The sequence below is a fragment of the Lonchura striata genome, chromosome 10 (genome assembly GCF_046129695.1).
Source record: "Lonchura striata isolate bLonStr1 chromosome 10, bLonStr1.mat, whole genome shotgun sequence".
Taxonomy (NCBI): Eukaryota; Metazoa; Chordata; class Aves; order Passeriformes; family Estrildidae; genus Lonchura; species Lonchura striata.
This window is the reverse complement of record NC_134612.1, coordinates 26,290,957-26,361,538: the sequence shown is the minus strand read 5'-3', so window position 1 is coordinate 26,361,538 and position 70,582 is coordinate 26,290,957. Positions and strand designations below refer to the sequence as shown.

The window sequence follows — 70,582 nt, the reverse complement described above, 5'->3', positions numbered from 1 at the left end:
CACCTGCAGGGACAGGGATGTTCTCACCTGCAGGGACACGGATGTTCCCACCTGCAGGGACAGGAGGATGCTCCCACCTGCAGGGACAGGAGGATGCTCCCACCTGCAGGGACAGGGATGTTCCCACCTGCAGGGACAGGGGGATGCTCCCACCTGCAGGGACAGGGATGTTCTCACCTGCAGGGACACGGATGTTCCCACCTGCAGGGACACGGATGTTCCCACCTGCAGGGACAGGAGGATGCTCCCACCTGCAGGGACAGGGATGCTCTCACCTGCAGGGACAGGGATGTTCTCACCTGCAGGGACACGGATGTTCCCACCTGCAGGGACACGGATGTTCCCACCTGCAGGGACAGGGATGTTCCCACCTGCAGGGACAGGGGGATGCTCCCACCTGCAGGGACAGGGATGTTCTCACCTGCAGGGACACGGATGTTCCCACCTGCAGGGACAGGGATGTTCCCACATGCAGGGACAGGGATGTTCTCACCTGCAGGGACAGGGATGTTCCCATCTGCAGGGACAGGGATGTTCTCACCTGCAGGGACACGGATGTTCCCACCTGCAGGGACACGGATGTTCCCACATGCAGGGACAGGGATGTTCTCACCTGCAGGGACAGGAGGATGTTCCCACCTGCAGGGACACGGATGTTCCCACCTGCAGGGACAGGGATGTTCCCACCTGCAGGGACACGGATGTTCCCACCTGCAGGGACAGGGGGATGCTCCCACCTGCAGGGACAGGGATGTTCTCACCTGCAGGGACAGGGATGTTCTCACCTGCAGGGACAGGGATGTTCCCACCTGCAGGGACAGGGATTCTTCCACCTGCAGGGACAGGGATGCTCTCACCTGAAGGGACAGGGATGTTCCCACCTGCAGGGACAGGGATGTTCCCACCTGCAGGGACAGGGGGATGCTCCCACCTGCAGGGACAGGAGCATGCTCCCACCTGCAGGGACAGGGATGCTCCCACCTGCAGGGACTCCTGCTCAGGTGCTCACAGCACATGGCAGCCGTGCAGGCATCGAGACTCTCCAGGGCTCAGCCCCTCTCTTCCAGGACATCTGATGAGACTGGATCCCCCTCTGCCCTCAGCCCACCTCCAGGTGAAGATTCCCGCTGTGGAGACAATTCCCAAATGGAATGTCACACTTCAGTGCTCCTGCTGCCTGCTGGAGTGGCCCAGGAATGTTCATGGCTGCACTATGGCCAAATCTGTTTGTGTTTCCATTCCCCAAGCTCACCAGACAGTGCCCACAGATGGAGACAGGATGTCTAACTGATGTGCCTTCCTCACATTCTCAAAATTATACAAATTATATGAGGAGGAGTAAAAAAAATAGTTTCTTTCTCTGTTTAACCCCATCAGGGGTTGTTAAGTTTTTTTCACATTCCCCTAAACATACATCTTGCTGGGATCTTCCAGACATGCCACTCACAATAAATTCTCTGCTTTAACTGGGGATTGAATTATTAATAATTTCATCTTCTCAGAACTACAGTTCTTCAGCAGAAAAATCTTCATGCTCAAGAGCCCAAAGCCGTCAGTGAAAATGCAGTGATCTGATGCTCAGCTGTGATTTAAATGGCAAAGTCACTGGAAGTTCACATGGCTCATTATTGACTGGGAGAATACAATTATCTCCAATTCTAATTAATTCTAATGAAAAAGGCAACACCCCAGTACAGGACACCGAGGGCCCCTGGTGAGCCTGGGGTTCAGCCACACTCAGCTGTACAACCCTCAGTGAGCCTGGCTTTTCCTTTCCAAGGACATGCAATGTTTCTGTTCCATAACAATGGAGTCCAAGAGATCTTCCTTATAATAAGGCTAAAAATACTTGCCCAGGCCCCATGAGAAATTAACCCTTGCCTGCTTCTGCCAAGCTTGAAGTTCCTTTAGGGGGTAGTAGATGTTTTAAAAGTTTGCTGTTCAGCAAGCAGGCAGGTATCTGATTTACCACAAGATTCCAAAAACCACTCCCTAAATTGCAAATAATGCAAGAAAAGGGAAATTGGTTTGGTGATTCTTCCTAATGGACAAAAAGTGTGCACAACATTTACATTGTTGATATTAAAAATAACTCATTTTATACATATTTTAGTAATTAGAAATCTAAACTGAACTTCTGTGTTCTTCTCATCCAACATCATTGTAGGTCCTTCTGACCTGTAAGACAGAAAATTACATTTAGAAGGATGGCAGTGCCAAGTAGGGCAGGGGAGGCTGCTGTGTGGCACTGCCCTCACTGCAGGGCTCCCTGTGACCATCACTTACCGCCGGGCGCTGGGTGGCACTGCCAGCCCTCCCTGTCAGGAGAAGACGATGTACACCACGAGGGCACAGCCCAGGATCCAGCCCAGTGCCAGCAGCACGGGGACCAGCAGGCGGGACAGCGGGGCCTGGGCTGGCACAGAAAACGGGCTCAGCACCCTGCAGGAGCAGCCAACACTCCCACCACGGCAGGAACGGGGCGGCCGTGTCCCAGGGGGACAGGATTCCTGCTCAGCAGGCTTAGACCTGGCCCACAGGAGCCAGGGCAGCCCAGGGCAGCTCAGACCTGGCTCAGAGAAGCCCAGACCTGGCTCAGAGGAGCCCAAGGCAGCCCAGAGGAGCCCAGAGGAGCCCAGGACAGCTCAGAGGAGCCCAGGGCAGCCCAGGGCAGCCCAGACCTGGCTCAGAGGAGCCCAGAGCAGCTCAGACTGGGTTCAGAGGATCCCAGGGCAGCCCAGACTGGGTTCAGAGGATCCCAGGGCAGCCCAGAGGAGCCAGGGCAGCCCAGGGCAGGCTCAGAGGAGCCCAGACCAGGCTCAGAGGAGCCCAGGGCAGCCCAGACCAGGCTCAGAGGAGCCCAGGGCAGCCCAGGGCAGCCCAGACCTGGCTCAGAGGAGCCCAGAGCAGCTCAGACTGGGTTCAGAGGATCCCAGGGCAGCCCAGAGGAGCCAGGGCAGCCCAGGGCAGGCTCAGAGGAGCCCAGACCAGGCTCAGAGGAGCCCAGGGCAGCCCAGACCAGGCTCAGAGGAGCCCAGAGCAGCCCAGGCTCTCTGTGCAGCACACTTAAGCAGGACTGGCTTTACATCTCCATACAACATCAGAATTTTAAGGACCCTTCTATCATTTTCCTACAAGCAGCACGCTCTTGCCAAAAAGCAGAATAACAACCTTTGAGATGCTGTTACTTACCAATACATTACACCTCTTGCAGCAGCTCTTTACACAGCTAATTACACCTTACCAATACATTACACCTCTTGCAGCACCTCTTTACACACCTAATAGCGTTGCAGGTTTTACATAAATTATGTAAAACTAACCACAACAGCTGGCACTGTTTGGATCAAGCTTGCTAATTTTAGGATTGCCACGTTGCTCTTGTGGAGCTCTGCACAGCACACCTGTCTCTCCAAGACTGCACAGGGTGTCTGCCAGGGGGACACGGGACCTGCACGTGCTGCCATGAAAATATGAAACATTAAGGAGCCCTGCCCTGAAGCCAGGTGTCCTTTTGGCCCAGGGGAGCCCCTCTCTGGTTTCATTCAGAGCTTTGCTGCGGTGGCACAGGGGAAGTGCTGGGATCCCCTCCCTGCACTTTCTCTGCAGCTCTGCTCACCAGGCAGGGCTGGGTCGTGCTGGGGGCACAGAGGCTCTGTCAGAGCTCTGCTGATGCTGCTCTGGGGCTCTGGGCTTTGTCATGGCAGCTCCAGTTTAAACCAGTGCCAGGGTCACTTCTGGGGCCGTCAATGAAAACTCAAATAAAAACTGTTCAGTGTTCTTCTGTACCTCAGCAGAAACTCACTCTAGATACCAGAGTCAGTGGTGCAAAAAAACCAGGAAATAAGTCTTTACAAACTTTGAATGTAGCTATGAAGATGTATTTAAAAGTTCCTTTTACAAGCGGTACCTGAGTAACTGAGCACACAGCACACACCACAGCTACAGTTGTAAATGTAAGTGAAATAAATAAAAAATTACAATAGATATAAAATGCATTTTAATAAACTGCCTTTTCTCCTTGGAGATAATGAAGTGTGCTTACAATGGAAAGGTCATTATTAAAATTTCATTTTGGTCTGCCACTTGATCTTTGTGGGGTTAAAATCTAAATTATTCTGTGTTCACTTGGCACTACACTTGGAGCTCAACTCCACACAGTATAACAAAAATGCTGTCAAACATAACTCATTTTACACACTGTCCTATTGTGTCAGCTAAGCTGGAATGACAACTACAAAACATACAGAAAACAAAACTGGTAGGATTCAAAAATACAGGAGGAACCCAAGCTGTTAACCTTTTAAAGAGAATACACTTTCTTACTGAAAAGTAAATTATATATAGTGCATCAGACAAGAATACAGGTAGCTGAGTGTATTCACATTGCATTGCTCAATCTACTAATTTCAGTACATTATTACATTCACATTTAATTGTGCCTCTTACCTGGTTCTGCCATTCCCCTCGGCTAGTTTAATGGCAGGTTCAGGTTTGCCTCTGCAGTTGCTCTGGGAGCCCTGGGATGCTTTAAATAGAGCAATATTTGGAATGTGCTGCAGCTGCCTGGCTCGCTGGTGCCAGGGGTTGGCTATAAGCACTCCATTGTCTACAAAGGCAGGAATTCAGGGCTTCAAGGTTACCTCTGCCTGCTCCTCCAGCTGCACCTCTGTTTCAGAGCAACCTGACTAAAGAGGGGTCAGTCTCTAAGAGGGTGAAAACCGCTTTTTGGTCTCTTTCTAGCCCCATGGAAAACACAGCTGACACTCGTGAGCAGCCCTGCATCCCCAGCAGGACAGGGACCTGCTGTGCCTGAGTCAACACTCTTCTCTCCTCCCTCTCCTGTGGAAACCCATCAGTTACCCCTGCTGAGGATTCCTGTGCAGGAATCCCTGCAGTTACCCCTGCTGAGGATTCCTGTGCAGGAATCCCTGCAGTTACCCCTGCCCAGCCCTGCTGAGGGCTCCTGTGCAGGAATCCCTGCAGTTACCCCTGCTGAGCCCTGCTGAGGATTCCTGTGCAGGAATCCCTGCAGTTACTCCTGCTGAGCCCTGCTGAGGGCTCCTGTGCAGGAATCCCTGCAGTTACCCCTGCCCAGCCCTGCTGAGGATTCCTGTGCAGGAATCCCTGCAGTTACCCCTGCTGAGTGCTCCTGTGCAGGAATCCCTGCAGTTACCCCTGCTGAGCCCTGCTGAGGGCTCCTGTGCAGGAATCCCTGCAGTTACCCCTGCTGAGCCCTGCTGAGTGCTCCTGTGCAGGGATCCCTGCAGTTACCCCTGCTGAGCCCTGCTGAGGGCTCCTGTGCAGGAATCCCTGCAGTTACCCCTGCCCAGCCCTGCTGAGGATTCCTGTGCAGGGATCCCTGCAGTTACCCCTGCCCAGCCCTGCTGAGTGCTCCTGTGCAGGGATCCCTGCAGTTACCCCTGCCCAGCCCTGCTGAGTGCTCCTGTGCAGGAATCCCTGCAGTTACCCCTGCTGAGCCCTGCTGAGGGCTCCTGTGCAGGAATCCCTGCAGTTACCCCTGCTGAGCCCTGCTGAGTGCTCCTGTGCAGGAATCCCTGCAGTTACCCCTGCTGAGCCCTGCTGAGGGCTCCTGTGCAGGAATCCCTGCAGTTACCCCTGCCCAGCCCTGCACCAGCTCTCTCCTCCTGCAGGAGTCCCAGGGACCCCTGTGCAGGGCAGGGCAGGGGCAGGAACGTGTCCTGCATCACACCTACAGCCCAGCTGGGAAGGACAGCCCTTCCCAGGCACCCCCTCAGAAGGGAATTGCACTGCTGCTTCCCAAAATGGGAGCAATCTTACAATAAAACTCAGACCAACGTAGCACTTTGTCACACCATGCACTGTTCAGGGACACAGGAATAAACCACGAGCTTCCCTTTCTTTGTCTGGCTTTGCCATACAGCAAATCCTTTGGGGATAAGATCCATTTTCTTGTGAAAAGAAATATGACTCTGTAAAATATTTGTTGAAAAAAAAAATCTCTGATGCAATAACTTTGTTGGCTGCACAGCTGTTCCAGGAAGAATCCTCTCTGGCTTGGTTCTGCTAATTATATCTATCCATCTGATCTCATGGAAATAATTTCCAGCAGGAATCATGTATTCCTGACAAGACCATCTGACCTTCAGGGGTTGGGATCCTTCCAGGCCCAGTTGCCACAAGCAAGGGCAGCGAGGCATTGCTGCTCACACCAGGTTGGGAAATGCTCCCCAGCCAGTGCTGTCCTGCACGTCCACAGCTGGACCCAGAGGAGATCAAAGCTGTCACTGCAGCAAAGAGCAGAGTAACAATACAGACATTATTTCAAACAGCACATCTTCTGTTGGGAGCTGAGGAATGAGCTGCAGGCATCTGTTCTACAATAGACCTCAGTGCAATAACCCCAAAAAAGAAGCAGAGGGACAGTTTCAAATAGAAGAACAAGGAGAGGACACAAGGCTTAAGAAAATCCTCAGAATGATCTGTGGCAAAAGGCAGCCCCTGCTTTGCTGCTGAAGAACAATCCACAAGAAGAACAATTCCCTCATTTCTATTTGTGTTCCCAATTACGTGAGCTTGGTTTATGTTTTTCCCTCTGTGCTGGGACACCGAGACACTCAATACCCAGAGTTACACTGGGATGGGCAGCTGGACTCAGAAATGAGATTCCTGTTTAGCCTCCAGCTCGCTGAGGTCTCAGGGCAACTTTGGAGCAGCCTCCAGGACTTCATTCCCATTAACTGCTCCAAGCTGGAATCACTTCAAATGCTTTAAATGTCCACAGTGCTTTGAGTTGGGGACAACATTAGGAGGAGGAGCAGGGGAAGGCAGCAGGGCTGCAAGGCTTGCTGTGAGAGAAGTGATTTTAAGGGAAAATCCTTTTCGTGCCTGGTGCTTGGGCAGGAACGTCAGAACCTCACTGACTTCCCCACCTTGCGAAGCAAATTGGCCATTTTTAGTGCTGAAATACCCAATATGTTCAGAGCACACCCCAGGCTGCATCACTGCATCAGTAGCCAGAGATCAAATACACAATGTCACATTTCTGGCTTTGTTGCTGTACCTGTAACCTCTGGGAATCTGAACCCATATGCAGGAGGCTGGCAAAGAAATGTTTTGTTTTATAAATTCTATATGATCCCTATAAATAACTGCAGCCTAGACTGCCTTAGAGGAGGTTAGAAGAACAGACTAACTCATCCTCACAAAGGGAATGTTCCAAGTAATAAAATCTTTATAGCTTTTTAATACTGGTATTAATTTTTAAATTATATTTCTTTCAATTGATCTTTTTTCCTTTAAGAAAAAAACCTGATTTACTAGCGAATCAAAAGCCAAGTTTATATGCCTTGAATTATTTTATGACTTTCCCATACTCTCTTGTGACCTGCAGACTAACATATGAGAATATTAGATTATTGCAGTCACAAAATAGGTTTATGTGTGGAAAATTTGTCTAATGAAATGTATTTTATTAGTCACACCAATCTTACCATTTGAAAGCTCCCTTAAAAATTGCTAGACATTACTTCTGCTCACATTTACATCACGAAAATAAAGGCTGATTTATTTGACAACCATGCAACCAAAGACCTGAAAAGATCCATCTATTAAGCTACTAAATAATTAATTCCACATGCTGCTTCCTGAGGCTCTGGGTCTACACATCATTTGTGCTGGCAGAGAGAAGCATCACTCAGCTGAGTGCTGAGATACCTGCAGGGAGCAGCAGGAGTGATGGGAGAGATCTCCATGGGCTGAGATTCCTGCAGGGAGCAGCAGGAGTGATGGGAGAGATCTCCATGGGCTCAGATACCTGCAGGGAGCAGCAGGAGTGATGGGAGAGATCTCCATGGGCTCAGATTCCTGCAGGGAACAGCAGGAGTGATGGGAGAGATCTCCATGGACTCAGGTACCTGCAGAGAGCAGCAGGAGTGATGGGAGAGATCTCCATGGGCTGAGATACCTGCAGGGAGCAGCAGGAGTGATGGGAGAGATCTCCATGGGCTGAGATTCCTGCAGGGAACAGCAGGAGTGATGGGAGAGATCTCCATGGGCTGAGATACCTGTGAAGAACAGCAGGAGTGATGGGAGAGATCTCCATGGGCTGAGATACCTGTGAAGAACAGCAGGAGTGATGGGAGAGATCTCCATGGGCTGAGATTCCTGCAGGGAACAGCAGGAGTGATGGGAGAGATCTCCATGGGCTGAGATACCTGTGAAGAACAGCAGGAGTGATAGGAGAGATCTCCATGGACTCAGATACCTGCAGGGAGCAGCAGGAGTGATGGGAGAGATCTCCATGGGCTGAGATTCCTGCAGGGAACAGCAGGAGTGATGGGAGAGATCTCCATGGGCTCAGATTCCTGCAGGGAGCAGCAGGAGTGATGGGAGAGATCTCCATGGGCTGAGATACCTGTGAAGAACAGCAGGAGTGATGGGAGAGATCTCCATGGGCTCAGATTCCTGCAGGGAGCAGCAGGAGTGATGGGAGAGATCTCCATGGGCTGAGATACCTGTGAAGAACAGCAGGAGTGATGGGAGAGATCTCCATGGGCTGAGATTCCTGCAGGGAGCAGCAGGAGTGATGGGAGAGATCTCCATGGACTCAGATACCTGTGAAGAGCAGCAGGAGTGATGGGAGAGATCTCCATGGGCTGAGATTCCTGCAGGGAACAGCAGGAGTGATGGGAGAGATCTCCATGGGCTGAGATTCCTGCAGGGAACAGCAGGAGTGATGGGAGAGATCTCCATGGGCTCAGATTCCTGCAGGGAGCAGCAGGAGTGATGGGGAAGGGAAGCCAGCCCACCCCACAGTGTAAATACCCAGGCTCATCATTTGAGAAAGGGCAGCTTTCTGGAGCATGCCAGTTATGATTTATACATTACTGCAACCTCTTGCTGTGGCTTTTACTGTCGACTTGGCATTTTCTTCAGAACTGAAAGGCATTTAATGTGTCACTTGCATTTGCACTGAATCCTGACTCCTGGAGCAAGTTAAACTCCAGACTTACCACGCTGCATTTACCATCGGATTTTTCTGCTGTGGCAGAACAATGAAGTTAATAATCACTTCATTCTGTCTCTTTGGATGAGAAAAAATAACCTGCAGTGCACTCTGTGTGCAGCACAGAGCTTGAGGAGGAACCCATGGTGGTGCAGGCACAGGAGGTGGCTTTGGTGGCCAGGAGCCAGATCAGCTCTTGCACAGCTGCACAGCTGGCACACAGCTGGGAGCAGCCCCGGGGCACCCCCAGGGCACCCAGAGTGCCCTGCAGTGGCCACCAGCCCTGAGCTGGCACTGCAGAGGTCTGAGGAGCAGCCGGGCAGGGCAGCAGCCCCTGGGCACTCCAGGGTTGTACCTGCGTGCTCTGCCTGACCCTGGGCTCAGCCGTGGCACAGCCACTCTGGGACACGTTTTTGGCTGTTCCTTTGCTCCAGCTCCTGGAAAAGGAGGGACTGAAGCACTCAGTGTCCAGCCCCGGGCTCAGCCCCGCAGCTCCTGCTGGAAAACCACGGGCAGAGTGAGGGTGCTGCCCTCACAAGCAGCCACCAGCCTGTGTAACTCGGCTCATGTGCTGAAAACATCTTTATTTGATCTCACCGTGTCCTCGGGAAGAACACTGGCTGGTGCCAGCAAAGAACACAATGGCAAAACACAAAGTGGCTGAAGAAAAGAGGGTGTGTTCATTATCATAAACTGTGGAAGACTTTCTAAAATGCCATGTTTGTCTAAGATTTATTTCTTGATTTGACCATTCCAGTTGACCATAAACACTGGATAAAATGGAGCAAACTAATTTCAATGTCCTCTTTAGGGCAAAATTCTTCACAATCTTTTATTCTACATTCTCATAGATTAAGGGAATGGTTAATGTTGGAAAAGACATTTAAGACCACCAAGTCCAACCATCAGCCTAGCACCATCATGTATTAAAACACTACAGCTCAAGTGGTTCAAGGCAGCCCTAAAGTCACCTTCCCCAGCAGAGACACCTGCAGAAATCTTCTCTGCTCACACGAGGCCTCCCTGGTCTTAAAACCTGGGAAAAGCAAGGCTGGGACAAAACTCAAGAGCAGGAGAAAACCTCTGATAAATCCATGGCAAACCCAGGTGCAGGGACCCCAGCGTGTCCCAGCAGCTCCTGGGAGTGCCAGGCAGCTCCAGAGACTCCAACTCACCCCAGGAATGCCAGCTGGGCCCCTGGCACCTCGGGGCCAGCCTGGCACTGTGCTCCTGGAGGGCTGCCTCCCTTCCACCCAGCCAGGTCATCTTCTCTTTCCTTTTCCAGGTGATTCTGCACCAGCTTCTCTGGTTCCACACCCCCATGGAGACTCTCCCTCCTTCAGCATCCATCTACTGAAGGAGAACGTGAGAGGGATCCTTGTCCTTGCTTTTCCTATTGCTTATCTCTTCCTTTTAAATGAACCCTCTGTGCTGGGAAAAATGCACTTTTGAATTTACCGTGGCAAATCAGTTAATTCAAAACAGCTTTGCAAGCCCTGAAAAGCTGGGAAGATATTACCCAGTTTTACCTGGCCAGAAATGAAGTTCTCAAAAGCGATAAAAATGGCCAGTTTCACGCACAAATTAAAAGACAACCTCATTTGTGAGGAGGGGGCAGTTTGAGGAGGGAGATGAGTGCAAGCAGCGAGGTGTGTGAAGAGCAGCTCCGGCCGGTGCTGCAGTTCCCTCTTGTGACAGAAATTCCTGCTCGCAGCCCTGAGCACAGAGGGCTGGCCTGGGCATTCCGAGCAAACCTGCTGCTCCCCAAAGGTCCATCCCTGCCAGGATGCTCCAGGCTGCCAGCCATGGGCACTGCCCGCTCTGCGGGTCCCCGGAGCAGCCGAGAACAGCATTTCCAGGCAGAGGCAGAGCCTGGCTGCTGGCCTGGCATGGGCCCTCCCTGCCCTTCTCACCTCCCCGGGTCCCGTCCCTGAATTCACCCCAAACTGAGCCCCAGAGCTGGGGCAGCTTTGGGAGCCACTGCTGGCTTTGGGAGGGACCCTAAAGCCTCCCTTGTGCCACCCCTGCCGTGGGCAGGGACACCTCCCACAGAGCAGGATGCCCCAAGCCCTGGGCAGCCCTGGCAGGGCGTGCCACCGAGTGCCAGCTGTGCCCTCTGCTAAACACCTGCAGTGCCAGCTGTGCCCCGTCTGCTCTCTGTCACACACCTGCAGGAGTGTCACTGAGTGCCACCGAATGCCAGCTGTGCCCTCTGCTAAATGGCAGTGCCCTCTGCTAAACACCTGCAGTGCCAGCTGTGCCCTGTCAGTGCCCTCTGTTACACACCTGAAGGAGTGTCACTGAGTGTCACTGAGTGCCACCGAGTGCCAGCTGTGCCCTGCCAGTGCTCTCTGTCACACACCTGCAGTGCCAGCCGTGCCCTGTTTGCTCTGTGTCACACACCTGCAGTGCCAGCTGTGCCCTATTTGCTCTGTGTCACACACCTGCAGTGCCAGCTGTGCCCTGTCAGTGCCCTCTGTCACACACCTGCAGTGCCAGCTGTGCCCTGCCTGTGCTCTCTGTCACACCCCTGCAGTGCCAGCTGTGCCCTGTCAGTGCCCTCTGTCACACACCTGCAGTGCCAGCTGTGCCCTGTTTGCTCTCTGTCACACCCCTGCAGTGCCAGCTGTGCCCTGCCTGTGCTCTCTGTCACACCCCTGCAGTGCCAGCTGTGCCCTGTCAGTGCCCTCTGTCACACACCTGCAGTGCCAGCTGTGCCCTGTTTGCTCTCTGTCACACACCTGCAGTGCCAGCTGTGCCCTGTCACTGCTCTGTCACACACCTGCAGTGCCAGCTGTGCCCTGCCTGTGCTCTCTGTCACACCCCTGCAGTGCCAGCTGTGCCCTGTCAGTGCCCTCTGTCACACACCTGCAGTGCCAGCTGTGCCCTGTTTGCTCTCTGTCACACACCTGCAGTGCCAGCTGTGCCCTGCCACTGCTCTGTCACACACCTGCAGTGCCAGCTGTGCCCTGCCTGTGCTCTCTGTCACACCCCTGCAGTGCCAGCTGTGCCCTGTCAGTGCCCTCTGTCACACACCTGCAGTGCCAGCTGTGCCCTGTTTGCTCTCTGTCACACACCTGCAGTGCCAGCTGTGCCCTGCCACTGCTCTGTCACACACCTGCAGTGCCAGCTGTGCCCTGTCAGTGCCCTCTGTCACACACCTGCAGTGCCAGCTGTGCCCTGTCAGTGCCCTCTGTCACACACCTGCAGTGCCAGCCGTGCCCTGTTTGCTCTGTGTTACACACCTGCAGTGCCATCTGTGCCCTATTTGCTCTCTGTCACACACCTGCAGTGCCAGCTGTGCCCTATTTGCTCTCTGTCACACACCTGCAGTGCCAGCTGTGCCCTGTCAGCGCCCTCTGTCACACACCTGCAGTGCCCAGCTGTTAAGAATCAGACACACTTCCCCAGAAATTTACCACTTCAATTACTCCACTTTTCAGTTAATTGCTGCAAAAATACTGAAATTCTTATTTCAGTAAAAGGCTTTCCTCAGAGTCAGTTTATGATTGTTTGTTAAGAAACAGACACAAAACAATGAACGCTGCAAGAGGGCATCACTAAAACATGGCTAAAAATATCATTAAACAGTAACTCCCAACCTCTCTCACCGGCAAATTAACTTTCTGCTCTCTCCAATAAGGCAAATTTCTTCAATTTTTCCATTTTTTTAAGATTATTAATTTACTTTTTATCAAAATGAAAGAAAAGTTAATTTTAAAAATTGTTAATTAAGGTGAACTACAGACTTTCTTAAAAGTCAAGGCTGAACTCACTGTTAAAATGGTGAAGTGCCAAGTCACATACAAAGTCACGACAACATGAACTCCAAAACTCGGGGGCTGAGCAGGGAAGGAGCCCTGGCAGCTCGGGCAGGGCTGGCTGCCAGCAGGTGGCAACCCCTGCCCGCGCCAGCGCTGGGGAAAATCTTCTGAGTGGTTCAAAAATGCAAAACAACGGAGCCTTTCCAGAATCAATTCCATTACATCATGTTTACATAGCACAAACTGTATTTTGTCAGGATTTCTGGATGCAAAGCCCAGGTAGAAAACGGCGAGGCAGCTCTCCCCTTCCCCCAGTGATACCCCACAGCCACCAGGAAATTATTTCAAATAACCACCACGTGCATTTCCATCATCCACATTTCTGTTACCCTGCCCAAAGCCTGAACTCACCCGTCTTTCCTCAAAAATCAGCCTGGTCTGCAGTGCTCCTCAAATGACAAAAGAGCTCACAAGTGACATTTCCCCAGATTTTGTTACATTTTAAAGAAGAATAATGGGTTTGGAAAATCCTCCTTCAAAAGAGAAAAGGCCAATGATCCTTTCCCAGGCCCTTCCCCACACACTTCCCCAGAAATGTACCACTTTAATTACTGCACTTTTCAGTTAATTGCTGCAGAAATACTGAAATTCTTCTTTCAGTAAAAGGCTTTCCTCAGGGTCAGTGTATTCCGGGTTCATTTAAATTAATCTGAAATAAGCTATCTTTAAACCTCATCAGGAGCATGTTATCTTCTGCAAGGGCTTAAGAGCTTTACAATCGTGCTGCCAGTAGCAGCATGGGCAGAAAAGCTGAACTGGGGAAAATATAGTTTTGAAGATTTTTATAGGGATGTAATCTCTAAAACTCAAAGTCTTTTGATAAGTTACCTTGAAGTTTGGATTTAAAGCAAAAATGGAGGGAAATCTCCCTCCTGGGGGTGTGATAATCTCTGCTGGATCATCTTAGCAGCAGATAGCAAGATCTTCTTGTTTTCTAAATGTGGGCCAGAATTCTCATGGATTTTTACCCGAGCAGCAGCAGGTGCTGTGAACTGCCATTGAGTTTTCTAGGCTAAAAAATCCTGAATTCCAAATATTCCATGTGTCACATGAACAGTTACCATCATCCTCAAGCAGCAGCAATAGTTTGGAATGTACAAAAAGCCCAAAAGAAGCACAAAAATCACTTACTTCCCCTCTTCAGAGAAACAGATGCTGCTGGTAACTGATACAAATATATTCAGTGAATATTACTATGATCATTATCTGATACAGTCCCTCATGCAAATTGAGGAATTTAAAACCCCAAGGCTTATTTTCCTTTGAGCAGACACATGGGAAGGAAAGTAAAACGACAGTTTAATTTCCAAATAGTTTGGGATTTTTCAGACATTCCCTAAGTGACTTTTTTCCCTTAGGCGTTATTTCTGAACATCAACATAAAGTTTAAGTGCTGTGAAATGCCAAAGGACGTTTTCTCCTAAATGAATGCAAATTCAATTAGCAGCAAAGGTAATTACCTTGACCTTAAATTCTGGATGTATTATATAACATATTATATATTATATATTATATATTATATATTATATATTATATATTATATATTATATATTATATATTATATATTATATATTATATATTATATATTATGTATTATCCTGGTGCACACAGGAGTCACTAAGATCACAGCTTTGGTCCCTCTGTGCTCTGCCCTAGGCTCTGCCACTGGAATTATGACATAAAAAACCCTACACAATGGAGACATTTCAAAGCATTGTCCTCCAGCCTCCCCAAAGTACCCAATGTTTTAAAATGCCAATAAATTAATTTTCTCCTGCTGGAAGTTTCGGGTGGTTCTCTGCAGGCTGGTCAGTGCTACTGACAGGAGGAGCTGCTTTTGGGCTCTTCCGTGACTCTGACAAACATTCCAGGAGGGCTGGGCCTCAAGCCACGGCTCTTTCTGTGCCCTGGGACAAAGGATGGATTTGCTTTGCTGGCTGCCAGGAAACTCTCCCTGCCCCGCAGGAGCACCCAGCTGCTGCCCACTCTGTGTCACCCCAGCAGAGCACCCAACCCATCCCCACCCTGGCACCTCCCGGCACAAGGATCCCAAAATCAGCACCTCATCTTCCAGTGCTGCACCTGGAAATGCATTTTACATTTAGCATGGGGCAATGTAACAAATTCCCAGTGTTGCACTTATCCCTCATTTCAAAGGCTTAAGATCTATCCCTCTCTCCTTGTGTAAACCAATTCAGGTTATGTAATGGATGTGGATTTGCTCTGCCCCAGCTCCAGCTGGCAATACATTGCTAAGCCAAGGCTGTGGTTTTTGGCAGAAAGCAGGTCAGGGTTCTATTACACATCAAAACTCAAACTCTGCTCAATGCTTCCAATTAAAAAGGCAAATATGAATAACCCATCTGCAGAATGATCCTCTTCCTTCACCTTGCTCGTGAATTTATACAGGGGACACTTTTAATTGGTTTTTGCTGCTTTCCCACATCTGTAGGTGCAGTTTGCTGTGACAGAGGCTGGGACACAGGAGGGGACACAGGAGGGGACACAGGAGGGGACACAGGAGGGGACCAGGAGGGGACACAAGAGGGGACACAGGAGGGGACACAAGAGGGGACACAGGAGGGGACACAGGAGGGGACCCCAGCACCCAGCCCTGCCCTGGCAGCCAGGGAAGGGCTCAGCTCCAGCCCTGCAGGGAAAAGGCAGCTCCAGGAAGGAGCAGAGAGGCAAAAAATGATGTGGGAAAGAACTTACAGGTGCTGGGCTGAAGGTTTGGTCATCCTGGCCCGACACTGGGCACTGCCCCAGGGCACTCAGGGACACTGGGCACTGCCCCACACCCCTGCAGGGACACTGGGCTGTTCACTAATTTGCTGCTAACAGATGATTCCAAATTCGTTGAAGGAGATACCAGAACCACAGAGCCTCTTTGACTCTCCACTGCCCATTTTAACAATTATTAAGGAGTCTCTAGTAAGTCATGTTAGTACTGAAATTAAGGTGCATATTGGCTTTTTTGGGAAAAATATCTTCCTAACAATATAGATCTTGAACTAATTACAGATCTGAAAATTATGGGACTGTCTTCCACCAAGCACATCCCAATATAAGCATGACCCAGTAAAACTCCTTCTGCCTCTGAATTCTGCTCATTCCACCCTTTTACCTCTGGGATGTCACACTGTGTGCCTCAATCCATGAACAGCAGCTGCTCTAGGAAAGCAAACCTCAGATCATTTCCTTCCCTGTTAAATCTCCTTCCCAGCTTGTCTTCTGGGTTTTTAGCAGCCTGTTGCTGAGTGGTGCCTCTACACATGCTGCTATCAACACATCCTGAGCCTCGCACTGCTTCCCTGCCACACCTGCACTCTGATTTTTTAAGGAGAAAAACAGGACCTTTTTTTTTCCCTCAATACATTGCAAAGCTGATCATCCAATCTTAAAGGTAATTCCAGGTTCTGCCACGGCTCCCTGGCTGCAGAGAAAAGCATTCCCAACCCCCTCTGCCATGAGAATCCTGGAAGAGTAAGGGTGGCTCAAGCCTGTCTAACAGTTGTCATTTATTAACTTGTGTTTTATGGCACCAGCTCCACTGCTGCAAGGAATTAGTCATTTATTTAGTTCTGACATTTCCGCTCCTGTCATTAAATTCAGTCTTCTGTATAACGCAGAGAGAAGAAAACAATTCCCCCATAGCTGCTCCAACTTTGTGTGCAACAATTCTCTGAACGAGATGAGGATTGTGTGGGCTGGAATCTCAGAGCTGCTCTGCGACTCAGCATCGCTTCCAGATAACTTAAAAAATCCTGTTCAAATTCATCCCTATCCATCATTCGTGTCTCCTGACGTGTGGCAGCTCATTGCACCACAAACCAATGAATTTTCTTTGCCACAAATGCATTTCCCAGCACATCTTTGGCTCCCTTTGTTCTGTGTAGTAGATATAATTCACGCTATTTCTAATATGATAGATGAGATATTGAATATTTGTTAGAGTACACACGTTTGTATTAGGATTCCCCCCACCCTCGCAGGTGAAACTGGGTGTATATTAGAAAATAATTTACAAATAAGAAGGTACAGCCCCCAGGAGATGAGATGGGCCATGGCTGGGGAGATACAAAAACCCCAGGTGCTGAAGGTTGGTAAATGACCCGAGATGGAAATCATGGAAATCCTCAGGCAGATCCATGTTAAATCTCATCAAGGGATTCAACAAACTCCGGACACTGAATTGTTCTCCCTCATCACCAAAAAAATAATCTTATTTACATATGGACTCTGAATAGAAGAAAAGACTGACTGCTGAAACCTTGGCCTCTCAGGCAGAATTTTCCTATAAAACCCTCTCGTGCCAGGATGGAGGGGTGGGCATGGAGGAAAACCTCTGCTGAGGCTGAATTCTGGTGCCCACCCTGGGCTTGGCTCTGTTCTTTCCTTGTGGCTGGCTAGATAGAATTGGATTGCAAAATAAATATTTGATTTTTTCACATTAATTTGGCTGGACACATTTTCATTTATAACACCTTCTCCCTCCCTGCTGCCCCACACAGGAGCTGTGAGCAGTCCTGGCACGCCCAGCCTGCCTGGCACGTTCCTGGCCTTTTGGGATCAGTAAAACACACTTTGCTGCAGCAGGAGGGAGCTGTGGCTGGACGGGTTGAGCTAAGGACAGGAGGAGCAGGAATCCACGGGCTCTCCTTCAGGGCTGCTTTATTCTGTTTCACAGAAATATCTGCTCCACACCCAAGAAAAATTCCCTCTCCAGCTTACTTCCCTGCGTGGAGGGAAGCCGGGGCTGCTGGAGGTGAGAGCTGCTCTGGGAGCTGGCCAGGGCAGCTCAGCTCCCCAGGGATGTGCCTGGACCCAAAATCACTGACACACCCAGAGCCCAGCCCTCGAGGGGACCCCTCGGCCACAGACAGCAGTGAAACCCAGCTCCTGCTGTGAATTACAGAAATAAAACACCAAACGTCTTTCCCTGCTGCCATATCCCAAGATTAAACTGCAATTCAATAAAGCAAATGCTGAGGAAATAAATTCTGCTCTCTGAGCACGAGTGTAAGGAACTCAGGATGACAACAAAGTTGTTGATCATCTACCAAAACAAAGGCAGTACATTTAGCAAAAAAATTAGCTGAAGATGCAGGAATGCTAAACAAAGTCAGGCTTCACTGCACTGCTCCTCAGAGCTTTTGCCTTGAAGCTGGACCTGCACAATGCAATCCTGCCACAGTGGGAAGAATTAATCATGGGAAGTCAGATGATAGAGGCTTCCTATCCCTACCCAACAGTTCACAGATTCAAATATATGACTAATGAGATATTTTTCCACCTCCTCAGCTTCTGTCACTTCCAGGTACAGTCCTCTTGCTTTTGTTTTATAGAGAAGGAAGAGATCTGCTCGTTTTCTTGGCATATACCCTCCATGTTCAGAGCAGGGGCTGTGGGAGAGGAGCTTTTGAGTTACCCTTTGTTTTCAAGTGAAGATCCACTCACGTTTATCCCACTGAACTTTAATTTGAAGTGTAATATTCTGCAGATGCTGCTCTGATTCTTTATTCCAGTTTCTCGAAAGCAAAAGGACTTGACAAGGGGCCAAGAGAGGCAGAAATGTCTGAGCTCGTTCCAGCTGCACCTGGAGAGCTCCACTCTGCTTTGGGAAGCTCCTGGTCTCCGTGGTTACAGAGGAGTGGAAAACAATGATCAAATCTTACCTTAAATGCTCCCATCCAGCACAAAACATCACCCTGCTCAGGAGGCACTGACATCCCAGCAGAGTGTGACCCCACATCCTGCACATCCTGCCCCAGGGCTGCTCCAGCCCTGGGCACCAGCTGCTGCTGGGCACTGCATTTCTCCTGCTGCTGGGCACTGCATTTCTCCTGCTGCTGGGCACTGCATTTCTCCTGTTATTGGGCACTGCCTTTCTCCTGCTGGGCACTGCCCTTGCTGCTGCTGGATTCTGCCTTCCCTTTTAGCAGGGCCAAGTACCATCGGGAGGCTGTCCGTATTGATACCCAACCCAACTCTAATTGGTGAATGGACGCATAAAAACAAATCAGCAAACAAAATTCAAAAAAGGAGTGCAGACAATCTGGACCCAAACTGTAACTCAGAAATTTTTCATTGGGCCAAGTCAAAAAGAGTTGCTGTGTCCCTGTTTCTTCCGTGGGTTGCAGCAGCCAAAGCTCTGGGTGAATTGGGTTACCTAGAGTGCTGGGTGGTCAAACAGGCAAACTGAACGTCTGCCACCATCAGCTCCCTCCTAGAAGACAAGGAAATTACCAGACAGGCCACCCTGCAAAATCGTGCTGCAATAGATTTCCTTTTGTTACTGCATGGACATGAATGCAAGGAATTTGAAGGACTTTGTTGCATGGACCTGACTGCAAAAGCTCCAAACATCCATGCTGCCCTCCAAAGCATGAACAGCCTGATTGGACAAGTGAGGCAAGAATCTGAGGATTGGTTTACAGAACTGTTTAAGGGCTGGGGATTCACGGGGTGGTGGACATCTATTGTTAGATCAATTTTGTTACTCCTTGTTATTTTGTTCCTTGTAACCTTGGCGTTTGGGATCTTGTGTCACTTGATTTTCAAGGCTATCAAGGGTCTCATACCTTCTGCCTCAGAAGTCAACCACATAGAGCTGGCTAACCTAAGGAGGCCTGGCTATGCCACCAACTGTAGGTGGTGGGAAACCCATACTCAGGGTTGAATCGAGCCCAGTGAATTCCTGTATGATGAGGAACGGAGGAGAAAAATTCCAGACCAGTTCTGACCCCAGGGAATATATGACTTCATCGAGTCCTACAAAGCTGACACCCCTGGGTGTCTCCAAGCAGGTTTATGAAACACACTGAGGCTGAAGCTGTCCCCTGGGCAGCAAAGGATCCATTTCAGTCTGGAGGAGCTGGGTGTCACTCTGACAGAGCAGGGTGACAGCCCAGCTGGGACACATCTGCTCTGCAGGCACTCGGGCCCTGCCAGCCCTGGCAGCAGGGATGGGGCAGGGACAGGACCCGGGTGGGCAAGTCCAGAGCTGGATCCACCCTCGGTGTCTGGGTGATTAATTCACCTTTAACGAGTGTCTGCCTGGCAGCTCTAGCAGGTGTTCTGTGGCTCAGGGGGCCAAGTTAAACCCAGGGGGTTTCTGTCAAATCCTCCCCTGCTGCGCTGCCACCCCCTGTCCATTCCTGCTGCCTCTGAGCCCTGCAGGCCCAGCTGTGCCCAGCTGTGCCCAGCTGTGCCCAGCTGTGCACTTGCTGAACAGATCCATGATCTGGAGAGACTCCCAGCTCTTGCCAAACAAAGCTTTGTGTGTAATTCTGGGTAGCTCAGGAGCTGTCTGATGGAAAAGCCTTTGGCAGGAGGGTCAGATCCACGTCAGGTGGGCACCCTGAGCTCCCTCAGCCCCTGAGCTTCCCCATCACATTTTGGATTGGTCTTGGTAAGGTCTCCAGTGATCCCTGCTCCTTTTTTCTTCTTTATTTCTTTAAGCTTCAGAAAAGGCTGCTGCAATGCATTCAGCAAAGCCCTGTCAGCCAGTCTGCCTTGCTGTGAAATATTAGCAAACAAGCACTGATGGCAACACAGGCAAGTTTAACAAGATCTCCTCTTATTATCCTGTCAATTTTGGTGGGAGAATATGGCACTGCTGTCAGATCCATCTGTTCAGTGCACAGCCCGTGCACAGAAATCCCCTCATCTCACACATGGGGAAAGATTGGGCAGAAATCTGAAGGTAAGAGTGAAAGATGAATTAAAGATCTGTTAATAAATAGTGAGAAGTCAATTAAGACAATTGCCCATCTGAGAGGCAGCACTGGGAGCAGACAAGGCCAGGCCAGGTAGCACAGCTGAACCCTGACTGCAAACTCTCCTGGCTGGTGCATAGCCACACTAAAGTCACGTGCAAAAGTGGATATTTCCACTGCCATGGCTTTCTACACGCACAAAATCCCACCTCAACTAGGCCAGCCAGGCGCTGTTCATTTTCATTTCTTTCTGTCTCAACCAACACAGGACTTTAAAAGATAATCTCTGGTAGAAATGCAATTTGTTTCTCCTCCTGCATGTCTAAGCAGATCTGTAATCAGTGTAATCACTGTGCCACCGTCTCGTGTGTGACTGAGGGTCCTGCAGGATTTTCCCTGTTGCAAAAGGAACAGCATTAAAATCTTATCAAAACAAATCCAAATGAGCATCAGTCCAAGAACAAAAATTGACCCAACATGCTCCTGGGTGAAAATCTGGCTGTTCTTTCACAAAATGTTTTATTCTTACATACCTTAATCTTATTTAAGATGCGAATGGGAAACTCAGGATGAAAGCCCTCCCACCAAATTGTTGGAACAGGGGCTCCTGGGCAGGAGTGAGGGATGTGGAATGGCTCCTAGCACCTGGAACCTTCTGTACAACTGCTGAAAGCAGGGGCTGCTGATATTCCACTAAACAATCATCTAAATGTAACTAGACACTCTTCCTGGCTTTGAATTAGAAATATATAATTTCTCAAAAGTAACATTCCAAACCCATCTGTTGTCTGCAGATTCTTGAACAGCTTAATTTATGCCTTCTTTCATGAACTAGCAAAGCAATTTAAGCCTGCTAACCCAGGGTGGGAGCCACTAGCCTTTACTAAGCTGAAGTGATTGTTTATTCTGCGTTGGTGCAGATTCTGCACCACAAAAATCTTCACTAGATGGATTTTCAACAAGCAGCAGCCTTGTCTAGACAGTTTAATTAATTCTGGGAGAGGACTAAAACTGAATGGCCATCTAGATGTCTGAACTGCAGATTTCTGCTCTGTCCCACCCAGGAGTCGGAAAGCCCTGGCTCTGTACCCTGCTGCTGGGACCCACACACAGATGTTGCCAGGCTGAGCTCTGGAGGTGCCCAGTTTGGGAACTCAGCATCCTTCAGCTCAGGATCCAGGGCACAAAGCGGAGCAGGAGGCGTTCGCAGCTTTCCCAAAGTGTCCCTGGGAGTTTTGGAGTGGCTGCACAGAGCATGGCACCCCCAGGCTGGATTTTCTGGGACCCCAAATCACTGCTGCAGCACCGACCCCCAGTGATAGAACCATTTCTGACCCCGTGTGCCACACCTGCTCGGGGCTGGCACCCCAGTACTCACCAGTACCACCACATCACCCGGGCACCGGAGGATCAGCAGGCTGCTTCAGGTACCCCAGGACACTTCACGGCAGGAGAATCCCCTGGGAGCAGCTGGCTTGGCAGCAGGTACACTTGTTTGTGTTGCTTCCACTCCATGAAAGAGAATTAATCTTGTTCATTTAAACTAAAAACAGAAGAAATATTTTCTATAGATATTTAAAGGCTGATTGTATTTGGCTTCAGCTGCACTACAGAAACCCTGCCCTGATCCATTAGCCAAATGTCACTGTCACACAAAAAACTGTCCCCATCTGGATTAACTTCTGAAATTGAGTATAAGAGATTATGTGATAAAACACTGCTGCAATAATCTGTCCTAACCTCCGGTAAGCACCATACAATTTTTCTAAATTAATTCCAATTAAAGCAAGTTTTTTCACTTCCCAAAATGGAGATTTTCTCCTTTGCTTCCTTACAAGGCACTTTTGCTGGGCCTCAGTCACACCTCCCAGACTGCATCCTGGCTATGAGACAGAAACCCAGGTCCAAAGCTGAAGGGATAAATCCAGTGTCTGGTTCTGGTCCTCCATGGAAGATGTTTTTTGTTTAAAAATCCACTGTTCTCTCCCAAGTGATACCACAGCCACTCCCTGTGTTGGAGCCTGAGTGGAACAGTCAGAAAACTCAACTGTGGCTCGTGATCCAGCAGGGAGACCAGAGCTCAGCTGCCACTGCAGCCAAGAACCCCCTGAGAAATGAAGGATGAAGGATCTTCCTTCCCTGCATCTCCAGCCAAGACAGATGTGTGCAGTCACTAACTGCTGCTGGATTCAGCACCAGTCTCTTTGGATAGATTTTTTTTTTTTTTCAGACCACGTGTAACCAAGTGCTTAAAAATCTATTTTAATTACGTTTTCAAGAATAATAATACTCTGCATTACAAAAGAAAGAGGTAAAAGGTACATCTTTGACATATCAGAAAAACTTACAGCAAAGGCAAAGAGTATCTTCCAACCAAAATAAAGCTATGTTGTTCCCTACAGGGAAGCTTTAGGTGTCTGAGATTCTTTCACCCAATTCACTTTCAGCCTTCATAGAAAAAGGTGAACAGTCAAAATAGTCACTCTACCGTGTCAGTTTAAATATTCCACTGACGGTCAACAATTTAGCAATAAAATTACAAATATACAGAAAATGGATCTACCGTACCCAAGCTACTCACACAACCAACAGCAAAAATACATACAAAATAAGCAGAAATTAAGTCTTTTCATTCATAAAAGCAGAATTCCACATTCCACTCTGTCTCAAATCAACACAGTAACCAAAAAGGAAGACAACTGTTGTCATACTTTGTAGAGAGGGCAGAAGACAAATCTACACAGGACTCACAAATCTCGACCAACCCTAATTGTACAAACCATTTGCTGCAGAACCACAGTTCACACGTGAAAACATGTAAAATTAACAGTAACAATTCAGAACAAGTGACGCTAAAGAAGGGTCGCTGCCTGTCGGGCAGATCGAGCCCCAGTCCAGCATTGCAGACAGCACAGTGCTTTGGAGAATGCTCACTCACAGAAGGCCAGGGGTGACCACCAGAAGTGTTCTTCCAGGCAGGAGGACAAGAGACAAGGAGAGCAGCATTGCGTTCAGTGCAGTGTCAGGTCTGAGCACGGCGTTACACGGTGCCAACGCGCCCAGGCTCGGTCAGAGCCCCCGGGACGGAGCGCGGCTCCGTTATCCCGGGCACGGGCACAAACCGCGCCGTGCCGTGCCCCGGGGCTCGCAGCAGCCCGCGCTGCCAGCCCCGCGACAGCCGGAGCAGGAATGGACCCGGGCAGCGGCAGCTCCTCACTGCCAGCCCCACTACAGCCGGAGCAGGAATGGACCCGGGCAGCGGCAGCTCCTCACTGCCAGCCCCGCGACAGCCGGAGCAGGAATGGACCCCAGGCAGCGGCAGCTCCTCACTGCCAGCCCCACTACAGCTGGAGCAGGAATGGACCCGGGCAGCGGCAGCTCCTCACTGCCAGCCCCACTACAGCCAGAGCAGGAATGGACCCGGGCAGCGGCAGCGGCAGCTCCTCACTGCCGTGCCCCGCCGTGCCCCGCCGTGCCCCGCTACAGCCGGAGCAGGAATGGACCCGGGCAGCGGCAGAGGCAGCTCCTCACTGCCAGCCCCACTACAGCCGGAGCAGGAATGGACCCGGGCAGCGGCAGCGGCAGCTCCTCACTGCCAGCCCCACTACAGCCGGAGCAGGAATGGACCCGGGCAGCGGCAGCTCCTCACTGCCAGCCCCGCGACAGCTGGAGCAGGAATGGACCCGGGCAGCGGCAGTGGCAGCTCCTCAGTGCCAGCCCCGCGACAGCCGGAGCAGGAATGGACCCGGGCAGCGGCAGTGGCAGCTCCTCAGTGCCAGCCCCGCGACAGCTGGAGCAGGAATGGACCCGGGCAGCGGCAGCTCCTCAGTGCCGTGCCCTGCCGTGCCCCGCTACAGCCGGAGCAGGAATGGACCCGGGCAGCGGCAGCGGCAGCTCCTCACTGCCAGCCCCGCTACAGCCAGAGCAGGAATGGACCCCGGGCAGCGGCAGCGGCAGCTCCTCACTGCCGTGCCCCGCGACAGCTGGAGCAGGAATGGACCCCGGGCAGCGGCAGCTCCTCACTGCCAGCCCCACTACAGCCGGAGCAGGAATGGACCCGGGCAGCGGCAGCTCCTCACTGCCGTGCCCTGCCGTGCCCCGCCGTGCCCCGCCGTGCCCCGCCGTGCCCCGCTACAGCCGGAGCAGGAAATAGACCTCGGGCTGCTCGGGGCCGCCGGGCGGCAGCGGCAGCTCCGCGCAGCCGAGCCCGGCGCAGGCTCCCTCGGGCACGCCGCGGCGCTCGGCGGGGCCGCCGTGCAGGCAGCGCAGGTAGGAGCCGATGCAGGAGCCGGTGGAGTGCCGGTTGGCGGCGAGCGGCGGCGCCCCGGCCCGGCTCCGCAGCAGCACGGCGGGCGCGGCCCCGCCGCCGCTCGCTCTGTGCCGGCCCGCCGCCTCCTGCCGCTCCCGGGCGCGGCTGGCGATGTTCCGCACCCGGCTCTGGCTGCGCGACGACAGCTTCCTGACCAGCGCCCGCGGGCACGGCTCGTCCGCCTGCTGCCGGGGGCACAGGCTGTCCTCCTGCCCTGGCTGCTGCCGGGGGCACAGGCTGTGCTCCTGCCCTGGCTGCCGGGGGCACAGGCTGTGCTCCTGCCCTGGCTGCTGCCAGGGGCACAGCAGCTCCCGGCTGTCCTCCTGCCCTGGCTGCTGCCGGGGGCACAGGCTCTCCTCCTGCCCCGGCTGCCAGGGGCACAGCAGCTCCCGGCTCTCCTCCTGCTCCAGGGCCAGCAGCCTCCGCAGCTGCTCCGTCAGCGCGTCCGTGGAGTGCGGTCTCACGCCCCGCGTGGCAGCCGCCTTCCTGTCCCTCAAGCCCGAAGAGATGAAGCTCCTGCTGATGTACTGGTACTTGCTCTCAAAGTTGCAGGAAATGTCCTCCGAGGTCAGGTCTCCCAGGCTCTTGGACTTGCAGGGGCTGCTCTGCTGGATGGCCGGGTGCGGGGGGAACGGCAGAGCCCCCGGGAGCAGGGGGCAGGCTGGGCTGGCCTGGGGGACACGCACCGCAGCCTTGTGCTTGCCCGAGGGCTGCTGCCACGACGGCCCGGCGCTGTCACACGCGGGGAAAGCCAGCTGGGATCCTGCAGCCCCGAAGTGCTGGGAGCAGTGCCGGGCAGCGGCACAGAGCGCGGCGGTGGGGCCGCTGCCTGCGGTCCTGCCAGCCCCGTGCCCCGGCTCCCGCCGCTGCCGCAGGCTCACGGGAGAGGCCAGCTGGCTCAGGTCCTCCCGTCGGTACTCCCGGGCCGTTACCAGCAGGTCCTGGCAGTCCCCGTCCACCTCCAGCAGGCTGCTGCTGTCCGAGTGCTCCCCAGGGCCAGGGGCTCCCAGCGCCTCCTCAAAGATCAGGCTGTTGGAACCAAAAGAGCTGGCAGACTCGGGGGCTTCCCAGCTTGGTCCAGATTTTGTAGCACAGTTCCTTTTGGGATTTGCATTTAGCAAAGAGAGGGATGAAGACCAAGAGCCTGGCAAGTTACTCTCTAGATTATTTAATCTTTTCTTGCAAACTAATGCCCTGTGGTTCTTACATTCAGAAGCTGGAGATGCCTGGTGGATAATTGTGTATGTGGAATACTCTGCATCCTCCAGGCTGGAGAGCATGGCTGTGTCCGAAGTGGAGAATAAAGAGGATTTGTTGGATTTTGTGGGAGTGAAGTCGTGCCTACAGGGGCTGCTCAGGTCTGCAGCAAACACGTGTGGGGCTGCAGCCCCTACCCTGGGGGTCTGGCTGCTGCTGCCGTGGGGGCTGGAGACAGGGAGAAGGAGAGTTTGGTCATCTGTGCCATCAAGCTGCCCGATGAGAGTGGACACAGCACTGTCCAGCTCGCTCTCAGTTGAGAGAGAGACTTCATCAATGAGGTGAGAAATGTCACTGTCCTGCAGGGCCATCGTGGAGTGACAGTCAGGGCCCTCAGAGCACACGGCAGAAGAAAGGGAAAGAGGTGCTGCAGTGCTTTTCTGCATGTCATATTTGTGATTCTCCACCTCTGCGTTCTGAGAAAGAGAAGTCCCCATGAGACTGATCTTCCCTTCCTTAGATCCTTTTGTGTCATCTTCCTTTTTACCATCTGCACAGTTTTTGTGGTGTAATTTTTCTGTGGGAAGTTCAGAGTCAGAGTCTTGCATTAGGGGGACAGTTCCATCAGAAAGATTATTCTCCTGGTAATCCACAAGGTGATTTGCTTGAGCTACACCATTTGCAAAAACCAAATGTTCAGGTTGCTCCTGTGGAGGTGGTACTAAACAGTCATCTGTAGAATCCCACTGGTCATTCTCCTTCTTGAGCTGAGATGCTACATTTGAGGCATTTGAGTTTTGCTCTGAAGGTGGAAAATCCAATTCTTTCAAGCTTGTTTCCTTCTCATTTGTATTGTCATCACTGTTGGCTAAATTAAATGAGAAACATGTTAGTGGCATACAAGACTCTGGTCTGTCTACCAACAGCAATTTTGTCCTTAGACAGACAAATGGAGAACGCAAAACTAGGCAGTTGTGACAGAACTTAATCATGGAGTTATGCAGGTTTAGTACAGATTATCTGAGTGACATGAATAAATGGAAAAATACAACTGCAGGCACTTCATTGAAATTTCCTTGGAATGTCTATTACATCAAGCAGGTGATGTAATATTTGTTGTAAGTAATGTTAATGAGGTACCACATCATAGCTTGCACGTGGCATTACCTTCAGCTGTGTTCCTAGTCACATTTGTACTATAAAGAAGCGTGGCAATAAAGACAGAACAAAACAGCTCTGTTAAAACACACAACACTTGAAAACAAGATGCATGCTTCAAGCTGAGTCAAAAGCATCAAGTAGATGGACTCCAGACTGGTTTATACATGTGGTTACTGCAAAGTGTTACAGTACAAGGATTTCACTTGGATCTACCAGCAAGCAGCATTCACAAGGGCAATGGTCTGAATTTCTCAAAAACACATATTGGATGTTTTTTCCACAAATCCTCTTGTCTTTCTATGCCAGATTTGAGCTCTGTGATTCACTTCTTTAGAGATTTAATGAAGCAGGGACTATAGAAGCAAACTTGGTGTAATAGATTCTGGTTTTAACGCTTGCTAGAAATCAGGTACTCTTGGAAAAAGCAAGGGGAGCCCTGACCATTCACGAAAAGTAATTTTGGAGGCATCTTACCAGATGTGCTTTCCTCTCCCTTGGCCTCCTGGGCAGTGTCCTCTGCTGGGCAGGGCAGCTCTACCAAGAGGAATCTGTCCACGGGCATGGACGCGGGACGCGCCTGCGAGCTGCGGTTGGGCCGCCGGACCACGCCTTCCTTGTCCTTCAGGTCAGTTGGCTCAGAGGCACTGTCCTTGATGTCAGCAGCCTCCAGGAAGCCCATCTTGCTCTTCTTCCTGCCCTTGGCCGGGGCGCTGGCCGTGCGCCGCAGGATGCGCTCGCCGATGGAGCGTTTGCGCACCTGGTGCCCGCTGGCCTCGGCGGTGCCCGCCTTGGGCGCCTTGGAGAACAGCCCTCGGAGCCCCATCAGCTGCTTGCCCTGCAGGGACAGCAACACCACAGCCTGGCCTGAGCCCACGCTCGCTCACGAGGCACACAGCTGCTCTCACAGTGCTCATGAGTGATGACGACAAAGTTCAGAACGCAGCAAAGCAAAAACTCACACCAAGCCACTCACAGCTGCTCTGAGCCAGGAGCTCCCAGCACAGTCTCCAGGGATGCATGCATGCCTGCCTTTCTCCTCGTTAGCAGGGCAGCCTGCCGCAGTTAGCAGAGAGCTTGGCTCAGGCTCCTAAGGGGACCTGACGAGGCTCTAGGAGGTGCTCGGCAGTGACAGGCTGCACCTTAACGTGGAGTTTCTATGCATGGGTTTCATCAAAGCAATATTCAGATGTTTCAGAGCCTGCATGGAGGATGGTTCTGGTTTGGCAGTTGCAGATCATGCGATTGGGAACCACTGGAAAGTCTGTGCCCAGCAAGTGCAAAGTGCATGCTCATGAGCTCTACCTTTGTGGCTCCTAGAAAGTGCATTATTGTGTAACTGGGATTGAGGATTAAAGGGCTCCACTGAAAGGCAAAAAGAAATGCAAATCCATTTGGCTAATGTTTTCAAGACTGCCACACAAGCAAATAAGGTAACAGTACATCAGCTGTAAATAGACCCACTCTACAGCAAACCATTTAAAGCTATTTCTTAGTGTAATATGTGTCCCCCAGGAACTGAGCAGATCTCCTCACTCACAGATGCAAACTCAGCCTATGAGAAACAGCAGCATAGCCCATGATTCATTCAGAGCAGCATCAGGGGAACAGACCCAGGGACAGAGATGGAATCCCAGTGGGTGTCCCCTCCTGCTCCTCTTGCCTCCCCTCTGGAGTTACACTGCTGGTTTTCTTAAGCACATTTGTTCTTACAAGGGCAGCAGCCAAACAGGCCCCTGCAAACCGTCCCCAAGGGATGTGATCTCCCAGATGTGCCCAGATGTGCACATACCAATAGATGTGATCCCATCCCATGATCCGATGGGATCAAGGAGGGGAAAGGAAGTGGAGCTGGGAGAGGATCTGGACAAGAGCAAACCTCAGCCCTGGGCCCTTCTCTCTGCTGTTCTCTGTCTGTTCCCCAGAGGTTTCTGTGGGCGCTGCACAATTTTGGGTTCATGTTTGTCATGACATTCTCTGCATCCTCTCAGAAGGCACAAAGACTGAAGGCTGAGTGTCCTCTGCAACCTCAAACCTCACAAAGGTCAGGGTTTTGTGTTTATCTTTGCTTCTTAAATCACTGCTAAGGTGCCATTTTACTTTAGCATTCTGCTGAACATGGCCTTAATTTCTTTGTGCTGCTTATCTCCAGATGGAAACAGCTAAGGCAGGGCAGCTGAAAACACAGAAAAAGCACTGTGCTTTCAGTTTCACTTTAAAGGTACTAAAATTGGCAAACTTGCAGGAAAACAAAATCTATGCACTAAAACGTAAAATTAGGTTAATTTAAATTAATTAAATTAGCTGCTAAAAACAGCTTGTCAAATATCATGTTCTGGTGCAGCTACAGTTCTGAAGAACTACTTCCAAAATAAGATTAGTTTAGCACACAGAAGAAATGTACCTCCTGTACCTAGACAAGATAATTGTCAGGTGCTAACAGTAAGCACATCTGCAAGTATGTGCACAGCAAGAGTGGAGTCATGGTATGGTGAAGTTTCCTTGCTGATCTCCTGCATGGAAACCCTCCACACACTTTGAGCCTCCTGAGCACTCCAACACAAATCCTGGGAGGTTCTGGTGTACATTTAAATCCATTTTTATCAGAAGGAAGATGTAAATTTCCAGCTGTACCTACCTTTCCATAGGTCTCATTAATGATTATATGAACAAAGATGGAAGCTTCTGTCAGTCCTTCTAAATACACGTGGCGATAGCCTGGGGAAACAGAAGTAGAAATATTTCCACACAAACCTCCACCAAGAACCAGCAGTTTGCATTTTATGCCCAGCTAGCAATGACTGTCTGTAAAAGTGATGTGTACACAGGAAGCCACCTGGTGCCTTTAGTAAACTTCTCTGGTGTCCCCACAGGTTTTCCGAGCCCCAGTACCAATTGCATCCAAGTTATCAAAACATACCAGCAGTGATTTCCAAAAGCACAGACAACCAAACTCCTTTGAGGAATGTGCATAAAGCACCCTAAGAGAACAGAAGATTTGTCCAAGCTTCACATGAAGTCACAAAGATTTATAAAATCTAGATTTGTCCAAGCTTCACATGAAGTCACAGAGACAAAGATTTATAAAATCTAGATTTGTCCAAGCTTCACATGATGTCACAAAAATTTATAAAATCTGTAATCTCATGCTGGTAACGTTCTCCTTGAGCTTGAAGGTGGATTTGCACCAGGAGAACAGAGGGACTCACCAGGCACGAGGCTGCTGAAGGCCACAGTTCTCTGCCCCACGAAGTCTCTCCCGATGGGATCGTGGTCCCAGACGAGGAACCGCACCAGGGCAATTTCGGGCATGTGGATGGTGAAGGTGAGGGTCTCCTCCCACACAGGATTGAAGCCTGCAGGACAAGCAGGACACACTCTGGGAAACAGGTCCATAGCGAGTGCTTGCCTCAGCTCCAGGAGACACAGGACACCAGCAGCAGCAGCAAGGACAATTCCATCATGTCAGTCATTAGATGTGGCAGATCTGCTCTGGGATTGCTTTAAAAGCAAAATGAGTCTGCCTGGGAGCTGGCAGGATACCCAGGCAAGCCCTGAGATAGATGCAGATAGATTTGAACTTCTGCATAAAGGAGATTAAAGAATAATTCAGTTAAAAGACAATGTGGGGAACAACTCTTGCCCTTCACCTCTAACTTGTTTATCTCCACACCAGAAATTCTGTCTGGGAAGCAGAAATCATTTGTTAAAATACAATAATTTGATTTCATCAGATAAGATGCTTTGCAATTTAGAAAGCAATAACAGACACTGATTCATTTATACTTATTTAATATTTTACTCTAAGAAGAAGAAATCACTTAGATTATCTTACCATTGTCATCCACCACCCTGGTCTGATCTTTACAGCAGTCAACAGGCAACCCAATAATCTCCACCTCAACAAATGGATCAATTATCTGTTTTTCAAAAACACAATATTTTAAAAGCAAGCCAGTCATACAAATGAAGGTGAATTTTTTAAAAATTAATGGAGAGAGTTGATTTAAATTCACATGAGAATTCAAACCCCTTTGATTGACATGAATTTTCAAGCAGCACTATCATGGGAATTGGCTCCATGAAGCCCATGTTGATGTACAGTTTGCATCAAGAGCTATGGACAGCTGTGACTAATTTTCATAGAAGTCACCCTTTAAAATACAAATCAAATCTCCTCATAAACACCACGAGTCGGATACAGGCTGGGGGAAGTGTAGTATGTAGTGACCAAAAGCTTGACAATATCTGAAATTTACTGGTGTGTTTGAATGAGGAGAAGGCTTGTGTCACACTGCCATGTCACTGCAGAGCTCCCCTGGGACCAAAGCACCTCACCTCTCCTCTGTCCCCCAGCATTGAGTCAGGAGGCTTGGGCAGCTGCTGCCCACTGATGATCTTCAGAATAAGCTGCTTCTTAGGGCTGGCAGGAAGTGGATCAGCAGAGTAGGGGTTGAATGTGCCTGAGAGATGGCAAGAATGGAAAAAGATACACATAACAAATAGTACCCCCCAAGACTCACACGGACAGACAAATTCAGTCAGAAATTAAAAACTATGAGCATGGAGTTCTGTTTAGTAATTCTAAAATTCTCCTCCTATTTCTTACAACCTTTTCTGAGTGGAGAAGCTCTTGGTTATGTGATTCCAAGGCAGAACTGTCCATGCCATGGATACTTGCTCCTGGGCCACTGCAGAGCTTGTTCTACTTTCCTGCAGCTGGTCATCCTAGGACCCCATTTTCTTCTTTTAAACTCATGTTTATAAGGCAAAGACCTCAAAATATACATATATATATGAGCACAGTAAGAGATTGCACACTGGTGCAAGTCTAAGAGCTATGAGTGCATGGAAATATGAAAGATTCTAGAATTATTTACACTTTTCTTTCTTATGCCTTCTCTGTGAAGGACACTTTGTGAAAGGCCTGGCAGCTACAGTGATAACTACACTGGCACCTTACCTTTGCACATCTGCTGAGGTTTGAGGACATAACCACAGTTGCCATTTACCCTGAATTTTGCTTCATTTAACTGCATCACGCGTCCCTCAGACTGGTAGTTTAGAGCCACTGAAAGAGAGAAGCCAGGTGCCATTAATAAACATGATGTTACTAGGCACATACACACCAAAAGGGAAGGAAGCCTCTCGTGCAGCTCCTACCTAGCTGGCAGCCCACATTCCAGTAGGGAACAGGGTTGAAGTTGCTGGAGTCGATCCGGTAGGCTGAGGGGTAGACCCTGGTCAGCTGCCTCTGGTTGTAAAGCATGAACTGCTCAGCCTTCTGCTGCACTGCCTGGTGGGCTCTGGTCTCACTGAAGGACAGCACGTTCCCTGTGGAGCCTGTGTGCCACGGCACAACCAACAGACGGGTGACAAACAGCCCTGGGCACGGGGCCTGAGCCCAGCCCCGTTCCCTGGGTGTTACCAAGGGCAGCGTGGGATTGAGTCTGGTGTTCCAGGACAGAACACAAACCAGATCTTACACAAACCATGCACCCTGAGGAACTGAAGGGCAGCAGCTCCCCCTTCCAGGAGGCTCTGCTGTTCTCCCCTCAGGTCTGCAGGCTTGAAAGGAAAGCCAAGCGAGAGCTCCAGCTCAAGAGCTCCTGCTGGGGCCTTTCCTCCTGCAGACCCCCAGCTCTGGGGAGCCTGCAGCAAAATCCTCTGCTGGCAGCAGGGGCAGAGGAGTCACTGCCAGGCAGGGAGTGCCCTGCTGGGCTCTGGCTTTGCCCCAACAGCAGCACTCAGCCCCCTCCTCTCATGGGTGACGAGGGACGTGCCAGCCCTGTGCCACCCCAACAGCAGCACTCAGCCCCCTCCTCTCACGGGTGACAGGGGACGTGCCAGCCCTGTGCCAGCCCCGTACCATCATCCACGATGTCCTGGGCTGCCACGGAGTTGGTGTACACCACCAGGTCTGACAGGGCCCGGCACAGCTTCACTGTCTTCCTGCGGCGGGCAAGCCTGCTGGGTTAAAGCAAACACAAACGGGCACTTGCAGCATTGAAGGTGTGCTTCAATCCCCCTTTCTGCTCTTTTCAACAACGAGGAAATGAAGAATTGTGAGCAGGGAGCCCTGTGAGGCAAACTTCCTTGGAAAGGGTTCTGGGATGACTGCTCCTCTCTACCTCCACAGCCCATCCACACAAACAAAATTTTTCATTTAAAACATAATGAAATGGCTGCACCACAGCTGTTCCAGACAAAACCAAGGAGCATTTCAGTGAGAGCAGACACTCTCTCAGTGGCACTTTTTTGATTGCTTTTTTTCCCATTCTCAGATGCAATAAAGTTGCCTGGGCTGTGATGCACCTTCTTTAACATGCATTTTGCTCTGTTTGCAGCGGGTGAGATAGGGCCTGGCATCTTTCCATGAGCAGTGGCACTGTCACACTGCTCTGCAGCTAATTGCTGCTTGCAGCCTGTGACAGGTGACACAGCCCAAACAGTGGGCTCACAGCAAGCCCAGCTGAGAGCTGTCAGGTGTGACAGACACACCACAGTGACACACAGACACACACACACCACAGTGACACACAGACACACAGAGACACACCACAGTGACACACAGACACACACACACCACAGTGACACACAGGCACACACGGTGACACACAGACATCACAGTGACACACACACACACGCACAGTGCCACACACAGGGCACCTCTCGGGCACAGCTCCACCCGCCATGGTGGAGCAGCCCTGCCCTCACCTGGGGGGTTCAGCTCACCTGTGGGGCTGGCCTGGCTCCTTGCCCAGCGGGTGCTGCTGGCCATCCTCCTCGTCCGAGGCACTGTGCGCTTTGGCCTTTGCAGCTCTCTGTGGGGACAGAGCCAGGCAGGGTCGGTCACTGGGGGCTCCCGGCCCTGAGCTGGGCTGGGCAGTGCCAGGGATGCCAGTGACCCTGGGCTGGGCTGGCAGGGCTCCTGCTGTGGGGAAGGGACGGCAGCACAGAGCACACTGTGCCCCACAGCAAGGACTCCAGCTGTGGCTGTGAGCTGCTGTGTGCTGCCAGCCTCAGGGGTCACTCCTGTGTGCTGCCAGCCTCAGGGGTCACTCCTGTGTGCTGCCAGCCTCAGGGGTCAGTCCTGTGTGCTGCCCTGGCCTCAGGGGTCACTCCTGTGTGCTGCCAGCCTCGGGGGTCACTCCTGTGTGCTGCCAGCCTCGGGGGTCACTCCTGTGTGCTGCCAGCCTCGGGGGTCACTCCTGTGTGCTGCCCTGGCCTCAGGGGTCACTCCTGTGTGATGCCAGCCTCAGGGGTCACTCCTGTGTTCTGCCCTGGCCTCAGGGCATTATTTCTGTGTTTTGCCCTGGCCTCAGGGCATTATTTCTGTGTTTTGTCCTGGCCTCAGGGGTTATTTCTGTGTGCTGCCCTGGCCTCAGGGGTCATTCCTGTGTTCTGCCCTGGCCTCAGGGTATTATTTCTGTGTTCTGCCCAGTCCTCAGGGGTCATTCCTGTGTGCTGCCAGCCACAGGGCATTATTTCTGTGTTTTGTCCTGGCCTCAGGGCATTATTTCTGTGTTCTGCCCTGGCCTCAGGGTATTATTTCTGTGTTCTGCCCTGGCCTCAGGGGTCATTCCTGTGTTCTACCCTGGCCTCAGGGTATTATTTCTGTGTTCTGCCCAGTCCTCAGGGGTCATTCCTGTGTGCTGCCAGCCTCAGGGCATTATTTCTGCCAGGATCTGTCCAGCACAGGCCGCTCTGTGCTCTGTGCCTGCCCTGCTCCCTTCCCAACACTGCTCCCCTGGCTCCAGGGCACTGCTCCTGCTGAAATCCCAGTGGATTGTGTCACATCTAACAAACAGCAACACACAGCATGGTCTAAATATACAGAGCACTGCTTCTACCCACCTGTGCCTCCCCCCAGTTTAGAAAATTAAACATATTCATTAGTGAAGGTGTGAACAGAGTCTGGGCAAAAAGTTCAAACATCATCTTCCTACTCCATTTTGAGCCACATACAAATATTTAAGTGATTCTAAACTATTACACTGTAAAGAAAATAGCTGATGAAAAAGAGATTAAACCCTCAAAATCCCCTTCTTTCATAAGCACTTATGATTTAACAGTTTCCAATTTCAACATTACATCTTATGTAAGGCTAAACACAGCTTCAAGTGAGAGTTATTTAATTCCCTTCTCATCAAGAGGTAATTAATGTAACTGAGAGCTCCTTATCCTTTTGCACCCGGCTCACTGAGCACAGATTTCATTCCTCCTCTTGTTGGACATAATTCAGTTTGCTGTGTTTGGTGCTGACATGAAGCTGACTATATTGGAAATCATTTGCATGGTTCACTTTGGAGACTGAAGGTCTGCACTGAGCATGTTCCATGCAGTTAACTTCCAGGAATTGTCAGCTTTAGTGTCTTTGTACCTCCCCAGTAGTTTTTAAGAGTTTATTCATTTGGCACTAGAGCTGGCTTAAAATGTCATGTGTCAATATTGTTGGGTGGATAATTCTGTATCTGCAAAAATATCAATAGCAACCAGTGTTCCCTGGCATCCCTTCAGCTGCAAAGGCATCAGGGAGCAGTTACAGGATGTCTCTGTTGCCTCAGCCTACAATATTAAAAAAATCTATAAATACCCTTTTTTTTTTTTCACCAGAGATGAAATGAACAGGATTCCAACCTGCTACATCCATTACGATAACTTGCTGAAGTAATTAAATTATTGACAGACCTCCCAGCCCTCAGCAGAGCAGGCAGATTCCAGTGGCTGATGTCTGCCTGTGACATTCCATTCCCACATTTGTGTGGCCAGCAGCAAGCTCGGGGTGCCGTGGGCAGTGCCCACTCTCAGGGACCCCAGGTACCTGGCATTCCTGCCCACCCTGAGGGGCTCACGTGCACTGAGCTCAAGGTGCTGAAGGAAACACGAGCACTTGAACTGATGCAAGCTTGGAACTGAAGTGTAAATATGAGTCCTGCTACTGTCTGCTATGGGGATTTTTGATGGCTCCTAGCTGGTTTCAAGGCAGATGGACTGGTGGCTGATTAAGTTCTTAGAAATGTCTCTTAATCATACAAAACTGCTCGGATTCTCAGTCCCAAAGCTCAGTGCAGCCCTCCCTGTGGAGAGCACAGAGCAGCAGGGTCTGGCAGGCTGGGGCAGAGGGCTGCTGGTGGCACAGGGGGTGACTGGTGCAGACCTGCCCCTCTGCCCACTGCCCCCAGCAGGGAGGGAGCTGGCAGCTGCAGATGGCAGGAGCACATTTGTCAGGATATGGGAGCGGGAGGAAACGTGGGCACTGTCCCCTGCGGGGCTGCTCTGTGCCCAGCTGTGAAATGAGAGCTCTCACTCTGCCTGGGCCAGTGGAGACAGCACTGAGGAGCAGCAGAGCAGGCAGCCCGACCCAGCAGCTGCACAAACATCACCAGGATGTGAAAACCTGGAGGAGATCGAGCAGCACACATCTGCACAGAGCAGGAGCCCAGAGCCAGCACTTGGCCACAGCAGCCCTGGGAGCAGGGGCAGTGCCAGCGTGGCCCTGACCAGGGTGGGACACAGCAAAACTGGGCTCTGACTAAACCAGGCACTGTCAGCTCTCTGGAAATCAAGATTTGCCAAGATATTTGTCTCTGCTGCTCTTCTGCTGCTGCAAGTTTGATCAGAAAATCAGCAATTCCACAGCATGAGTAAAGGTGATCTTTTAGCCATGTGAGTAAGTTTTTCTAAGTCTTAAAGGTTCTCAACCTTCTGAACAGAATTATGACACCAAGTGTAATCACACAGGCTCCCTCCTTGCTGTTCCATGCCCACCACACTTGTCTGGAGCAGTAAAACATTGCCAGGGTCTCTGGAATGCTGCCAGTCCTAGAACAGCAACCTCAGCTCTCATTTATTTCACTCACCTTGTGTTTACCGAAGTTCCCCATTAATGATCGGCCATGAGACTTTTTTCCACCTTCTTTTGTGTCCAAGTTCTGTGCAGAAAAAGTGCAATAAAAGCATAACTAAATACGTTCAAAAATGTATTTAAAGACTCTGCTACAGCCTCCAAAAGGCAGCATTTCAACCCCATACAGTTCTTATATGTCACCCTGGTTCACTATAGGAAGGTAAAATTATTCCAAATGAGACAAAGTGAGTTAAAGTCTGATCTGTGAACAAATTGAAATCCAAAATCTGATTACAGAACTTCTCTAATTTCTTTGTATGCTTCATAGTTTAGAACCATCTAACTGTAAAGAAAAATACTAACATTAGCACTCAAGACAACAACAAACCCTGTAGAGAAAGCAGTCTAGCAAAATCAGGCAAATAACAACAAACCAAGATGTCTGAGTGTTCTTGAAAGCAGCCACAAAGGGAAAAAGGAGGGGAAAAAGACTCTCCTAGCAGATAAAAGTGGATTTCTCATAGGCAGCCTGCAGGCTGAGTTCCACATTCCCAGCCATGCCCCCAGACATCAGCTGGATAACTCCTGGCAGCATCTCACTTCTTCTGTCAGGAACACACAGCCTTTCATCTTCTGAAGAGCAAAACAAAACTGAAGAATATTCCCCCAGCATTTCAGCTGGGTGAGTGTTTCAGTGCTGTGAACTCCAGCTATGAGCTGGAGTCACTTTGGGCTTTCATGATAAGGGCACTGGGGGCCCAGCAAAATCAATAACCGTGTTCAGAGATTTGCTCAGAGCTCAGGCTGGAAGTCTCTGTAACATGTAGAAAGAATCTTTAGCAGATTTTTACTTCTTTTAATAGCAATTATTTGGGAAAAACCAAAGGCAGACCAGTAATGAAGGAAAAATAAATCACCAGTAAAAAAAGCAGGAAAATATCCCAGCTGCTCCCTTTCTGGTCCATCAATTACACAGTAACTCCCAGAAAAGAGCTCTGTGACACTGGTTCCAGAGCGGGCACATCTCCACAGAAAATTCACTCTGTATTTAATGTCCCTGGAGTTGGTATCCATTTCCTCAGTTCCTGGCTCTCTCATCTGAACAGTCTGCAGCACATCGCCCTGTCCAGTCCCACGGGGGCTCTGAAGGAAGGGCCCACGTACCTGCTTCAGGTTCACACTGAAACTCTGGTGAGTTGCCTTCAGCAGGGCTCTCACAGTGAAGCTGTCAGGATCCTCTTTGTCCCTGATCTGGGATTCTTTTAGCAGAGACTCCAGTTTCGTTCGTATAAAAGATTCCACCTGGTGCTGAGTTGCACCGTTGCTCTGGAAGACACCAGGAAACCCAGTTCAGTAGGTGTTTGTGTCCATCCCAAACGCACTGAGGGTCACCCAGTGCTCCCATTTCCTTCCCTCTGCCACAAAAGACTCCTTGCACAATCCTGCCTGATTCTGCCCTTTCTTCCTGTGGCTTTTACTGCATTTCCCTTCTCCTTTTCTCCTGAATCCTCCCAGCCCAGCTCTGAGTCCCCCTGCAGATCCCCCAGGACTGGCCATGGGCTCTCTCTGCCTCACAGCTGTCACAAGCCCCACCTTCTCTTTCAGAAGAGCATGAATTCCCAGATAATGCACTTACAGACACCCTCAGCATTAGATTGCTGCTCCAAACAGTTAAAAAAGGAAGCAATTTATGTTAACAGTCATCCAGACTATACAGATTCAAACCAGTCTCTTACATAAGGCACTTAAAATAAAAATGAATCCTACAGAGCAGCATGAACCTGACAGAGGAATTAAAAACTTAGGAATGAAGAACTCTGCTAACAACTCTAAGTAGGACATGGAGTGTGCATGTAAGAAATGCAGGGCTGGAACACTCTGGGAGCTGACTGTGTGCACATACAAAGCAGGGCTTTAATTTGCAGTCGTCCTCAATTTCATCAGCACTGTCCTCTTCTGAAACCTCTCCTTCCTCAGCATCTGCTCCAAGGCTGCAGGGCAACTTCTTACCCTGAAATGAGGAAAAAACACCCCCAATAAATGTTGTCAGTATTAGTTAGTGCACCCAGTCTGCTCTTCTTGCTTTACCATCTGCTCCTAAATAAATCACCTAGTAAACTTTTGTGCTATTGCTCCCGTGCACAGAAATGTTCTCAGCCTACCTGCTTCATCAGTGGGAGACAGGAATGACATTCAGGATTTCTGCAGAAATGCAGAAGATTGATTTTTAGGCTGCATTTTGAAATTAATAATGCTGCTGCTAATGAGTAGGTCAAATTCACTTCATGCTGGTACCTTTACACTGGCTTAAATCCCTGAGTGTTACTAGAATGACTCTTTATATACACTTACAGGATGAAAATTATGCCATTATTTGGAATTGTTTGGCTAGTGAATCAATACTGCCTGTCAAAGGAAAATGTATAAAAGGAGCAAAAACAATAGCAAAAAGATGAGAAGCTGGCTTACTTCTCAACAAGGTACCGATTCCTAAATCTGATTTTATCTTTTCCAACAGAGCTGCTTAAATTGAGCAGGGGATGGGAGACAGGGCTTTGTGCAGGGCTCCTGTGATGCTCGAGATAGAATTTCTCATTCTGAAAACAGCTCAGCTCCACAGCAGTCTGCACCCACAGGGCTCCAGCAGTGAGAGCTGAGGCTCAGCTGAAATGACAACCTCAGACGTGCTGAAAATCCAGCTCAGAAGTTCAGGTGAGAGCCCGGAGCACCCAGCCTCTCCTGCCTTTAGGGCAGTGCCCTGGGATTTCTCACGGGAGCGACGTTCCACACGATTTCCTGTGGATCCTCAGAGAGCAGCCCCACGTGTGTGCACAGCTCATTCACCAGCAGCCACCCCACTAAACCGATGCCATGAAAAGCAAAACCACGGCTGAGCACTCAAAGGGCTCCTAATTTAGGGTCAGCTGTCCTGTGCACTGCAGCATGATCAAACTAACATCAGACAAACTGTGAATCCCTGCAGCCAGACTGATGCCAAGGACAGCGGGAACTCCAGAGTATCCTGAGAGTTCACACAGAAGTAATTGCCCCCCTGCGTCCAAATAAATTAGACAATCTAATAAGGCAGAACTAATAACCATCCTCCCAAAGGTCTGCCTTGTGCTCCTTCCCTGTTCTATCCATCCTGGCCTTTGGAATTCCTTTCAGAGCAAATCTGTTTGGAGTGAGAGGCTCACACAATTAATCCTGCACAGAGCTCCGGGGCCTCCTCCAGCTCCTCCTGAGCTGCTCTTCTCTCATAAACACAGCAGATGAACCATGAAGAGCTCATCCCATGGACTACAGCTCCGAGCTGGGTGAGGGGAAAGGCAGGAAAGCTTCACTTCTCTATCACTCCAAAGTACTTTGTCCAAGGAAAGACCGTCAGATAATGTTTGGAGCTAAAGGGATATGAACTGGTCCTCAAAAGAAAAGCTGCAATAAATATCACAAGCTGACTTTTGTTGCACTCTGAACATGCCCAGCAGCAAGTTACCTTCACTAGGATTTTCCCTTTTAAATCCTGAGGGCTGGGAAGCTGTCTGGGATCTCCAGTGCTCACAGATGACAAGTCCAGTTTGTCACCGAATATCTCCTTGAGGTACTGGGCGATCTTCTTTTGCTGTTGAATACTGCAGTGGTTTTCAATGGACAGGATCACTGGGAACCTGGAAACAAAGCCCCAGACAGCCTCACAGCTGTGTGTGGAGAGACAGCACCTGCACTCTTACCACCCCACCTGGGAATGGAACAGCCGAGTTCTTCCACAGATTTACCCCAATGTTTCCTAAACTCTTGGCAGCCCCAGGGTTCTAGAACAAGGAATCCCACACTAACCCAAATAATGACAACCACCTCCTTCAGTTTTGAAAGTACCACCTTGTACTTCTCATCAATAACACCAACCTTTTGGGCTTGGTTGGCTTTTTCCCAAAAATCCATTGTTGGGTGTTTTTTATTAAAGCAAAGGAAGTATTTTCCTTTTATTCTCTTTAAACTACTCAAAATTCTCTACACCCACTCATGATTTGAGACTTCTCTCTCTCTCTCTCTGTGTGTATATATATGGGTAAAGTCCACAGTTTTCATAATAAACTTTTATAAAGCACTGTGGCAAATGAAACAGATTCAGAACAATACCCCACATGTCAGTATTTCCTCACACTATACATGACAGCTTTTCAATTTTTCTGCTGAAATAAAGTATTTTCAGTAGGTAGAGAGCATCACAGTATCGATTTCTCAGGAGAATTTCCCTGTGGATGCGAGTGGGAAGTTCTATTGAAAGTGTCAGACTGTCCAAAGCCTTACTGAGTTTAAGAGCACAAAAAGGTTCAAAGGTTCAACTTAGGCAGAACTCTCTCTCCCTCAAATGATGGGAAGAGCTTGTGCAGCTGAATAATAAAACACAACATGGGCAATAAACAGGGCAACAGAATCAACCCTGATGTGTTTAAAGAATATTTGCACTTCCTGAGCTTGATGGTTGTTTTCAGTGTGGGAATAACTACAGAAAACAGGCGTAGCTTCAAACCTGGCTCACACTTACTCGTTTTTGATGAAGGCATATTTATTGATGGTTTCTGCCACGTCCCGGAAGAGGATTTTGGAGGTCAGGGTGTAGCCATGGTGCACCACTGGCTCCCCATCTGGGCCATCCCAGCAATCCACTGTTAAGACCAGAAAAGGCACACATTAGGAGATGCCCCCAGTCTCATCCTGCTGCCAGCAGAGCTCACCTGCTCAACCATGCAGGGGCCAGCGAGGTTCACTCCCCTCCTGGCACCTCCCATCCCTCTCCCCCAACCTGCCAGCTGAGCTCAGACTAACAGGACAGTCTCTTCCTAGGTCAGATGTGCAATGTGTTTGGAGAATTGTTTCCCTGGGGGGAGTGCTTGGTTGGATTCTGGTGAGGATTGTTTGAGCCTGGTGGCCAATCCAACCCACCTGGGGCTGGGCTCAGAGAGGGGCATGAGTTGTGTGAGAGTCAGAGAAAGTAGTTTGTAGTTTTAGTATCCTCCTTTTATATAGTATATTAATGCATTTTAGCATCGTTATAATAAAGAACTCATTCAACCTTCTGAATTGAGTCAGACATCAGCATTTGTTCCCATTGGGTTGGCCTGCATTTACAATACCAGAGAGGCTCCCAGTGCAGCCCCCCGTGCAGTGACCCATGCAGCCCCATGCAGCCCCTGCAGCCCCCTGCAGCCCCATGCAGCCCCAATGCAGCCCCATGCAGCCCCCATGCAGTCCCTGCAGCCCCTGCAGCCCCCTGCAGCCCCCATGCAGCCCCTGCAGCCCACCTTCGACGCAGCGGCAGCCGGCCTGCAGCACGCGCGCGTACATCTCGGCGCGGGACTGCGAGAGCAGCTGGTCCCCGCTCAGGTAGGTGTTGTGGGACGAGGCGATGAAGTAGTGGCACAGGGGCTGCTGCATGTCCTGGTGCACCTGGCGGTGCAGCGGGTTGCACACCTCGCACGCCGGGCTGCGCATGAAGCGGGTGAAGCCTGCGGGCACAGGGCGCGTCAGCGGGGCCGGGGCAGCCTCGGAGCCCGCCCGGAGCTGGGGCTCTGGACCCTGGCTCAGCAGCAATGCCTGCTTGCAGCAGAGCTCCTCATGGCACTGCTGTGCTGTGAACGGCACTGCCCTGGGCAGGGATGGGGCACACAGGGCAGCAGCCGCCAAAGCAGAGCCCTGGATCAGCAGCCAAGCCACTGACCCATCGCCTTCACTTCACAGTTCTCCTTTTCCTGCCAGTTTATTCGAGAAGATGCTACTTCATTTATAACCCTCTAAATGAGAGCAGCGCTGAACAGGGAAGGCTTTAAAAATACCTCCTTTAAGAATGAAACATGGAAAATATTTGCAAAGGACAGGGCAAACAATACCAGCCCTGAAAGCAGCTCAGGGATGAAGGCAGCTGCAGCAGCAGGTTAAGAGGAGCAGCAATGCTTGCAGAAATATTGTTTAAGTGTCACAGCTTGTTTGTTTTACTTTCCTTTTTTCAGTTTGAGTGCAGCGCCCTGGGTCACATCAGAAGCTTGTTGAAGGGAGGCCATACCCAGGATTTAAATACCATGTGGAGGAAAATTCCTACTTCCCCCCTCCCCGAATCACCATGTACATTATGCTGCTCCACAGAAGCTTCCTTCTGGGCAGAGGAACACACCAGGGCTTTTAATCTCTTTCATCTCAGCTCTGAGGCTGATTTGATACTAAATTGGATTCTGAATAAACATACCATTTACAATTGCTTTCGCAAACAATGGGAATCAGGTATTAAAACCCAATGAAAATGCAACTGTCTGTACTTTATTTCACAGAAGCATAGAAGACTGGATTGTGCAGGATCCCAGATCCCCAGAGCCAAGACAGAACCAACCCTTGGCTTTCATAACCTCACTGGGAGCAGGCTGTAGAGGAGCTGCATGGAACAGGACAGTTTTGTGAGAGTGAGCAATAAATCCCCACAGCCTCAGGCATCCAGCCCCACTCCTGAGGCTGTGATGGATGCCTGAGAGCTGCTGCCTCACCACACCTACTGACATCTCCCCCCTGGCTCACAAAACACACCCACACTCCCGACTGTGGATCCAGGGGACAGCAAAAGCCTCACCAAACACCATCAAAGCACTTCCACTCCACTGCAGCATGGCAAGGGAAAACTCACTCTGAAGCCAAAAGTTTTACCTTCAATCCCAAGAACATTTTGCTTCTTGTTTTCTTCTGACACTTCAAACTTCTGTATGATGTCCAGACAATATTCTGGTGTCACATTATTCATCTGCACAAAAACAGCATGGGTACACTCATTCTTAACGTCAGCAGCATGTGAAAATCTACTTAACTTGGAGGAGACAAACAGGAGTGAGAGGTAGCCATCAATTAAAATCTATGTCATTTTAGTCTCAAGATTAAAATTAGATGTTTAGCAGCCTTAATAATGGTACTGGCCAATACTGCTGAAACGAGAACTATGACATTATATTCTTTAATATAATCTTCTTAGACATGCAAAAAGATTTGGCAGGCTTGGATTTCATTTTCATGCGTTTTCCACTCCTATGATTTCATTACTTCCAAGGGAGTTCACTGTAATACACAGGCTAGGAGAGAAATAATTAAATTCTGAAATGAAAAACAGCAGCTTTTCTGAAACAAGGAGGAATTTTGTCAACAGCTTCAGCTAGGCCACAGCTGAGGTTCTAACTGATTTGTGGGGCACTTACAAGTGGACACTTATATTTCCTTCAGAACTAAAGCAAGGAGTAGCTCCCATCTCTCATCTCATCTTTCCTCACTGCCTTGAGCTGTAGAAAACCAAAGGAAGAACGAGGACTGCGTGGATTTAATTTCTCCACTACCAACATCACAGGAAGACAATAGGGGCACTCAAACCTCTGGATCATCCTGCTCACTGTTTGTACTGTCCTAGCTAAGCCAGCCATCATAAGATGCTGCAGGAATTACACAGGATAATAAAAAAATAACAATTTAGTATTAAAAATAACTGATTTTCCTTGCTCAGGTTGGTGTTTGATTGCAAGCACTGCTCAGAGCAGGCCCTGTTCTGGTACAAGCTGGCTCTAATTAACATTTCCATTATCCCTCATGGCTCCTTGCTGGCCCAGTGTGGGGTTCTCATGTGCTTGAGGAATGGAAATGTCTAATGTAGTCCAAAGCTGCCTCTACCAGGGAAAAGTCTACACATTTGTGATTTTTTTTTATTGTATCTTGAGAGGTGATGACTTTGGCCACTCATTTTTTTGTTACACTTTAAAGTACTCCACAAAAATAATGTGGAGTGTTCTCCTAAAGAGGGAGTTCTCCTAAAAAAGAAGCCAGTTTAGGAAGCTAACAAAAACCCCAGCCCGCTTTTGTTCTGTCCTCAGGCTGCAGAGTATTTCCTGTCTTGCCAAATGAGCAGCAGATGGAGCAGAACAGACTGTCCACACATTTCCGAGCATCCAGACAACAGCAAAAGCAAAATGCTGTTTGGGTGAGGGCACTGGGGAGCTGGAGCACCATCAGCTCCTGGAGCAATGCTGCCCTGGCCCAGGGCACTGCTGGCACTGGGAATCTCCCTGGCCCCCAGAGCTGGGCACTGGGGAGGGGCACAGGGTGCGGGTGCCCTGGGCCTGCCCAGCCAAGAGGCTCAGCAGGAGCTGCTGGTTTCACTCCCCATGGATTGCTGCTGCAGCAGAGCAGCCCCCCAGGCAGCTGTGCCCAGCAGTGCTCTCAGGAGGGCACACAGGGCACTGGGAGGATGCAGAATGCCAGACCTGGCAGTCAGCTCCAGGTTCTGCTGCTTCAGCAGGTCCATGATGTCCCTGTGCATCCCCAAGGGAGCTCCCCCACCTCTGCCACGCATTCCTGCTCCAGGACCCTGAGCACCCTCTCACACTGCTCCCCTGGGCACTTCAAAAACCATCCCAAGCAGCTCAAACTCTTTCTAGAAGCATTTCAAAAAACAATAAAACCTCAGAACTCTCTTCTGCCACCTCTGTGCTTTGCCCTCCACCCCAAGTTAATATTTTCCGTAAAATCTTTTCCCTACACTGGAATGTAAGTGCATGGCCACAGCCATGGATGCAGATATTGCCCTACCTTCTGTTCCACCCTCAGGAACTGGGCCAGCTCCTCAGCAGTGAGATGATCCTTCTTGTCACTGTAGCTCAGGAGCAGCAGGTAGAGATCCCGACGCAAGGACATCATCTTGTAAAACACTGAGAATTCTTCAAAGTTCAGGGTTCCTTGGTTCTCATCTGTGTCTGCTTCCTGAGAGGTAACGACACTTAGGTAAGCATGCTCAGCACAGGAGAAATCAGGGAATTAAACACAGCAGGACTCGTGCACACCAACAGAAATGTAGTAAATTCTTGTCTAAAAGACTGTTCAGACACAAATCCTAACAGACTAAAATAACTGCAAAATTATATCATCATCTCTGGGGTTTTTGGTGAAAATGGTTACTAAACTAAAGCCACAGATTCCCTATGAAATTTTAATTTCCTTCTTTAATTTCATATTTATTTCCCCCAGAAAGAGGTTCACCCTGGGCTTTAGTCTGATCTCTTGCCCTCCTGTATGCCCTGCAGTTATCCTGGATTAAAACACAGCAAGAGGCATAACAATATCACCCAAGGCTTCCCCAACAACAGTCTGATATCTTAAAACATTCAGGACAATAGCAGAGTCTTAAATGCACATTATTTCATCTGCAGCACTCTCAGCCCCAGCAGCACTCTGCAGAGGGGACAGCCCTGCAGCAGCACTGAGACTCCACACCAAAACATACACCCAGCATCTCCAGGCTTGATTTGCTCTTTCTCCTCAGAGGTAGGAAGAGAAGAAAACAGACTTAGCACACACTAATACAAGCTTTTTTCCTGTGAATATCTGCCTAAGAGGATTGCTCTGGATTTTCAAAACAAGGAATATATTCTGGAGAACGGCTGGCAGGCACTGTGTGGGTCTCCATGCAAAAAGGAGCTGCAGACTCCTGTCCCAGCAGGTCAGCTGAGAGGAAAGGAACTCTCAGCTAAATGGTGTTGAATGGGATTTTTAATCATTTTAGATCTATGGCATACCTTAAATGACATTTATAATCTGTGGGAATGAGTACAACCCAAATTAATCTCTGCAACACCACCCCAGCAGTTTCCAGGTCTTTGGGAGTAGCTCCAGACTCCAAAGATGTATATCTAATGGGGATTTTAAGCCATAGAAGATTCTTCAACTTTCCCATGGTTTACAGCAAAACAGCTTTGAGCTGGTGCTGGTTTAGAAAAGTGAAGATGACTTTTTTTGCTCTCCATTATATCCTTGGCTTATATTTCTTTCCTACAGTAAACACAAGGACTGGTGGAAAATGGGAGCTGTTTTCAGACAACAGAGGTAAAAAACTGATTCTAAATCAAATCTGAATGGCTAAATATGAGGAAGTTGCTAAAGAAAATCTAATTACTTGTATAAAGCCAGTTTCTATTAAATAATTTTCCATAAAGGACATAAAAATGTTTTAGTAGCAACAGAGTAACTTCATTGTCCATCAACGTCAGCATTGAACAATTCAGTTCAAAGAATTGAAAGAGAATTGAAACAGAATTCAGAATTCACAGAATTCAGTTCCAGAGCTGAAACCAGCAGTGCAGCAGAAAGAGCAACGCTGGTAACTTTTCTGTGTGCTTCATGGCATTTAAACAATGCTCTGAAGTCTCTTTGACTACAAAAGGGTAGGACATAGAAGAAGCCTGTGAGGTGCTGTGGTTTCAGCCCCAGGCTCAGAGCCTGCTCTGATGTGCCCAGAAAAGGATGCCAAGCAGCCCTGGTGGCCGGCACACACCTGGAACATCTGGCGGACCTTCCTGCGGGGCAGGCTGACGTTCAGCTTGTGCATCAGCTGGTGGATCTCCTCGATGGTCAGCAGCCCGTCCCCGTTCTTGTCAGCCTCCTCGAAGGTCTGCTTCACCCAGCTGCCAGCGGGTCAAGGACAGGCACAGGGACCTCCCCACGGACAAGGTGGGCAGGGCAGCTCAGGAAAGAGCCCTCTTTGTCCCTGCCCTTGCTACAGCTCAGACAAATGCTTAAAAGCAGAGCTGGTTTGTGATTATTCACAGCCCAGTTCACAACACCAGCCCCTCTGCACTCCCCTTTCTGATGCTGGTTCCTCCTCTGAGAACGTGCTCCAAAGTTTTTAAATATTGCTGGGCTCACTCTGGGATCTTCTTCCACCTGTCCCTTCATTCTATCTGAACTTCATTTCCCAGGCAGCACCTTTCACCCCTCCTTACACAAATATCCCTCAGCACTGCTGCTAAGTTCCTGCAGTAGCTGGGAGTGGGACAGGGCCGTTCTGTGTGCAGCCTCCCAGCTGCCACGCTGGATAAAACAAACAGGACTTGCAGGGATGTTTCAGCAGGAGAGAAGATACAGCAGACAGGAGCAGCTCAGAAAAGTCATGGTTAAATATAGCAAGCTGAGGACAGGTGCAACAGAGCATGCAATACAACCCCAATGGACCTGTGCCTGCTGTGATCAGAATCAAACACGGGAGATATAAATTAAAAATACCTGAAATATGTGTATTCTCCAGGAGTACCATTAGAGATTTCCATGAGGCAGAAGAACAGACAGGTTACAATTTTAATTAAGATGGCCTTGGGGTTTGGTTTTTGGGGAAAGAGTGTTCTTTGTGTATAACATTTTAGTCATCACTGTTGTGAAAAAAAAACTGTTGTGGAGAAAAAGGCACAAGAAGAAAATATTCAGAGGACACGAGGTTCACTCTGGCTACTGGGCTACAACAAAAATTTAAGGAGCTTTAAGGATTTGTGCTCCTGACAAACAATGGAGGTTAGGAAGGACACAGGCATCTGACTTACACAAGAGCAACAGAGGTAGCCAAGAGTTCCTGAGATACTGAGATAACTAGAAATAACTGGTCTGCCCCTTCACAAAGGAATTCATTAACAAAATGCAAGCCCTGACTCCCCTGCAGTCTGAGCCAGTCCCCAAGGCACAGCCCATGGTTTATCCCACAACGAGTGCCCGTGTCAAACCCATTGCTCAGGTTTCCATTGCAATCAGTGGAGGGGTTTGATCCCTTAAGGGGAGGAGAAAGGGCAGGCAGTGCTGAAGTGACTGGGAAGCAAGGCAGGGATGTGAGCAGGAGGATCCTGCTCCCCAAAGGATACTGGTCGTGCGTTCTCTGGCGCTTGGCGAGCGAGTCCTCGTCGCTGATCCCAGCCAGCAGGTACTTGAGCCCCGTGACCCAGGTGCGAGCCTCCTCGGGGTTGGACGTGATCAGGTCCAGGCTCTCCAGGTGGCTGCCGTGGTAAATGGAGAAGCAGCAGCTGGGCTCGAAGCTGCCCTCGGCGTGGCGGTGGAAGATCTCGGACTGCCGGCCCTCGCTGACTTTGTAAATGGAGTCGATGACGACTGGGGGAAGGAAACCAAAGGACACGCTGGGACAGCCAGCCAGCCTCTTCCTGCTTCCCATAGTCCCGAGTTATTCGGGCTCAGAGGCTTTAAATGTCATTAATGTTACATCTTCACACCCCAAAACCCTGCTGGACTGAAGGTTTCCCTCCATGGCTGTGCCGGCTGCCCCGGAGGCTCTGAGCGCTCCCCAGAACATCACAGGGCTGAGGCTCCAGAAAGGGAGCAGGGCAGACAGACACCCATGCCTCCCATCAGCCCACGAGCCCCTGTGCAGCTCTGTAAGTCACATTATAAAGCTGAACTGCCCCAGAAATGAGAAGAAATATGAGGAATTTACTTTTTGCCTTTTCGCTCTTGCGGGAGGGCCTCCATCGGATGCAGCTCCTGTGCTCGTCCAGGTAGAAGAGACGGACCAGCCCCTTGGTTCCACTCTTCAGCTTCACCATCTGCGTGCCAGACTGCATCACACTCATGCATCTCTCAACTGTGGGGCAGAGCAGAACAAATTCCACTGAGCAGCCACCTCAGCCACCACTGACATGACTAACAGGCTGCCCAGAATCTGCCTGGCACACACCAGCTCCGAGCTGGAGCTCCAGTGACAGAAAGTGGGCAGTGCTGGGGGACCATTCCTTCTTCCCTGCCACCTTCTCCACACAGGAAAATGGAGCAGCTCATCTGTCTGAACACCCTCACGACAACATTGAGGCAAAGAAAACTTTCATCTGTATTGAAGGAAAACATTTTATAGTTGTTTCATGCTCATCTTATTTACATTTTTTCTATTACTACACAAAGTGCTGTAATTTTAAATGCCAGCACTCCATGCACTTGGAGTGGTGAGATCCTCATTCAAACCCTGCACTCCTCTGGGCTCAGGAGGCCTGGAGTTTGTCCCTCATGCTGTGACACTGGCAGAGCTGCTCACAGAATGGCACAGACACATTCACACCCTCTCCATGCTGCCACCAACCTCCCAACACACAATGGGATAATTTCCTTTCATCCACCCATCCCATCTGAATGATAAGGCTTTTTTCCTCCTCTGTGTTTTGACTAAAATAAACCCATTTCTTCCATTTCATCTCACATCCTCCCTCCTGCAGCCTTCCAAACACAAGGCTCAAGATAACGTTTCCTCTTGATCTCAGTATATAACCATGCTCTTAAATTACCTTCTGCTTTTATCCATTCACAGACTCTCCTCACTTGGTATCACTCCAAATTCATCTCCCTGGGTGATTTGTTTACACTCTGGCTGGCTCCCAAATAAACTCTCTGGGTCTGTCTCTATTTCTTATCACCCTTCCTCTCTCCAGCACTTCTCTCTGCAGTGCTCCTCAGTGTCACAGCAAAGACCAAGCCACAGTCCCACTCCTCTGCCAGAGCTGGGGTTTATTTATTCTCCCAGCAGCTCTGACACACTCACAGGCAGGCAGAACAGCATCTAAACATTGGGCAGAGCAGGGCTGAACAGCCCTTGGGGCTGGAATATCCTGCCCTGGCTTCCTCACTGACCAGGAGCTGGCAGGGCAAACCCATGGAATAAAGCCCATCAGGAGCCTTTTTCCTGAGTTCCCTTTCTTGGGGAAAGGAGGGGACTGTGGCTGAGCTGAACAGAACCACACTCTCCTGAAAGCCTCCTGTGAGTGCAGTAAATGTGCCCTCCACTATGTCCATAAATAATGGCACCCCTGGATCAGCACACACCGAATGAAGGTGAGTTTGGAAGGGCTTTAAGACAAACCACAAATGGGACATAAATCAAGCCAGCAGGAGATGCTAGACTATATCCACATGTTGGCTGGGGCAGCATTAACTTGGGTCTATCTGAAGATGCACAAAGTACCAGGAAGACAAACATTTACACCACAAGGGATGGAAAGCTCAGAACCTGAGAGAAGAAAGATGAACTGAAGCAAAAATAGACTCTAGAAGTCCCTGTGAACATCCACTCATGGATGCCCTTTCTTGGCAGACCCAGCCTTTCCCTGTGGAGCTGAGTTTAGATCAGGTTTGCCTCTGATTCCTACCAAGACAAACACGACTTGTCCCAGCACAGAAATGAGTGTGGACACACAGACGTGCCCTGCTCCACCAGCCTGCCACACACACCACAGCACCTTTTGATCTCACTAATAGAGAGATCACTTCCAGCAGGGCTTTAGCTCAGTAAGAGGTTTAGCAGCAAGCTACTCAACTCAGAAAATCTGCTTCTTTGCACCTAAGACTAGCAGTGACTGGTGAAAGTCTTACAAAAATAACTAATTCTCAAGTAAGTCTCTCTATTAGCACCAGCTCAGTTGTCAGAGAAAAAATCCCAGCCCAGTTTCACTAAGATGCTCTTGAGGACAGCCAGCAAAAGGCAGAAGGGAGAAGACCAGACCACATTTATTCAATACAAGAAAAGCAGAGAATGGGCCACAGTCAGGTAACTGCAGCCAACAGAACTGTGGGGAAAAATAAAAACCACAAAAGGCAATCCAGTTCCTTCCTCACCATTTCAATTGCTTAAACATTCCTACATCAGGTTTGGAATTGTTATGGGTGCAGTCACATCCATGCTTCAGGCACACTTCAGTTACAGGGAACAGATTTTAAAACACTTTCTTTCACAAAGTGGAAGAAACCCAGTCCTTGCCCAACATCTCAACAGCCTCCAACTCCCAAATCCCACCTGCAGGAGCTCCAGCCCCAGGGAGCACCATCTTTGCTGCTTGCACTTTCCCAATTGCAGGGAAATACCATGGGAATTGAAGCATTTAAAGAATGATAAACGTGTAAGAGAGTTCAGGCATCATTCCTGCTGTGCAGGTGTTAATAACAAAAGCTCCACGTTCAAGAAGGGACAGGGGTAATGGAAATGCCACAGCAATCACGAGCCCACTGCATCTCAGCTCTGCAAACCATTTCCAAAACACCCCATCCTCCCCTTCGGGCTATTTAGAAAATAGAAGCACGCAAATAAAAAAGGTCTTTTTCAGATCTATTCTCAGCATGCTAATGCCGGTCCCTTGGCAGACACCACAAATTTGCATCTGAATGGGGAAGGTACCAGCAGGGCAGGGCAGGGTAAAGCTCCAGAAGAGCAGTTCAGGAAGGATTTCACCGAGGAATAGGGAAGCTGCTTCCAGAAAAACATCTAAGCCTGTAGATAAACCAGGAATGCAGAGCAAATGAAGCAGCTCCTCAATGCAGACACAGACTAAAATTTGAGGAAGCAAGACATGATTCCCATTAAAAGATGTTCTTCTAACACAAGGACTAGCTGTGCATTTTTTGCTCAAAGTCTGAAAATGAATTGAGTTAAACTAGAACGCAATGTAATTTATGTTACAAGAGCAAAGAAAATTAATCTGGAATTTTAAATAAAAATTTGTGCTCATGCAATGTATAAGGAAGGTATCCTTGCCAGGGCAGGGGGTTGGAACTGGGTGGTCTTTAAGGTCCCTTCCAACCCAAACCTTTCCATGATTCTATGATATTTGAAGCTTTCATTTAAAATTAAAACCCCCTGATAACTACATTCACTTCTGTTTGCAGAGTTATGCAAACTTGACAGCCTAAAATCATCCCAACAGACACCCTGGAGTTTAACAGGATTTAATAATGAAACACCCATCTACTTTTCTTCCTCCCACAATAACCCTTTGAAGCAAGAGAGCCCTGAATTCAAATAACATTTTTAATTTAGCTCAGCCATGAGAATCACTCCTAACACAAGCCTCTCCTTGGGCAGGAGCTGCTTCTGTACCCGAGGGTAGAGCAGGTACAAACCCACCCGTGCCAGCTCAGCCTTCCCTGGCATGGCCACGCTGCCAGCACGTGGCAGGGCTGTGGGGCCCGGGGTGTGCCAGGGTGTCCCAGGGTGTCCCATGGAGCCCCAGGATGTCCCCAGGGTGTCCCTGAGCCCCAGGGTGTGCCAGGGTGTGCCAGGGTGTCCCAGGGTGTCCCATGGACCCCCAGGATGTCCCCAGGGTGTTCCATGGAGCCCTGGGGTGTGCCAGGGTGTCTCCAGGGTGTCTCTGAGCCCCGGGGTGTCCCATGGAGCCCTAGGGTGTCCCAGGGTGTCCCTGAGCCCCAGAGTGTGCCAGGGTGTCCCAGGGTGTCCCATGGACCCCCAGGATGTCCCCAGGGTGTTCCATGGAGCCCCGGGGTGTGCCAGGGTGTTCCCAGGGTGTCCCTGAGCCCCGGGGTGCCAGGCAGCTCCGTGGGTGCCCCTGCCCACGCCGCTCTGGCTGCCCACTGAGCTGGCACTGCTGGGCAGCTCCAGCAGCACCAATCCCCCAGACCAGCCCTGCCCTCCCCGTGCCAGAAGGAAATTATTTAGGGAAGCAAGACATTACACTGAGCAGCATCTTCCAGCAAACAGAAGAGCATTTTGCTGTATGGTGCACATCCCTGCAGAGAAACAAACACCCTCTCCCATCAAACCTGCTCTCTGAGGTTACATAAATATCTTGGCTATTTTTTGCTACTTTACTTTGGGGTTTAGTTATTCAAGAAAACACTGTTACCTTTGCATTAGCAGCACAATTCTACTGCCAAGAGTCTACAGCAAAAGGTTACACCACTGTTGTGAGATAGATAATTTTACTTTAAAGCCAAATATAAAAACAAATTTCCCATTGCTGTCCACAAACAGTATTTTTATTTTCCTGTATGTTAAGAAATTAATATTTCAAAGTGCAACCAAATGACAAAAGGTCTGGTCTCATCTTGCTTTTATGGACTTATTATTACAGCCATCTGACAAAACAAAAAGATTAAATAAGTATAAAGAGCATTACCAAACACTGAGAAGTATAATTATGAAAGAGGATATAAACTGGGTTTCTAAATGATAGGCATTAACTGAATTAAGCCAACATTAAGCTTGAAGAGATTAAAGGAACCCATAAAATGCAGGAGTTACTTTTCTAACTGCAGCAGCAGCTCTCCTCCCCTGCATTCAGTATTTTGGGGCTTCCTGTGTATTTTGAAGGGTTGTGAAGCCCTGGCACAGCTGCCCAGGGCAGTGGTGGGGTCATGGTCCCCGAAACGTGTGAAAAACGAGGGGATGTGGCTGTTGAGGAGCCAGGAAAGGGCTGAACACCGTGGTGGGGCTGGGCTGATGGTTGGACTCCATGGTCTGAAAGGTCCTTCCCAAAAAGCCCCAGCCCTGCGTGGGGACCAGCACAAAACTGCACTGTCCTGTCAGCAGTGAAAACACTCTGGATGCAGCCCAGCCCCAGAGCAAAGGCCAGAACCCCTCTGGGGGAGCCCAGGGCTTCCCTCTGCCTGCCCTGCCAGGTCAGGAACCCCTGGACAGAGCCCCAGAGACCCTGGTGTGATCTCTGCCCATGGAAAAGAGTTTTCAATCTTACAGGATCAATTACCAGCTCTGAGGGTTTGATATCAGTAATAATTAAGTGTGGCACAGGTTCAAAAGTAAAATTTTAGGATTCTAGATGAGGGGTCCAAAGGGGACAAGCTGGAGGAAATTGGGTGTGCCTTGTCCTTTTTCTCCTTCTTCATGCCCTCCATGTCTCACTGTGGTGTTGGCATTTTTCTGTTGGTTCAGGCTGGGGACACACTGTCCAACGTAGGTGACAGATATTGGCACGTTCTTGTAAATGCAGCCCGGGGAGTTTCTGGTATTTAATGTTTGTCACATCCCACTGAGGGCAGAGCCCCACACGCTGCCCTGCAGGACAGAGCTGGGCAGGGCAGCAGAACATGTGAGAGAGAAACAGAATAAACAACCTGGAAACCAGCACAGACCAATTCTGGCTTTTGCTTTGGCAGGGGGCTGACAGACAGAGACTTTCTACAATCTGGGAATCATCAATAGCTCAGATTCTGACACCCCTCCAGTTCTCAGCTTCTGCACTCCCCCTGTCCTGCATCACTCCCTCACCCTGAGCACTCATCTGCCCTTCCAGTAATGCCATCAAACACCATTTTCTGCCCAGGTCTGCCCCCCGAGAGCACATTTGCCCTAAATCCCAGAGAACAGCACTGATGCCATCAGGGTGTCACATCACACCAGAGACCCGGGGGGCACCAGGGCAGCTGCAGGTCTGGGGCACCCCAGGCACCCGGGTTTGGTTTCAGTAGCCACAGCTCATATGTTCTGCCAGAGTTTAATTTGCTCCCCAGCAGCTCTCCTAGCCTCTCAGAATTCCACATTAAGCTTCTCACAGGGGTTTAGTGGTGATCTCTGGGAAGGCCATGCACATGAGATGGACAATCAATCCCTCACTCTGCTTTCCTTGAGAAACCCTCGAGGAAGCCACACAGCACCAGCAGAGACACCAGAGGCTGGAAAGGGCACGGGCAATTCATCTCAGCCTGGAGATACAGAGAATCAAAGCAAGTAACCAACCACAAGCTGAGGCTGCTCAAAACAACTGAATGGCATCTAATCAAAGGAATCCCTAACTCTGGGAAGCAGCTCGTGCTTGTAAAGCCACCAAATAATATGCAAACAAGAAAGGAGTGAAGCTTAAGAGCAAAATCATTCACTATCCAGGACAGAGAAATAACCCCAAGCACAAAAATCTATCAGCATGTCCCAGCTCTTTGTAGGAATGGGAACTGTTTGGTGGTGTCTTTTTTTCTTAAAAAACCCCAAAACAAATGCAAAAGCTTGTGAGCAGCAGCTCCCAGAAGTCCAATCTGAGTAACAAGTGTTTCACAGTAACTGCTCTCTCAGCCTCCCCTACTGACACTGCGGGCTCAGAGCTTCCAGCATGACCAATAACTCATCTTATTTTCACATTACAAGTGAAAGGTCTCTGCTCTTCACCTTCTCAAGCTGACCCTTGACCACCTTTAGTTATCCTTGCCATGGAAGAACCCAGAGCTCCTTCCCAGAATGAGGCCCCCTCCTCTTTTGCTCTTAGACACCAGAAAGGAACCAGAAGCGTCCAAACAAAAGCTTGGTACTACAGCACCGTCCAAAAAGAGCCTGAGTGATCCTTAATGACAAGCTTTGCTCCCTCACTGAGACTTCACAGAGCACTGTGCAGTGCAGGAACGTCCTGCCAGGCCAGTGCCCCTTCACAGGGGCTGTGAACAATGCATGTTTTCCACCCCTGCCCAAGGACCCCTCCTTCTGCCAGCTCAGCAAGCTTCCACTTATTATCTCCCAGCAATTAGCCCAGGTTTCATCCTTTCTTCAGGAACAACTCCACCAGAGCTGCCCATTGTGAGAGCCCTAGTGCCACCGCTGGCTGAGGACTATGAGTTTTCCATCAGGACTAGGGAATTCATCCTTTGTCAACACTGAAAAGCACAATCGTTTAAGCACAGCCATGGCCAAGTGCCAAAGCACATTGTCACACCAGTGGGGTGAACAAGGAGCACAGATTTATTAAGTAAACACAGTTAAGTTTGCACATCCTAATCCTCTTTCTTCCCCGAGGATCCCTCAGCAGGGAGGGCACAGCAGTTGGTTATGACACTACAGAAAGGGGGAAAAGCAGGAGGTGGGAAGGAATGGAGGAGGAGGAGGATGAGGAGGAGAGTTTCTGCTGCTCCTGCCAAGGGGAGGATGAGCACACAGGTGTTGGTGTCACTGTGCCAGACTGGGGGTGGCTTTCAGGACAAGCACTCTCCCTCGGTGTGATGACACGGAGCACCAGGCACCATGCCAGGATGTGTGCCCGTGTGCCCAGAGGAGAGCCCAGGCTCCCCAGGCCAGGGAAGCTCTGCTCAGGGGGGCAGTGCCTCCCTCACTGCAGCTGAGCCACCTCTGCAGTGCCAGGGGCTCCTCCCAGCTGGCACGGAGCAGTCTGAGCCTCCCAGGAGCCGTGCCTCTGGATGCTGAGGTGCACAACAGTGAACCACCAGCTCCTTGGCTGACAGAATCCCATATCTGCCCTGGAAAAAAATCAATAAGGACATAAAGAAGGATTATACACCAGCGAACCAGACCTTCTGTTTGAACACAGCCTCCCTGTGTTTGATGCCACAAATACAATTCCCACCACAGCATACTGGGCTAGGGCAGACTCCCTCATTCACCACACTTTGTATGTCACACTTTCCACTTCACCAATTTAACAAAAAATAGGAAAAACCCCCAGCACCTTCCTAGAGCTTGCTCCTGTGCCCACACAGGGATGCACAGAGGATGATCTGTCCCAGGCTCAGTTCTGGTGTCTGCAGGCTGCTCAGAAAGCAGCCACGTGTGGCAGCACCTCAGCCCTGTCCAGCCTGGGCAGGGGGGTGCCCAGCTGGCACTGTGCTGTGCTGCTGGCACTGTGCTGTGCTGCTGGCACTGCGCTGGGCTGGCAGGGCACAGCTGGAAGGGGAGCCAGCCCCCAGGAGCTGGGCCAGGCTGGAGGGAGCACTGCTTCCCTCCAGGATGCCCAACCAAGCCACACCTGGGGCTAGGGACTGGGAAGAGGGGAGAAAAGCAGAAGAGAACGGAAGGTGAAGTTAATTAGCCTTTAAAAGTAACGAATGGAGGCTGCAGCGCAACAGATGATATGAACTAATTTATTCATCCTCCTCTGAAATAGTCATTTTGCTAAAGAAACATGTTTATCTATTCTATTTTAAATTACCTCGGTGCAAGTCACCGACAGTGAGTCATCTGTGGGCAAACAATGAACTGCCAGTCTCAAACACCAGAGTGATTTTATCACTGGAAATGATGCTGCTCTGTGCATCCCAGTTCCAGGCTGATCAATGTTTCTCTTGGTAACGGGAATACCTGCTGGATGTCTGACCTGCCACGGCCCAGCTCCAGCTCCCTGCCCTGCAGCCAGCTCTGCTGGCACTCCAGGGAAAGCCAGCCTGGGCTGCTCACTGCTCCCACCTCAGCCACTGCTCCCACCTCAGCTCCCCGAGGCAGCAGCTGCTGAGGGAAGAGGAAAGCAGCACACACACACAGCCCTTGCAGCAAGCTCCGTGCTGGACAGAGCCAGGAAGGTTTCTGCTCCCTGCCCCTGGTGTCCCCGGGCTGCTGTGTGCCACCTCTGCCCCCAGTGTGCCACTGGGGCAGCTCAGGCTCCAGCAAAGCACTGAAGGGGTGACCTCAACAATTGTAATCTGTGCCCCAGGGTTTTGGAGAGACAGCAGCTCTTCAGCAAACAGCAACGTTGCCCTAACACCTAAGAGTGTTCTGGGGATTTGTTGAAATGAGTGGATTTCATTCACAAGCACCAAAACCACTCACACTAAGTAGTTAGCAAGCACATAACCTAGTTACTGCTGGCCAGCCACATCCTCTGCAGAGCTGATGAGACACTGCCCCTGGAGCCAGCAGCACCCAGCACCCCTGAACCCTCCGCAGGCCATGGCAGGGACTTTGTGGTGCCCTGCTGTGGCACTGGGGTCAGGCAGCACTGGGCAACCTCCTCAGGATGTGCCAAACCATCTGGAGCCTTTCCACCTGCCGAGCTGCCACGTGCATGTGCCAACTCCTTGGGAGTGCATTTAATGCCAAGACAGGTTTAAGCTGTTATTGGAATGAAACCTGTGGATGACCAAGTTCTTCCCAGGACACTGATGCCTTCCATATCCACTCAGAGCAGTTTGCTGTTCCAGGTTAATTCCCTTCCATATCAGGACCCCAGAGCCTACACTCAGTGCCTGGCCAGCTGCAGGCACAGGAGCCCCAAAGCAGCACTAATAAGGACATCAAACAGGGCACTGCCATCATCTCTGGTACAGAAGGGAGCCTGGCCATGACCCCACCTCTGAGCAGCCAAACCTCAGTGCCAGGGACAGCCAGGGACAGGGGGGAACAGGGGGAACAGGGGGGACAGCCAGGGACAGCCAGGGACAGCCAGGGACAGCCAAAACCAGCCAGGGACAGCCAAAACCAGCCAGGGACAGACAAGGGGACAGCAGGGACAGCCAGGGACAGCCAGGGAAAGCCATAAACAGCCAGGGACAGCAGGGACAGCCAAAACCAGCCAGGGACAGCCAGGGACAGCAGGGACAGCCAAAACCAGCCAGAGACAGCCAGGGACAGCCAAAACCAGCCAGGGACAGACAAGGGGACAGCCAGGGACAGCCAGGGACAGCCAAAACCAGCCAGGGACAGCCAAAACCAGCCAGAGACAGCCAAAACCAGCCAGAGACAGCCAGGGACAGCCAAAACCAGCCAGGGACAGCCAAAACCAGCCAGAGACAGCCAGGGACAGCCAAAACCAGCCAGGGACAGCCAGGGACAGCCAAAACCAGCCAGAGACAGCCAGGGACAGCCAAAACCAGCCAGGGACAGCCAGGGACAGCCAAAACCAGCCAGGGACAGACAAGGGGACAGCAGGGACAGCCAGGGACAGCCAGGGAAAGCCATAAACAGCCAGGGACAGCAGGGACAGCCAAAACCAGCCAGGGACAGACAAAGGGACAGGGGGGACAGCAGGGACAGCCACTCACTGCTCTACAGCCCTCGCTGCCCTCCCCACTCAGAGATGGCACTGCCACAGCCAAGGATGGCCAGCTGGAACTTGGCCTTGCTGTCACACCTGGGTGAGGAAGAGGCTGCAGAAGGACCTCGAGCAGAACTCCAGCCTCAGCCTCTCTGCTGTGGAATGTGCTTATCCACACACACACTGCCAGGAGACTCCACGCTTGAGCCCCATGCTTGGTCCTTGTTGCCAGCCCCCCAGGAGAGCTGGCTGCTGTGAATTATTCACGGGGCTGTATCTGTTACCTGGGGAGGCAGATGGAGAGCACCTGCCCTCCTTTTGCCACGGCCAGCACAGCTCCATGGAGAGCTCTGGGTGCCCAGCACTGCCACAGGAGCAGCAGCCCAGCACAGGCAGCCCTCCCTGCAGGGCATCCCAAATAACTCACTTTCGCCTAAAATACGCTCTGGTTTTTCTACAATAGCTGTGCCTGCTCCCAAAGACTTCCACTAGATAAAAAAATATCCACCAAATCAACCATGACAGATACAAAGAAAAAAAAATCAACCGCTAAATCTGCCCTGAAATTTCTAACATTTTATAACAGGCAACATGATATTTTGAAGTATGATCCATGGCTTTTGATGGCTTTATTTTAGATTAGTTTGTTTGATTTTAAATTACAGATAATCTTGTCACAAAAATTTCTTCTGAGCTGCAGAATTCTGGCAAGAAAGCTCTTATGTTAAATTTATTTTCTAAGTGTTTTCTTTAAAAGAACATAATCCAACATCTTAAGGATGAGCAAAACACAAAAATTAACTTTAATCTACCATGATTTCCCCTTCCCTCTACAGCATTTACTCTCTATCCACTTAGAGGTTTAAGCTAATTGCCACTTTCCATTCAGCACTGACTTAAATTGAACAAAACTAGATGTTATAAACTGCAAGATACTGAAGAAAGTTATTCAAGATGTCTTCCTTTTTTGTACTACCTCCTGCAATTCTTGGAAAGACATCTTTTATCCAGTGCTTTCATTCAAATTTTACATACCATTTGTAAATGTGTTATACTATTTATAAGTGCTACTAAAAAAACCCAACCAACTATTCTCCACTGAAAGCCGCAGCAAAATTCCCAACAGATGAAAAGGTCAAGAATGTTTTTATTCAAGGCAAACACATTTGTAATAATTTAGGCTAGCACAGAAGTGCAGTTTGTCCTCATTAAAAGAGCAGTAACTCAAACACAAGCTACATGTTTTCATGCAGAAATTGCCTTGAATTTCAAGTCAATACAAACCTACCAGGTTTTCTTGTTAAACATTTAAGAATAGATACACAGTTGTTATACCAACAATGTCTACATAAACACTGCAATTTACCAAACCCAAGGGTTAAGTTACCTATTTTTCTATAACCATTTCCAGACACACTACAAGCCCGTTCTACGGCAATTCCAACCTCAAACATCCTTACCTTTTTCTGGACTTAAATTTTTATATACTTCAAGGTCTGCCATTAAATTTGTAACTCAGGCATTATTGGCGAGCGGAATGGAAATTCTCCCTTCGGGAAAGGCTCAGTTCCATCTTCATGCCTTCAGAGGCAGCGCGTTTGGAAAGCAATCCTCGGAACGCAGCCGAGCGCTGCTGCTCAGGAGGGGCGAGGAAACCTCGGTGATGCATCCCCAGCACAAATGCAGCGGCGGGAGCAGAAACTGCGCTCACGGCCGAGGGGCGCGGGCTGCGAGGGGCCGGCGGGGTCTGCTGCTGCTGCTGCAGCTGCGGGGCGGCGCTGCTGCTGCCCCGCACGGAGCGCCCCGGGCACCCCAAAGCTCCGGGCTGGGCTCCGGGCACCCCAAAGCTCCGGGCTGGGCTCCGGGCACCCCAAAGCTCCAGGCTCCGCAGGGCCCCGGGCACCCCAAAGCTCCGGGCTGCGCTGGGCTCCGGGCACCCCAAAGCTCCGGGCACCCCAAAGCTCTGGGCTCCTCAGGGCCCCGGGCACCCCAAAGCTCCGGGCTCCGCTGGGCTCCAGGCACCCCAAAGCTCCGGGCACCCCAAAGCTCTGGGCTCCTCAGGGCCCCGGGCACCCCAAAGCTCCAGGCTCCGCTGGGCTCCGGGCTCCACTGGCGCTTCGCAGGCTCCAGGCTCCGCTGGGCTCCGGGTACCCCAAAGCTCCAGGCACCCCAAAGCTCCAGGCTCCGCAGGGCCCTGGGCACCCCAAAGCTCCGGGCTCCGCTGGGGCTTTGCAGGCTCCAGGCTCCGCTGGGCTCCGGGCTCCGCTGGGCTCTGGGCTCCGGGTACCCCAAAGCTCTGGGCACCCCAAAGCTTCGGGCTCTGGGTACCCCAAAGCTCCGGGCACCCCAAAGCTTCGGGCTCTGGGCACCCCAAAGCTTCGGGCTCTGGGTACCCCAAAGCTCCGGGCTCTGCAAAGCTCCGGGCTCCGCTGGGCTCCGGGCTCCGCTGGGCTCCGGATTCCGAGCGTGGCCGGCCCGGGCACCGCAGGGACCCCGCGGGCAGCGGGCCGGCCGGGCGGGCAGGGATTACCACTCACAGCCCGGCTCAGGAGCGGCGGAGTGACGCAGGCTGGATGCGGGAGGGCAAATCCAACCCCGCTCCAGAGTAACCCCCGGCATCCGCAGCCGGAGGGGAGAAGCCCCCAGCCCCGGGTGCCTTTGCCCTGGCTCTGTGCCCTCCTGCTGCCGCTGCCCCGCTGTGCCTGGCTCCAGGAGCAGCCGCCCTGCAGGGTCGGGCCAGCACAAATGCACTCGGTCCGGGCTGGGCATCCCTGAGCGCTGCGAGCACCAAGGACCAGGAGAGCCCCGGCGGTGCTGAGCACCAACTCTGCCAGCAGCTACAGAAACCCCCCGTGTCCCTGGTGAAACCCTGGGCTGCTCTAAGGCATCCCGGTGCTCCTGAAATCAGGGGCTTTACAGGCAGTGTGGAACAATGGGCAGAAGCAGTCAGACCTGAATAAATTGCACTTCCTTACATGGGAGCCCAAGGGCTCACAAGGCTGGAAAGCACAGCAAGAATGAAGTCAGCTCCGCATACAATGAATGCTTCACATCTTTCATTTACTGCATTTTCTAATTCTTTCCCTCTTCAGCTGGCTCTTCCACTGTGACATTTACATCAGCACACCAAAGGAATTCCCAGCTGTATTCCCAAACACTGTGACAGCAATAAAAGAGACAGAATTTGTCAAGCACAGGCCAGGAAAAAGTTACGTGAGGCACAACGTGACAGAAGGAAAACAAAAGAAAAGCCACTCAAAAAATCCACCCCTCATAGTTACACATGCCTGCAGAACTTCAGTGGGATGGGAGACAAGCTCCAAGTGGAGCCGACCTGTTTTACTTCCTGGGAAATGATTATTTCTTAGCTGTTGGTGACACAGAGCCCCTTCCCACAGCCCTGGCAGAGCTCAGCACTCCGTGGGGTACCCATGGACTGTGCCCAGCACCCTGGGATGTGAAACCAGACCCTGTGCAGATCTCCTGGCTGCTCAGCTGTGGCTCTGGTGGCACTGTCAGGCTGGGATGGCAGGAGGTGGCACAAGCCCCACTCTGAGGAGGGAGTGTCACCCTTGCCAGGCAGAGCAGGGGAAATGGGGCAGCCCCAGCGTTACCCCAGCGCTGGCTGAAATCAGCACCCTGCAGCCTCCAGACAGTTACCAATGCCTGTGCCTTGAAATTATGTGCTATAGCTGCGGTTCAACAACAAAAAATAAACTGTCACTGCTGTACAGTTTAATTATTGATATATCAGATTGCACTTGATAATGTGCTACATGCAAATTACTCACACTCCTACTGTTCTGTTAATTATAAGATGAGCTATACACAAGCACCTTCAACACCACAGCTGCTCTGTAAGAAACCTTACACAATCACCAACACATTCTTCATTATTTTATCTCCAAAATAAACTTCCTTTTAAAACCAGATGTGCTTAAATGCTGCATGTCTTTAGAATTTCAAGCATGTTATATAGGTTAGAAGAACATTACAGCAAACAAATGAAGACATTATGTAATTCAGTTGACAGGTGCCAAATGGTATAAGGAGACCTGTAGGTTTATTCAACTTCAAAAAAAAAAAAAAAAAAAAGTCAATCCCCATGACAACTCCTCAAGTGTCAAGCCAGGTTTTGCATTCAATCCCAAGCCCTGTCATTTTGCTTGGCTTTTCCTTCACTCCAGGGCTCACAGGCTCCTGCTGGGAATGCTCTGCAGGGCCACAGCTCACACAGTCCCAGCAGTCCCAGGGGTGATGGTGACAAACAAGCTTTCTGAACAAAAACCTCATTTCCCCTTACCTGTAGTTGATTGGTATCAATGATCACTGTCAGACAAGACCTTTTCAGGCATCACTGCTGTCCTGTGGGTATTGCAGAGTCCCGAGATCAGCTCTGCCAGGACACTAACAGCCTCACCTCCACGCCTGTTTTGCCCTCTCAGGTCTTCTGCCCACACCTCACAAGGCTCAGATTACAGGACAGAGACACAGCCCTGAAAGTTCTACTGCAGAAATTCTCATTTATTGGGAAGTGGATAATGATTTAACTAACAGTTGGAAATTACAGCATCAGAGGAAAGTTCATTTTCTAGCTCATTGGGTTTTCCTTTATCACTGTCAAAATAGCTGGAAACCAGCACAAAGCCTAATTCTGCTAAAGAGCAAGAAAAGCTGATTAGAGAACTAACACCTCTTACAGGGAATAATAATAAAATAAGGAGATAACAACATCTTCATAATCATCTTCCAAGTGTAATCTTAGATCTGAACTGTGAGACAATCTCCTTGTGAAAAGTCAGCCAGCAATGAATAAACCCTTGTATCAGCTGCACCGAAAACTTGTCATTTTTATCAGATTAAAGCTTTTATCAACTCCTTTATCGTTAATGAAAACATGGTTCTATGGAAAGCTGAGAAACACACAAAAATGAAAGGGGAAAAATGCTTGGCATTAGAACACAAGCGCCTGAAACATTGTCTGGAGGCAGATCCCACATGACACTCTTCTTTCATTAACAGATGCAGAGACAGACACAGTTCTTGAGCAAAGCAGAGAGTTTCTTCAGGCACTTTAGGCCCTTTTTAAATCTAAGTGGACTTCAATACATTAATTCCTTAATGCTCTCCTTGCAAACACATTTCCATTTACATCTGTTCGTCTCAAGGAATGGATTGTGGACATTTCACATAAATCAGAACACAAATTCCTGCACTAACTCTTTCTGCTTTCCCAGCATCATCACAAAACCCCACCTGAAGCGACTCTGAAGATAAAAGGCTGAATCCTGCAGCCCACAGCTGGCATCTGTGCCCCCAGCCTGGCATGAGGCTCCAGCAGAGCTAATTACAGAGCACTGCCCATCAGCAAACATCAGGCCTGCAGGATTTGTGCAGCCTGGCAAAGCTCCAGGACTGCTCCCCCAAACCCCTTGTGCTCCAATAACCAAAACACACCATTTGAGTGCATAAAAAAGGACATCAGGAGGCACTTTCTGTTCTCATTGGGCGCAGAAGTCTAAGGCCACTGCAGCAATGAGAGGCTCCCCGTGGTTTCCTCGTCAGGATGTTGGGCAGCCAAAGTCACCAGCAAGAACCCAACATGACTTAAGGACCTGTGTCCCCTGTCAGGCTCAGAGCACTCACACCTTCCAGGCAATTCCCTTCCCAGGCTGGAGCAGCAGGGCAACACAACCTGCTCCATCCCTGCCAGCCTGCTTCCCTCCATCCACAGGGTCCACACCAACCACCAGAGCTTTGGGGTCAACTCCCACAGGTGGTCACAAGCATAAATTGATTCCAAAAATCTTATTAAAAAAACAAGACTATCAGATGCAATGATAAAAACTGCAATTATCTAGATGCAGTTTTGGCTGGGAGGCACTGGGAGCCACAGGAAGGGCTGCTCTGTACACTTTGGGGTTTTTTTCCCTTTATACTTCTAGCCCCAACCATCTAGCAGCAAAGTTAAATGGATGCTTGCTCTGACAGCACAGCCTTTCCTGCATTGTTACTGCCAGCAAACAAACAAAACATGATGCACATTTACAGCTTAAAACCCCTGTAAAAATAAAAGAAAAATCTCTTCTTCCAAGCCTAGAGGGATGCTGTACTTTGTATTTTGGAACTGCTTGCAAGAAGAAGGAAATGAAAGTGGGTTCATCAAATCCTCAAGGCTATTCCAAACATTCTAATTGCTTGTCTCCTCTGTTCTGCAGAAGCTGCTAAAACAGCTCACCCCCAGCCCCTGTCTCTGGTCTGTTATTCTCTGTGTGCACACACACTGCTGTGTCTCGCTGCTGCTGCTGCTGCTGAAGAAAACTGACATTTTTGCTTCTGGGCAGATAAGACTCCCCAGAGCACAAGGCACAGCAGCAACCTCCACTTCTGTAACCAAAAATTTCAGACATAAACAGATAAGAATTTTAATATCCTGCAAATGCAGCCATTAGCAGCTTTTCCTAATAAAATTATAAACTGATGAGAGAGCCTTAGGCAATGTGGATGCAAACACTTCATTACACACATGAATCTCAGTCATTATTTAAAGACAGCCCCGTGGAAAGCCCCACAGTTGTGTATCAATCCTTCTTGTCTAACAAGCTGCAAAGCACCACTAAAACCCAGCCTGATCCATGTCCAGCAGCATCTCCTGAATGGAATGGGAACACTGCTGTCTGACCCTGAAGTTCACTGCACACAGGGGTTGAACTGAGACCACAGATAGACAGTTTTCCAGCCTTATTTCCCAAACATTGCCTGCTAATCACATTTACAACTTCAGAGCAAGAGCACAAATACAATGCTGTGACAATTTTTCCAAAACCTGTCAATCTCCCACTCGAAATACCTTAGTTTTTCCTGGGCTTGTTCCATATACTTGTGGACTACTTTCATTTTGCTCTTGTGCCAGCTTCCCCCCATCAGCTCAAATAAGCCTTTTCCTCTCTGAGCTTTCCCTTTGCAATGCACTCAGAGCCAGCAGTCACATCCCCTCTCAATCTTTGCTTTTCCAAACTAAACAAACCTGACTCATCTCATCTCATCTCCACTCTGTACCCTTCTCTCTGCTCCTGAGCTCAAACTTTGCTGCCCAGAACTGCATTTGGCTGGGCCTTGTGGCACCAACACCTTCATCTCACTCCTCAACACCCAAAATTTCACCTTCCTTTGCCTGATCACAGAACCTTGGGTTGGAAGGGACCTGAAAACTGCCCTTGTTCCAGCCCCTGCATGGGCAGGAGCACCTTCCACTATCCCAGGGTGCTCCAAGCCCCCTCCAAGCTTGGACACATCCAAGGATGTGACATCCCACACTAATGCAGCCCACGGGGCACTGCACTGCAGCAGGGCTGCAGGCTCAGCTGGGTGCTTCTGCTGCAAGCTGAGCCTCTTTTCCTTTTTGTGTTTTTGGGGAGGTCTGATTTGGTTTGGGGCTTCGTTAGGGGTCTTTTGGATTTTTGGTTGTTTACACAAAACAATTAAACCACTCCAAATAGACGCAGAGCTCCAGCGTTTTTATTAATGCAATCCATGGGTTCTTGCATTTGAGCTCCTTAGCAGGAGGTGAACAAATGGAATCCCATCTGCTCAGGTGCTTAAACTAATGCAGGTGCCACAAGGGTGTGAAGACAACACCAGAGATGAGCACAGCTGGGCAGCAAAATTCCTCTCGTGCACCTCTGCAGACACTTCCAGTCCCTCCAAAGGTACTCCTATGCTTTTTAAGAACATAGGAGTACCTAGAAGTGGCCCTGTGGGATATTTCTGACCTGCACCCAAGGTGCAGCAGCTGCTCCAGCTCACAGGTTCAATTCCAATCACTGCAGACAGCCCTGGTGCCACTGAACTGCCCAGTGCTCCCAGTGAGGCTGCACTGGGTTCATGTGAGCAGCCTGAATAATCAGCACAGCCCTGCAGGAGCCCAGGGAGCCTCTCTGGAGCACCAGAGCACCATGCCAGCCCTGGGACAAGCTCCCATCCTTGCACCATGCTGTGGGACTGTCACCTCTGACTCTGCCTGCGGGGAATTCAGCCCCTCCAAACACCCAGAGGGAAAGCAACTGCCTCTGCAGTGTCTTCCTTAGGTTAAAGGAGACAAATGGGAGGCCCTGATGGATTCTGTCAGGGGAAAATAGTTAATCTCGTCTGGTCATCAATCAAAGACAGATAAATTAGGCCATGAAATCTTTCTGGTCTAGGATTCCTGCTAATTATGCCCTGGGCTGCAGATGATTATCACTGTGCAGGCTCATCCCTCAATAGCTGCTCGTGGATTACTGGGCTCTGTGCTGATGGATCCTTACCCAGCCTTTGCACCATTAGCAGAGTAAAGAGGTGCTGCTCTGTGCTGAAACACCACCTCAGGTCTCAGAGCACGGACAGACTCCTCCCTCACTTTTCTGGAATGGCAGGGCTGCAGACACACACCCCTGTGGCTGTTCCAGGCACACACTGGTGCAGCAGAGCAGGGAGCTGCCCGGGGAGAATGGGATTAACAGGGAACAAAAACACTGCCACGGTGCTCGGGCACCTGGGTGAGCACATCCCTTCCACAGGGTCAGAGGGACTCTGAAGGAACGTGGTCCCACCAAAACCAGTGGGACCTGACGAGTGGCCTGATCAATCCCAGGAAGAAATTCATTTCATTGGAGAAACAGAATGGTTCTGCCTGGAGATGACAGCACTCTCCCTCTAACGCAAGTCCCAAGTGCAGCACACACATGAATTAATGTGACAACACCACTGTCAGACTTACTTACAGAAAGTTATTAACATTCTTCTGGTGTCCCAAATAGAATTAGAAGTGCTCATGGGCAAGGAAAAGAACCGTACAGGGAAAAACGGGGCTCTCTCTGAACTGGCTTTCATTAGGAAGATTCACAGACTGACAAATGATTAATTCTCCCACTAAGCCATTAACTTCATCGATGGTGACATAACCACAGCGACAAAAATGCAGATAGTTTGTTTTACAGTGGGCTGCAAACCTCTCCAGTCCTGACAAACACACTGAAAATAGAGCTGTATGTTCTCTAGGGAAAAAAATCACCTTTGCTTTGAATGAGATGAGTATTTCTATCTTTAATTCATAGCCATTCTGTCGGAGCCGGTACCGGGGGATTGGTCGGATTGGGGGTGATCGGTCGGAGCCGGTAGCGGGGGATCGGTCAGACCCGGTACCGGGGGATCGGTCGGAGCCGGTACCGGGGGGATCAGTCGGAGCCGGTACCAGGGGGATCGGTCGGATTGGGGGGGATCGGTCGGAGCCGGTACCGGGGGATCGGTCAGACCCGGTACCGGGGGATCGGTCGGAGCCGGTACCGGGGGATCGGTCGGATTGGGGGGGATCGGTCGGAGCCGGTACCGGGGGATCGGTCGGACTGGGGGGGATCGGTCGGATTGGGGGGGATCGGTCGGAGCCGGTACCGGGGGATCAGTCGGATTGGGGGGGATCGGTCGGAGCCGGTACCAGGGGATCGGTTGGATTGGGGGAGATTGGTCGGAGCCGGTACCGGGGGGATCGGTCGGAGCCGGTACCGGGGCATCAGTCGGAGCCGGTACCGGGGGATCGGTCAGACCTGGTACTGGGGGATCAGTCAGAGCCGGTACCGGAGGATCGGTCGGATTGGGGGGGATCGGTCGGAGCCGGTAGCGGGGGATCGGTCAGAGCCGGTAGCGGGGGATCGGTCGGAGCCGGTACCGGGGGATCGGTCGGATTGGGGGGGGATCGGTCGGAGCTGGTACCGGGGGATCGGTCGGATTGGGGGGGATCGGTCGGAGCTGGTACCGGGGGGATCGGTCGGAGCCGGTACCGGGCCGGCGGTCCCGCAGCGCCCCCGCGCGGCGCCGCCGCGTCCCGCCGTTGCCGCCGCCGCTCCCGGGGTCCCGCACGCCCCGGGCGCGCCCCGAGCCCCGCACGGAGCGGGCACGGCCGGGCTCGGCCCCGCACGGAGCGGGCACGGCCGGGCTCGGCCCCGCACGGAGCGGGCACGGCCGGGCTCGGCCCCGCACGGAGCGGGCACGGCCGGGCCCCGCACGGAGCGGGCTCCGCGGGCCGGCAGCGGCGTCCCCGCAAACACGCGCGTGGATACCGAGCGGCCGGGGCAGCGCCGAAACGCGAATAGCCGTGACTCACCGTGGAACGCGCCGTTGTCCGCCAGGAAGTGCCGGCAGTACTGCAGGCAGCTCTTCTTGTCCAGACTCCAGTAACTCATCCTGGGCCAGCTTCCCGCTCACCATCAAACCTCGGAGCCTGCAAGGGAAACGGCAATGGCTGACTGGGACTTGGCTTACAAAACATGCCCCAACTACTGCAAGCACTGGGGTTATTTGAGCCCTTTATGCAAAACGTTCCGTCAGCTTCACACAAAGAGAACAGCAAACGCAGTTCTTCGCTCTCCAAAGATGACAACAAACGCAGTTCTTCGCTCTCCAAACGTGCCCATCCCCACGGACGTCCAGGCAAGGGCACGGACACATAACCAGGATGGAGCCAGAGCTGAGCTGCACTGGTGCCACCAGCCAGCAGCTCCCAGGGTGCTGCAGGGAGCAACGGGCACCTTGTCACCCCTGTCACCATCACCCCCCCAGCCACTGCAGGCCACTGTGGGCCTGGAGACACAATCAATCTAATCCATTCAGTGCTGCTGTCCCATATTTAACAGGCTACAGACACATCTGACAACACCACAGAACTATAAATCCTCCCCAAGCGAAGGGTATAGTAATTAAAAAGGTGACTCAAAGGTAGCCACCCCCTGATATTGAGACCAGAGCAGTTGTGAGGACACAGGGCCCCTGTGCCCTTGCCCTTGGCAGGCATTGCCCTGTGCACTCGGGGTGAAATTGCCCATGGACAGGCAGTTTGAGCCTGAGGAGGAGCAGTTACATCAGCCACCCAAAATTAACGCTGACGGTTACAGGCTGACACACCAGCAATTCATACTTCTTTGAAGCTGTGGAATTCTTAATCTCCTGTCCTGACACCAAATCCTCTCACTGGAGCCTCTTTCTCCCTTTGCTATTTTATGAAGTTCAGGTTCTGGTTTCAGCAATCCAGACACCCCTTCCTGTTACAAGCCCACTTTGGTCTCCCGTTTTATCTTCCTCCCACCTTCACTCTGGTCAACCCAGCTGCTTGCTCACCCACACTTGGCACAAACAACTCCAACTGTCTTTATCCAAGCAATTCTAGCAGGATGTAAGGACACTG

At 50.5% G+C, this 70,582-nt stretch overlaps 1 protein-coding gene across 1 annotated transcript; it reads right to left on the bottom strand.

The window, feature by feature from the left end:
- Window positions 1-24,665: 24,665 nt before the first annotated feature.
- On the bottom strand, window positions 24,666-69,615 carry PLCH1 (phospholipase C eta 1). The gene is made up of 24 exons (XM_077785544.1): window positions 69,506-69,615; window positions 49,332-49,478; window positions 48,748-48,991; window positions 47,397-47,526; window positions 45,659-45,829; window positions 43,742-43,835; window positions 42,355-42,558; window positions 41,598-41,718; window positions 40,545-40,716; window positions 38,952-39,059; window positions 38,213-38,374; window positions 37,062-37,133; window positions 33,934-34,022; window positions 33,068-33,165; window positions 32,362-32,541; window positions 32,162-32,269; window positions 31,537-31,661; window positions 31,034-31,118; window positions 30,408-30,554; window positions 29,837-29,916; window positions 28,504-28,563; window positions 27,676-28,036; window positions 25,160-26,908; window positions 24,666-25,057 (listed from the first exon to the last, which is right to left on the bottom strand). The coding sequence occupies exons 1-24, from the start codon at window positions 69,582-69,584 to the stop codon at window positions 24,666-24,668; spliced, it is 5,178 nt and encodes a 1,725-aa protein (XP_077641670.1). The 5' UTR covers window positions 69,585-69,615.
- Window positions 69,616-70,582: the final 967 nt, after the last annotated feature.

Excerpts from the sequence above, each read along its gene's own strand:
- PLCH1 (XM_077785544.1), bottom strand. The coding sequence starts at position 69,584 with ATGAGTTACTGGAGTCTGGACAAGAAGAGCTGCCTGCAGTACTGCCGG. Across the intron at positions 47,527-48,747 it reads CGCCAGAGAACGCACGACCA|CTGGGTGAAGCAGACCTTCG; the intron begins GTATCCTTTGGG and ends ACCCGCTGGCAG. Across the intron at positions 30,555-31,033 it reads CAGGGTGGTGGATGACAATG|GCTTCAATCCTGTGTGGGAG; the intron begins GTAAGATAATCT and ends CTTGTCCTGCAG.